The sequence below is a fragment of the Aplidium turbinatum genome, chromosome 14 (genome assembly GCF_918807975.1).
Source record: "Aplidium turbinatum chromosome 14, kaAplTurb1.1, whole genome shotgun sequence".
Lineage (NCBI taxonomy): Eukaryota > Metazoa > Chordata > Ascidiacea > Aplousobranchia > Polyclinidae > Aplidium > Aplidium turbinatum.
In genome coordinates this window covers 15,588,473-15,660,561 of record NC_137485.1, presented here as the reverse complement: position 1 = coordinate 15,660,561, position 72,089 = coordinate 15,588,473, and the positions used below count along the sequence as shown (strand labels likewise).

General features: G+C 37.7%; 3 protein-coding genes, 1 non-coding gene and 1 pseudogene across 4 annotated transcripts; 3 read left to right on the top strand and 2 right to left on the bottom strand.

Annotated features, from left to right (window-relative positions):
- Positions 1 to 11,151: 11,151 nt before the first annotated feature.
- LOC145783280 (galactosylceramide sulfotransferase-like) lies at positions 11,152 to 21,401 on the bottom strand. Its single transcript, XM_082595110.1, has 5 exons — positions 21,186 to 21,401; positions 16,467 to 16,577; positions 14,533 to 14,626; positions 13,517 to 13,628; positions 11,152 to 12,994 (listed from the first exon to the last, which is right to left on the bottom strand). Exons 1-5 carry the CDS (start codon positions 21,305 to 21,307, stop codon positions 12,099 to 12,101), a joined length of 1,335 nt encoding a protein of 444 aa, XP_082451236.1. The 5' UTR covers positions 21,308 to 21,401; the 3' UTR covers positions 11,152 to 12,098.
- Positions 21,402 to 41,172: 19,771 nt separating this feature from the next.
- On the top strand, positions 41,173 to 52,426 carry LOC145783201 (galactosylceramide sulfotransferase-like). Its single transcript, XM_082595002.1, has 5 exons — positions 41,173 to 41,394; positions 43,633 to 43,767; positions 46,648 to 46,786; positions 48,983 to 49,094; positions 49,678 to 52,426. The coding sequence occupies exons 1-5, from the start codon at positions 41,252 to 41,254 to the stop codon at positions 50,568 to 50,570; spliced, it is 1,422 nt and encodes a 473-aa protein (XP_082451128.1). The 5' UTR covers positions 41,173 to 41,251; the 3' UTR covers positions 50,571 to 52,426.
- LOC145783741 (U6 spliceosomal RNA) lies at positions 44,757 to 44,868 on the bottom strand. The gene has a single exon (XR_014290957.1). It is a non-coding gene; the product is annotated as a U6 spliceosomal RNA (small nuclear RNA).
- Positions 52,427 to 52,465: 39 nt separating the features above from the next.
- Positions 52,466 to 57,381, top strand: LOC145782936 (uncharacterized; annotated as a pseudogene).
- Positions 57,382 to 59,140: 1,759 nt separating this feature from the next.
- LOC145783450 (uncharacterized) lies at positions 59,141 to 69,928 on the top strand. Its single transcript, XM_082595327.1, has 4 exons — positions 59,141 to 59,338; positions 63,696 to 63,860; positions 64,668 to 64,793; positions 69,233 to 69,928. Exons 2-4 carry the CDS (start codon positions 63,736 to 63,738, stop codon positions 69,369 to 69,371), a joined length of 390 nt encoding a protein of 129 aa, XP_082451453.1. The 5' UTR covers positions 59,141 to 59,338; positions 63,696 to 63,735; the 3' UTR covers positions 69,372 to 69,928.
- Positions 69,929 to 72,089: the final 2,161 nt, after the last annotated feature.

Sequence of the window (72,089 nt, the reverse complement as noted above, 5' to 3'; positions counted from 1 at the left end):
AAGATTTTCTACAGAAGCAAAGATATAGACTTTTTAAAGTTTTAACTAACTTCACATTGATGTAGAAAAATAACAACCTGTTAAAATTTTGATCCCTCACACTCCCATGACTTCTTCCGCGCGCATTTTGGCATTGGTTGCTTGCAGTGATTCTTTCACTTAAACAAAACGTTTCGTTTCAGCAGTTTTGCGTTGTTCGATTCTTAAGTTGTAAAGGAGACTCAATTTCTCCAATATTTATCATTTATGTTTCTTCTTTAATCTCAGCAGAGTATAAAACTTGTAAAAGTTTTTCATCCATACGACGTCATGAATGAAATTATATCTCAAATCAGCGTAATGACGTGACATCATCTAAACATTTTACCGAATAATAAATTAACAAATTCGATCGTCAATAGTGGTTTGGTGGTGGTAAATATTACGTAATGAAAAAAATGTGATAAGGTTGGAAGACATTACGTCATGTATTTTTAATACAAATATGAAGTTTAAAATTTATTCTTTTGTTCATAGTCGTAATCCACCTTCGAAGCGGTACTACAAAGAACAATTTTCGATAAGGGGGGCATCAAGAATAAGTCGACATGACTTTTAACCCTTAGAAGGTTGGGCTCCTGAAGTCTTGCTCAGTTTGGGGGGGGGGCTGTCAATTCTTCTTATGCTTTAGGAGTGATATCTCTGTTATTTTGGCACGGTTTCAAAATTTGGGATTCACTTTGTAAAATTATTCACGCTGAGCATATCCGAAAATTAAAACTATGTGAATTTTGAACTGCTCATATACGTTGAAATGTTGAGGTCACTTATGAGTGTAATTTGTAGCGTGGGTTTACACATTATTTCTTGGTAGAGTAATGAAGAACGTGCAATGTTGTGATTAATTTTTTTTACATTATTTTACATACAGCCAATGCCCTTCACGCTGTGAAACAGTTAGGATTAACGAGATATGGGCCAAATTAATTAGGCTACTTTCATCCAGCTGGTGGGAAAATGTTTCACAATAGAATATGAAATATTTCAGAGGATGTGCTGAGAAATGCTTTATATCTTTCAATTTATAACCTTTATTCGCTCAAAATTTCAGTTCAATAGAGGTGAATAAAAGTTAGGAAAAGTCAAGAAATCTCGTAGTCACAGCCTCAGTGGTTTTAGAGATACAACTGTTGATACAAAAAAGTTGTATTGACAGCCCCCCCCCCCCCAACCTTCAAAGGGTTTGCATTGAGTCAACAGATCTATGCCTGGTTTACGTCAGCTCCGGGGATTAGTGAAATATAAGGTTGTCATCGTCAGTGCGACAAGACCATTGATTGATTGGTTTAGTGAGGATTCGTAGTCCCATTGCTTTCATTTTGAGTGATCATACTGATTTTCAATTTATTCCTACAAGACGTTACGTAATGAAAAAATATATAACTAACGTTGGAAAACATTACGTCATGTCTTTTCAATTCAAAATGAAGTTTAAAATTTATTCTTTTGTTCATAGTCGTAATCCTCCTTCAAAGCGGTATTACAAAGAACAATTTTCGATAAGGGGGGGCATCAAGAATATGTCGACAAGACTTTTAAGGTTTACGTCAGCTCCGGAGATCAGTAAAATATAAGGTTCTCATTATCGTGATTGTAAGCCGCGGGAAATTTTTTCTCTAAAAAACAGATTCCCGGGAAGTTAAACATTTTTTCCAGCCCTGGTAGAAAACAAGAGAAATTAAATAATATGCCACTGTCTTGGATGTCTTGCACAAGTTGCGTAGCCAAGGGAAGGGAGTTCGGGGGTTTCAACCTTTCAAATTGAATTTACGGATGTTAATACAAGAAAAGTCTATGATGTAGTTTCTCGTCAAACTGTGCAAGGATGCAAGCCATCTGCAACTGCTGAAATCGCTTGTTCGATCTAGATTAACATCTAAGCAACTATTCGTTATACAAAACTTGAATATATCAGAAATAGCCTGAAGTAACTTCATTGTCTCAAAGCTTTTTGTTTGACACTCATCAAGATGTATGACCTCTGTGACGTTACATTTTCTAAACTTTGGGTTGACTTCAGAGCATAAAAGTTAGTGACTTACCGGAATAAGATCGTTTTTTGAATCAACCAAGGAGAAAATTGACCTAATAAAATCGCAAAAAAAAGCAATCTCGCAAAAAAAAGCAATCAACCTATGTCTCTAAAACAAAGTTTGACTAATTTTAAACGAAACTGCATTAAAAGAGCGAGTTTTGCCAGTACCAAACATTCAAATATCTCTGTCTGGAATTAGCAACAAGAAAACATAGAGACTTAGATTTATTGTCGAAAAATGCCGAAGAAAACATGATCTTATCCTTTTGCTATGCCACCGGACAGCACCATTTTACAGAAATATTCATACCCACAATTTTGTTGAAAATGCTCTCAGAATGCACCAAACTGAAAGTAATTTTTCAAAATTTTCTGGGGGAGACCCCCCAGACCCCCCGCCGCTAAGTGTCGCCTTCGGCGAACACGCCATCGGGCTTCGCCCGCAGGCTGTCTCAAAGTTTTTCACTATGCTACTGTCTTGCACTGTCAATATTTTGCCCCCCCAATGTTGAAGGTCTGGCGGCGCCACTGAGCTGGAGAAGGGCTTTATTGGAAAATCAACGGAGTCTGATGAATGTCATAAAACGTGGTATACCAAACGACAAGAATTGTTACCCATTGCACAGTTGAAACGAAATGAACTAGAACTTGCATAATGGAGAGCGGGAGTCAGAGTGGAAGATTGCATTTACGACTAAGTGCAAAGATATGCCTTTATCCTTATTGAGTATACATATTGCGCGATGTGAAAAGAGACAAACGAGATGCTGCAATCTCTTACAACTCCATTATGGAGTTAAGCTTTCCAAAGCACGCCAATCAATTACATTAAATACCTATGGCAAGAAGTTTGATAAAAACCCACAATGTAATTACACCCAGATTGAAATTATGCATCACTTGCCAAAGACAAGCAAATCAGAGCTTGACATTCTAGCCAAGGGCAACCCTTCTGATACGGATGAGTGTGATGATGCATGCTAATCATCAAGTACATCTGAAACTGACAGATCGGAATTTACAATTACAAATAACGAAGGTGCACTTGATGCACTTAATAAAAGTCTTTTAAATCAAAATCTGTCACCAATCTAATTGAACATTTACTATGACATCATGATGCATATGCTGTGTGATCATGTATTTTTTATTAAAAAATCAATAATCAGCAGTGCCCTATTTATGGCATATGCATTTCGCTCTACTACTGTATAGCATCATTAGTGCCTTAATTGTATGACACTTCGAGTCTATTGATTGAAAGCGTTATAAATATAGCAATGAAAAATTCATGTCAATTGCAGAAGCTTGCAACAAAATGTATTTATCATACTTTTCTACATGAAGCAGGTAGCTTTTCTTGACAGTTTAACATGCATTAGTTGGGGGAAAAAAATCTCTTTGCAGATTTGAGATATGGGGCATTGAAATGGAGTACCCCAAAACTTTTGCACAATAAAATAAAGTGTTTTTCGTTGCTTTTTTCACAAATGTAATAACATATTTGAATTCCTTGCCCCAAAAACTATAAGAATACATATTTTTATTATTTCTGCATCATACAAAATAAGAATTCTAAGCTATTTTTGTTTTTGTGATATGAAAATAGCGCCTCTGGTGGCAAAAATATAATCGTTGATATCTTGAAAACTGCTTGATGGATTTTGACAGTGCAAATGCCAATCTTCATCTTTTCCCAATAGCTCTAATATATTAAAAAATAAAGAAATTCTGAGAGGATGGGTTACAAAATTTCAAAATTTTGATTGTATTATAATAGAATGACTCATACATATTGTCTTTCATTGTGCTTTTGTGTTGTGCTTGTATTTACGTTACTGATGTTAAATCAACGTTAATAATAGCAGATTATGCATGACAAGAAATATTGTTTTCTTGTGTGCATTTGTACCGTTTCATTTAACACCTTTTATTCTACTATGTGCTTTATTTAAATGTGTTATTCATTGTAAATCGAACATAGAATGCATATAACTTATCAATTAAATTTAAAAAAAAAAGATTATTATTTACTGATATGGTATCAATCGAGCAGGATTTAACAACATAGGCAAACAAGCCTTGAAAAGTGTGTTTAGCAAATCATAGACATGAGTTTTTGTTCGCCTCCAGCTTGGACTCCAGCCTGCACGATGGCAAGGCCTGTATTACGTAAGCCATGGTATTGGCCTATTGTCTCTGTCACTATTGTTGCAAATCACTTGGTCGACGTTTCTGAATTAGCCCCCCCAAACTTTTTTTCTGGGTGCGCTACTGATCACCAGTATTGGTGATCTTGAAGATCAAGATCACCAAGAATAGGTGATCTTGAAGATCAAGATCACCAAACTATGTGATCTTGAAGATCAAGATCGTGATCTTGAAGATCAAGATCACTTTCAAAATCACTTTTTGTGTACTTGAAAAAAAAATGAAGTTTTTGATCAATGATGTAGTAAAACATAGTCACTATAAGCAACCAGGGTAAAGGTATATAGTTGGTATTGCTAACTTTTACTTTTAACTACTCGATCGCTGGCCTAAGAATTGTAATAAGTTAGTGACTGTTGCTATCAGGCCTATCAATTTTTGACGTAGTTTGCGTAGAATCGCAACGTCACACCCAAGGCCGAGGTTAATTACAGTAGTAAGTTACTGAAAAAGTCGCAAAATTTGAAATTGTTTGTATACTTTTTATTTATAATAAATGAAAATAAATCAACTTTAAACTGCATAATTTTTTACCAAATTTTTGTCTGGTTCATGTGAGAGTTTTTATACGTGTTAGGCTTACTAAGTAGTTTTAGCTTTCACTGTAAGTGTAATATGTCAATGTTTATTGCACCATTTATCCATCTTGCAACCTTGATAGTCTTGATACTGTTGTCTGCTATCAAAAAATTTCAGAGGTTTGCGGTCAGACAAACCGCTCCATACTCAGACCGTAAACAAGTTTTGGTCTGGTTGATTTGCTGCAACAAACCACTTTGCATGACCAAAGTCGGCTGGAGTCCAGATTTTTTAACACCGCCATTCTAGACTTTTGAAGCATCTAAAATTGGGTCAAAGAAAGCAAACATTTCTTTTAATTCACACATGGAAATTGTGAACAAAGTTAAATCATTTTTTATTATACGTCAACATAAAGTACACGAAAGTTGACTTTTTTATTATGACCAACACAGAAAACTTTTTCAATTTTGAAATGGCAACACTGACCCGATTAGATGTGGACTTTAAATCGTCTTTTGTTAGACACATATCATATTAACAGTGGCTTAATGTTAGTAGTTACCACTAACTACTTTGTGCAGTACGAGTTCTAAAAAAATGCCTCTATCTACTAAGTAAACTTCAATTTTAAAGTAATCTTGATCTTATTGTTCTTCAAGATCAAGATCACACAAAAAAAAGTGATCTTCAAGATCAAGATCATGCCCATCTCTGGTGGCAGTAAATATTAAAAAAAGTATTCGAGATTTTAAAAAATGATAATTTTTCAACTAACCCCGCCTTCCAACTAACCCCACTCTCCCCTACATTGTAATGTAGCCTACTTCTAGAAGAATTTGCATACGTGCAAGACTAGAAGTTTCTCCAACTAGATCGAGAAATTTGTCAGGTATTAGGTTGTTATTACGTCACAAAGATGTTTACAGATAATAAAACTTAACCAAAACAATGAGTTCTTATTACGTAACCTTAACTTACCTTCTCGAAGTTACAGGTCAAAACAAACCTGCTATAAATAGTGGCGTAATTGGCTATAATTAAGATATCGAATTGAAGTTGAAATTATTGAACAGAAGTAGATGAGAGTAGGTGCTATTAAAGTTGTATCAGAAGTCGTGAGACAAAGTAGCCTACTTTGGATTTTTTCCGAGTTGGCCAGCGCAGAGACGCATGAATCCACGCTAATATCTTCGTGAGGAACCTCTCATCCAGGAATTTGCCTTGCAGATCATACATAAGCATCGCACTTAGGTACTAACATTTCTTGCAGGCAAATATAAAAAAATTAGGAAGATATGGGGATTTATAAAGTCATTGAGGTCCCGATCGAATTTACAAATCATCACGTCACCTTAGTTGTATACTATAAGCTATTCCCTTGCTAGGAATATTAATGTGCAATGCTTGACTTGTAAGGCAAAATATTGATTGGTTATTAGTTAATATTGGTTAATAACCTGTCCGTGGAGGTTATTAGCATTGTGGATTCATGAGCCTCTGCGTAGCCTCCATGGAATAATTAACGTCGTTTTGACGGGATACTAGTACTGAATACTAGACGACAAGATTGGGATAGTGGATACCGTAGTCTCGACGGAGGTTCGATTTCAAGTCAGGGACCTCCAAATTTCTATAAAGTTGCAAGTTCGATTCCCGCTCAAGACACATGGACATGCACCACTGATGATCCCAAGGATGAAACTCGAGCATGGCGTCTTCCATTTTCGTTCGATCGTGGCCTTAATGACTGCAAATCCTCGCATCACCTTAATTTTGTTTCAGCCTAATTTAAATAGACTATTTTTGATTATGTTTGCTCGATGACATTTAAAGTAGAAGATTTTTAGCGTGGCAATAGTAGGCTGTTTCAAAATTCATCTGACTTATTATAAAAAAAATTGGCTCTCCATCTCCAATTTGAACCATGAACCCGTGGCTATGCTTGATCATGGTAGCCTATTGTCCTCATTCCATCACGTTAGTTTGAATAATTAACCCAACATAATTCATTTTGGCGTTTTAAGCTTAATACAGTGCTTACTCACTCCTCGATAAAGTTTCCTTTTAAAGTTTGTGCTTTTTGTAATGCCTAAATGAATCCTTGAGCAACAACGTTTTTTTCACTTATTTTTAACAGTGCTTTTTGAAACCACGGAAACTATATAGGCTACGATATGTTGAAACCATTGACCGAGGGATAAAGTGTACCGATACGCCTACGACATTTCGAACCGTTTCAAAATTTAGGCTACTCGTACAATTTTAATTCTGAAAAGAAAATCGCATTTAATAAGGGGTTAGATCGTTTATCTACGGATTTTTTATGCAAATTCTACTGTGTTAACTTGAAGAGGAAAACCATTGCTAATCAATTGTAAGATTACATAGCCTACTATGCAATTATTATTCGACTTACCGCATCAAATAATTTTTTTTTTCCGGAGTTTCGTAGACATAAAGGAACATAGACAAAATAAGTACACAAGTTATTGTGATAAAAAATGATTTCGCTATTAGCTTAACTATCTTAGCGCTTGATCTTCTCATCTGTGAAACATTTGCGGGTCAAAAAAATTTACATTATAAAAAAAAAACAGAAAGAAAACAGTAAATCAAATATAGTTATTACTATCTGAATCCTTAACAGCCTGTTTCACCTAGGTCCTACACGGATCATCAGAAGGTTCTTATAAAAAAAGGTAAATATATTGCCTCAGAAATTCGGCACAGTTTTGGCAGCTGTAACCTGCAGTAGGCTAAGGCATGCCTATTATTTGGGACCAAAGTGGTTAGAAAGCCAGGTTAACAGTTACAATCAAAAACAGAAGTAAAGGGTTCAAAATGTAGGAAGGGTAGGCCTACTTCCATCCCTGGATACTTACTAAACGTTTTGAATCTTTATCCTCTAACAGAGAAAAATTATTCCTGACAGTTTGGCATACCTGTGTAGTTTCCAACTTGGGGATTACGACCCCCAAGGGGGATAGGCTACTCAATAGTTTTGTCGGGGTCGCGACCATCAACATTGATCTTTCTGTTTAGAAAAAAAAGTTTTTCGGGAGAGGGGAGTCGCAAGATGTTTAAAATTAACACAAAAGGTCGTCATCCAAAAAAGTTGGGAACCACTGCTGTAAAGGCTTTGAACCCTTGACGTAGGTCGGTTACTAAGATTGGCAGAGTAAAGTTTCCGATTGTCGAAGTGTTGTTGTCTGTAAATTATTCCATTCACGTGTTGCCGCTGAATGGAGAGCTGTCCTTCAAACGCGTTGATCGAAGGCACACATACTAGGCTACAGTTCGATTACCTTGCAATACAACACATCAATACAGGTGTGCCAAATGAAAATTTTACGGCACATTAAACGGCACAACAACGACGATGTAGAACAGTGGCTCACAACATCCCGTCCGCGTGAATTAATCTTACTTTCTTTCCAGCTAATTTTAATATAGAATTGTGGCACTAAACAGCTTAATCCGCTTTCTGGATTTTGCTCTATTTCGGTACCACAAACTACGTATCATAAGCATTGCAAAGTTGTTAGCCTATCCCCTGTGAAACTCACTTTACGCTTGGCCAATCCACAGTAGTGAAACTGAAGTAGAAGGCTAATTGCTTTCGTCAACAACGCAAAGTTGTTTCGTCATATATGCGTGTATCTTTCAAAAACTTTTGTAATAGGCCTACAATGTCGCCAGATAGGCGATTTGTCCCAGTTCGGGAAAAGTCTAGTCAAAAGATTGGAATTGGAGACATTTTGAGGCTGCAGATCTTTGTTTGGAGATAATGCCAAAAGTGGTGGGATAATGCTTTTCAAAATGGAGTAAAGGCGTTTTTAAAGATACCGTAGCCTATGAGTTGGTAAAAGTAGGGTACACTAGAAGCTCATTTGCGGTGGAAAATGATGTAAAGTAGAAGTGATGCTAAGAATTGTAAGCCAATAGGCTACTTAAAAAAGTTGGCTAACAATTTTTAAACATTATTTTTGTGGAACATGAATATCCTCGACATGGAAACTTTTGGATAAACGATCAATTCATCAAAAACGTCAATAGGCTAATGTGATCTCAATCTTCATGAAAAAGAAATTATGATCGAATTATGTTTTGATTTCACTACAGTCCAGATAAAATAAATCTGGACATTTCTTGGATCGAATATTTGGGTCTAAGCTTCAAACCAATCAAATTGTTGGTGTTTTTTTCAACCAGCTAATCATGGGACTATAAGCTTACAAGAAACCGTTTTTGTCTTCAGGCTAATTGAAACAAAGCAAAAGCAGAACTACGCATTTCAGAAACATTGCATAGGCTACCGGCAGCGAAACGGCAATAATTTCACAGTAACATTGATTTTGTTTGTAAATGGTTACGTTTTGTTATTTGAGTTGGTTTGCTGGTTTTTATACTTTTTATTTTTAATTCATAGCTTGTGACAAAATCTTGCAATATAGTACGCAAAGATAACTTTGGTTCACAAAAATTTGTAAATAGACCTAGGTCCCCAGACAGCCATTTTATCTGGCCCACATAAAGTGGCTGTCTGGGTCTGTTCTATCTCCCTTCGACGTTTTGTTGCCTGTCCGCCTACATTTTTATCGGTCCCTCAGTGTAAAAAGGTTGGGAACCAATGAGTAGAGGATGTGTGACACGAAACAGCTGAATCCGTTTACTGGATTTCGCTTTATTTCGATAACACAAATCAAATCTTTATCAGTATATAATTAATCTTAACAATTGGCTCTGCAGGGCAGGCTAATAAACGGAAGAACTCAGGGGATTTGTACAATTTGCATAGCTTTTTCGTACAATTTGCATAACACAAGCGAAAATCTCAATCTGTCAAAGCAGCTGCAGGCTTCTGTAGCCTTGTCTAAAATCTGGCTTGATATGCAGTCACGACTGTCTTGGCTAGTCAATGAAACTGTTTCTTTTCTGCTGAAAGTAGAAAATTGTGAAAATTTTGATTAGAACCAGAATTTCTGTATTTTTAATTGACAAACAGGAAATGTGTTTATATTATCTATTTTCTTGCAACGTCTCTTATTTTTTTGCGACTTTTTCATTTTGGTAATTTCCTCTCGAATTTCCCCTTTCATGTAACTTGCAGTAAATATTTCTTACATCCTCGCAAGTAAAAGCCGCTGCTTTGTGTATACTAAAATAGTGTTCCTCCTTTTTAGCCTCAAGTAGGTTACCGAGGTCAACAAAAAAAATATAGTGATATTGAGTCTGGAAAAAAAACAAAAACAATTAATTTTTGAATTTTTAAAAGTTTTTTTTTTTCAGAAAAAAGTTTGCTTGAGGGGGAAAAACAAACATTTTATCATTTTAAAAGTTAGCAGTCAAAAAGTACCAAATGCAGCTTAATCTGAAAGAACAGTGAATACTATAATTGAAAATGTGTTCGTCTTAACCGTTCAATTCGCTGCAAAATTGTTTAATTGCTATTCGAACTTTTTGCTGAGCAAATTCTGTCCACTCTTTATCCACTATCCAGTCTTAATTGTTAGCTTTAGTTTTTCTTTAACGTTTCCTTAAATTCCTTTGTAAACTTTCTATGAAAGGCCTAAGCCTTAAACACTGTTATCCATCGAGTTCATTTATAGTAGTAAATATAATATGGAGTAGGTTACCGTGCTACATTCGAGATAGCTCTGATAAGGATACAAGTTGTGATACCAGTTTACATATAAAATTAGCCTTTAGGTCGAAAGTTTATGAGAACGGAACGAGTGACAGAGAGGTGACAAAGAGATGCCAGGCAGGATGGAGAGCGTGGAAGAAAATTACAGTAGTTATGTGTAACAGCAAGATGCCAAAAAGCTGAAAGGGAAACTGTATAAAACGATGGTAAGACCAGCAATGTTGTAAGGGATGCAGGGGGTAGCCCTGACGAAAACACAGGAAGTAAAAAAGCAAGTGGGAGAAATAAAAAATGTTGCTATGGGCTCTGGAGTTGACAAACAAAGACAGAGAAAGAAATAAAATTATCAGAGAACGAATGCAAGTTGGAGAGCTGGAAGACAAGCTGAGAGACACGCCTTAACTGGTTGGGTCATGTCGTAAGGAGAGACGAAGGTTAAGTCGGAAAAAGAACAAGACTATTGAAAGTTGGTAAAAGAAAGCGAGGAAGACCGAAAAGAAAATGGAGAGGTTGTGTAACAGAAGATATGGAAATAGTGGGAGTGAAAGAGGAAGATGCTGCTGACAAGTGTGTTGTGGAGGACTGCAATCTGCACCGGCGACCCCACTTCAAGTGGAAATAAAGCCAGAAGAAAAATAAGGCTATCATAGACGCGTAAAATAAACACCACATAACTTAATTATTGTGTATTGGTCCACTCAGTGAAAATTACTTTTGGCATTATATAAAGAAACACGTAATATACGCTGTTAAGTCAACATGTGAGAAAAATGCGCCAGAGAAGAACTTTGGTCATCACTGTATTTTCCTGAACATGAGGATTCTCGGAAAGGAAACCTCTGAATCAAGCCTAACATAAAAAACGGAGAACACAAAAATATATTATAAAGCATACGTAACTTGGTAACTTATACAATATATATATGTAAAGATATTTGCACTGTATGTAAAAAATAACAGTAATATAATGCAATAAACTGTTAAAAATAAATGCAGCACATTTATAGGTAAAAAATATTTCATTTTTGTAAAAAAGTAACTAAGTGTTTGAACAAAATGCATTGCTACAAGCAGAATATCAAAGTAAAGTACGGTACCATAAAACTTTTTATCGTGATCTGGAGCAGCAATATTTGTAATCATCGGAAGCTGTCTTGAACAGCCTACCGACAAACCAGTTTGTGAAGTCCCATACAACTTCATCTAAACTTTAAAAAACGACAAAGTGAAATTTCGAGCTAGGCTGTTTCACGAACAAAACTTTTTCGATGTTATTTCAAACCTTGGCTACAGTTCATCAGCTTAATGCTAAATCACTTTCATTGACTACAAACATTACACAATATACTTTTTATAGCCTAAGACGACAACCTTGCATTTGCTGTACGAGTAAATTCTTACATTCTTCAAATCTTACAAAATATTATTTTGAAGAAACTTACTGTTGGGCTAACCCTCACTGTGCTTCCATCAAGACACGTAAATTATAAGTACTAATCCTAAAACAGTCACCAGTAGCGCAAAACGCTTTTTACACACACACGAAAAGAGCTTAAAAGCATGTAATGATAATTCCCTCTGATTGGATGGGAAGATTAAATTTTATACTTTAGGTTACAGTGAGATATTCCACAGAATGTTGTTTCAATAAATCGGTTTAAGTCTGCGACTCCTTTGTCGGTTGTAGATGTTTTTGCTAAAAGTAGTCTCCGACTCAAGTATATCTCGGCAAATTTTGATACTTTCTGCTCCTTCTTTTAAATTATAGCCTTTAACTCGAACATTGTAAGGCTTAAAAACTTTATCGCGATATTCTCGCGTTCTGATCAGCGAGAAATCAACAGCGGTACCTCCATCGATACACATCGACATCAAATCTGCGTTAATCTTACGTAGCTTCTGAACATCTCTTGCCATCCGCTTGTTACCGTAACGTTTTACACGCTTCCAAAATGTGGCGTTAAAAAAATCATACAAAGCGGCATCCGCCTTATTCCACCGTCGAGCCTTTTCGCGAATCCTTGCATGGCCTTCCTTAGTAATTTTATCGCCATCACAGTTTCGTAGGTTAAGAGGTACGTTTCCTACATGTTTTAATTCCCAACACATCAGATCCGCAAATAAGACGAGTGATTCCAAAAAATAGTCAGCTATCATGACCAAGTCAAACGCTTGATCAAGCTTCCTGATTGTTGAGCTTATGTATGAGCTCTTTTCGTTGGCGTTGTCAAAGCCTAAATCAAATGTAGATGGATTTTTACTCAAATGAACATATTCCCAAAACTCTTCTCCTCTCCACTCATGGAGGTCTTTGGTATATTCTGCCGCATTGTCCAACCAATTTTCTTTGGAATCAACTTCAGCATACGGAACTTTCTGAAACGGCAAAACGATTGGCCAGAAAAAATCAAAAAATGATTCAAACTGAAGCCCTGGCTCTCGGAGTATGGTTACATAGACTGCGCGATCATATAGTGCTTTTGCTACCTCGTCATAATCAAACCGCATATGATGGCATATGATATTGGAACGAAAATGCCCTGCATAAAAACATGTTTAAAGTGTAAGCATAAAACAATAAAATGTTACCCATCAACAACGCAGACTAACCACAACCTAATCTAATGTCTAAAAAGAATTGGGATACTTGACTTCGGAAGTTTTTAACTTTGAAGGCAAGCTTTTCATATTGTAGCTGTCTTGTTTTAAAAATTTGCATTAAATTGTGCATGTCACATAATTAGGCCTACTACATGTTTACACTTCAAGAGCAGTTTTTGATCCCCTAGGGCTAGGCCTAAACATTTGCAAGTACCGTTGTTAATAAGTACAGATACGAATACAAAGAAGTAGCCTACACAATAAAATTCAAAGTTTTATGATTCTTGCTGCACTTCTCGCATCCTTCTACAATCTACATAAACGTAGATACTCGATCTAGCCTGTCACTCACAGTCCATTTCTTTCTAGTGTAATTTTTTGTAGGCACGAAGACTCATATAAAGCTCTCTTTCCAGACTGTAACTAAAGAAGTTATAAAATACAGGTATGAAGCTACCTACCATGCTTGGCAACAATCTGTTTCCTGAAGAAATGTGGATAATAAAAATCGTGAGCATTTCTCGGCAGACCAAACAAGAGATTGTGATCGGTACCGTATCGAAATAGTATATTCTACAAAGACATGAAACAAATTCAATTAGGCTAACTACAACGAGCAGAAATAAAAAAAAAAGTTTTTGTCGTGCCGTATCAAAAGTAAGTCAAAATACTTGTCACCGCAATGCTTCTACTATCAACATATACAAGATAGTCATAAGTTACAATTCTGCACCTTATGTTTATCTAAGTAATGGCTACGTTGAAAATGCGTTTTCTCACAAAACAGTTCTGGGATGAACAATCTTTCGCCTCTGACTCCGCTCGAATTTCTTCAATTCTGTTCATATTGTCAACCAACCAAGTGTTTATCAACTCAAATCGCATTCCAGATAGGTATAAGGGAATAAAAGCTAACAAAAGCGATGAAACGTAGCCTAAACAAACACTCTCATTATACTCATATTTGTCTTGCAAAAATACAAAAGCTTACGAAGTCATTTCAGTTGTGAATGACTGAGGCGATTATCTTTAACGATACTCATACTGGCAAGGAACGTGTTTGATTTTTTTTTACTTTTTGTCATATCGTCACGGACTACTTGTGTAGTCACGAACCCAGTCGTCCGTGTAATGTACTACGCACCACACTTTGCTAAGCCCTGGATTAGACATCAGTGGTATTGGATTCCATAAAAACATTGACTCTGACTATAAAGGGTACCGTATGTTGAAACATATCCCAGCCCACCAGTTTTAAATAAACCAAAAAGTTAAAAGCAATATATACGTAGCCCACTGTAAAGTGCAAAACTAGCCATCGATAGTTTCTCCTTGCAATAAGCAACCTGAAGTACCAGTATTCAGATCATCTTGTTAAAGACAAAAAACAATCAAAAGTTTTTTTTGACGTTCTGACTTTACAAATGATTGATCACAAAAATCTAGTTTCTATGATTGTTATTAAATTTTTTCATACCTGTACAACTGTGCCTGCAGTTTTGTGTGTCTTGATAAAAGCCACATCCTTTCTTGGTACACAAGTTTTCCTATCTTCAATACGAGACTTAAGTCTATTGAATTAAAACGATCCTCATTTTAACTTTTGTTATAACTTCAACTATCTCTGTCTTGATGTATAATATATTAACAGTTGCCTATATCTGGATTATCTGCTGCACATGCAATGTAAAGTATTTAAACCAAATCATTGCAATACTCGTCGTCGTCGTTCGTATGAAAACTGGAAAATTGAAAAATATATGTATAAACTATGAAAAATGAAAACTGGTAACTGGAAACTTTTTCAGGCTAATGACGACAATCAGAAGCAGAAACCGCAAAAATTGCAGGTCACAGACAAAGAAGTCTGATAGACGTGACGCCTCCCCTGAGCATGTGTCCTTGTTAGGGCAGGTATATTCTAACACCGTAAGGGAAGGCATCACGCTGCTACAGCTAAATTGCAATACTGATGGCATTAAACGTGCAGTGGCAAGCATAATAAGTTATGCCATTTTAGTGCTATGGATAAGCCAATCTAATTCAGCATCTCGCGCTTAACAGCGATTATGATAATTAATTAGCAAACACATCTAAAGATAAATACATAAATAGTACTACATCAAATATAGTTATTAGTCTCTAAAACCCTTGACAGCCTGTTTCACCCTAAAGGGTATAGAGCAGTGGTTCTCAACCTTTTTTCTTTCGTGGCCCATTTTCATTGCACAAAAATTATTGTGGCCTCTCAACTATTTATGCAAGAAAAAAACTGCAAAATAGGTTTAAAAACAAAAAACAGCAGAATATAGTTCAAAACACATTATTGACCAACTTAGATTATTTAGATAAATTTACATTTCATCTACCATTCCTTCCCAATTTCTTCCAACACGATTATCTCTCCCTTCAAGTTACAAATTTCTTCTCGTGGAGCCAAGTGGCTCCTTATGAAAACCACACTGTTGCAGTTGCTTAAAATCAACGTCTCTATATTATTCAACAGACGACATTGATTAGGCCTACGTCACGCCACCAAGGTTATTTTATTGTTTCAATAATTAGAATGAAAATTACCATTTTGCAGCAAATTACAGCAGCACCATTCATTGTCAGTACAGTCAAAGCAACTAAACAAAACACACAAGTGTAAAATTAACTATAGTAACATATATAAAACTAAAATTTTCACTAACTCTGGCAAATTTTTAAGCAGGTCTGTGGCCCACCTCAAATTTCTTCCATGGCCCACTAGTGAGCCATGGCTCACCGGTTGAGAACCGCTGGTATAGAGACCAATAGACTAATAACGCTCTGCTTGGCATTGGGCACTTTTTGTAGTATTAATTGTTTATAGTACTACATATATATAGAATAGATCAAAAAACTATAATTTACATACAGTATTAGTTTTTCTAATACAAATCAACTTACATTCACTAGTCAATTCACTCAGAAAGCATAAATCGAGCGTTGTCTTCAGTCAAGCTCATTCACATAAAAATTTAAAAAATCACTAAAAACAGAACCAGCCTATTTGATTGATTCTGACTGAAGAAAATTTAAGTTAAAATCTTACTAAAACCAAAATTTGGAAAAATGTGATTGCACTGACTCAAGCGAAAATGATTTAGTTTATATGAAAAAACATGTAACCAAGTGGTTTACATTAAATATTTTGTAGGTTTTTGTATCTTTTTGAGCTTTTTTTGCAATACAACTATGAGATTACACTTTGACACTGTGTTGGAAATCCGAAAAGCATCTGGCAGCACTACTAACAAAAAAGAGCTGTTATTTTTTTGGTTTTTTAATATCGAAACTGACATACAATGCGTTTGGTAACATAAGCATCTTGTGATAGTTAAACGACCTCAAGATAACTAGCAAGCTAGAAGTCACAAAACTCACTTAAAATCTCCGTCTGCTTCAAGTGACTGATCCGTTAAATCAGCTGATAAATGTTCCTCATACTGCAATGGTCTGACAAATCTGACATATTCATCAACATTTGGGTCATTCCTATAAAAAGTATTGAACTAATAAATTTGTTTGAACTCAAATAGTTTCACACAAAAGTAATTGCAGTTTAAACATTATTATAATGAGAATTCGTTTAAAATCTTTTTACTGTCATTGAGAAATTTAGAAACATTTAACCAGAACCAAAAAAATTGCTGACATTCAAACAAACATGTTTTACATATCAAACTGCGGAGGGTGGCTTCTATGAAATATAAGTTATTAAAACATCTAATTTTAAAGTCTGTAGTCCAATCTAGTTAAGCTTCTTCTTCGTGGTGAGAGTCGGATGTCACGCGCCCTTTGCTTATGATCATAATCTCTTCTTACAGCATCCGTGTAATTGAATTAACGTAAACTATTGATTGAATTTTTATCCTAACTCTTTCGCGACCACGGACGTATACACACGTCTTGAGATTTTTGCCATGATGACCAAGGACGTATCCATTCCATACGTCCAAGGTTAAAAGGTAGCCTATTTCAAGCAAAAAAATGTAAATGATGGCAGATCCATAGTTTTTATCTGTCCTTTTTTGGCTAATTAAAAAATATATATATATTTTAGCGGTGCAGTTATCAGATGAGGACTTTTTAAAGATGGGGACACAGTAGATTTTTTTTCCTTTCACTCATTGGAATTGGCAGTCAAAACTGGCTTGGCAACCCCTTACTTTGGAACTTCTCGATCAAAAAGACTTTAAATCACGTAAACTTTCTTGCTTAAAATTTTTCAAATTTGTCTATAATCATTCTGCTGTACCTCAGCATTGCGCGCAGAAACGAAGTAAAATTTTTCTGATGTGCAGAATTGTTCTGGCATTCGATTAAACTTCATATATTTTCATATTATTGTATCATGCTTGGGTAGTAAAGATTATAATTAAGTATACTTTTCTGTCAATTTTTAATTCTTTTTTTAAATTAGAAAAAATACCGTTTGGAAAGTTGCTAGTTGTAGGCCGCATTGAATGTTTTAAATTTTATTGCAAAGCTTTGCATCTTCGGGTAGCTGAAGATGTATGCTTTCATTTGATGTCAAGATTGTGCGTCTACGTCGATCACATGAGATGTTTTCACGGCGTAAATACAACAGATTTTTGTAAAAAATGTCTGGTTATTTAGATTAAACGTCGTGACCTCGGTGGTTGTGAAAGAGGATTGTGAAAGTTTCTTTATGAGTGTAATCCTAATCCTGGGTGTAATCCGCCCCGTTAGCTCAGTGGTTACGCGCCCGGCTCAAGATTATGCGGCGCTGGTTCGACTCTCGGGGTGTGCACTTGAGCAGCGCATTTCAGGACTGCTCTCCATTCAGCGGCACCTAGTGAATGGAATAATTCCCCAGCAACAACACTTCAAAAAATCGGAAACACTCTGCCAATCTCGACAACCGGCCCTGCGTCAAGAGCCTCTAGAAGTATGCGAAACTACCAAGAATAATCTATCAAGGCTTTGTCAGTCCGAGGATAAAGATTCAAAACCAAACCAATCCTGACAGTTTCACATCCCTGCAGAGGCTTTGAACCCACTGATGCAGCCCCGGTCATCTAGATCGACAGACTGAATTTTCCGCTTGATGAAGATTTACTGTCGCTGAGGAATTCTGTGATGTATGATGTCTAAATTGTTCTTGGTAGTATGCCTTTGGTTTGTTGCAAATTAATCGATGGTTTTATTAACCTCAGAACTAACAAAAAATCGTTATAGCCTACCTAAAACGACCGCAAATATGAATTGACCGCTAAATAAGGATAGCGATATTTGCAAATATTCCCGAGACAAATTATCCCGTTTATAATTGGTAACAAAGCTAATGATAAAGATGACATAAAATAGTTTAATTATTCGATGTAGTAGTATCAGAAAAAAGCTACCAAAAGCCTTAACTCCAAGCTATTGGAAACTCTATAGGCTACCTAGAGCGACCACATCGGTCAATTGATGATAACCAGTAGATAAGGATAAAGTTGTTTGTAAATGTTTTTAACATATACTATTTGTTTGGGATGGAAAGCGAATCTTATGCTAGAGCTTTTGTCAAATAAGTTTGATTATTCGATATCTACGAGAATAGTTTTATCTAATATTTTCACTTACCGGTCAATTTACCGGAGTGGTAGTTCTAAGTATATTTTCGATTTTTTGGGTTTCAAGCGATTATCTTTATAGAGCACGTAGTTCATACCTCAAGAATTAGCCGTAATATCAACCGAATATATGCTCATTTGCGGAAAATATCACAAAAAAAACAAATGCCCTATGTGGTAGTTCTACAGGGTTAAAAAAAAAACAGTCAGAAAGCCAGAAACCCTGTATGAAATCAAAGATCTTACGGCATGAGTAACACTTCAATTGATTGCATAATACCTTAATTTGCAAGCATAACAAATAATTTAAACTTTAAAGCAGTGGTTCCCAACCTTTTTGTTGCCACGGACCCCTTTAGACAAATTATTAATTCTGCGGACCCCTACCTAAATTTTGCCTGAAACTCAATTAACATACTATTGACTATTGTAATAATTATGCTACTCAACTACTGTAGGCTACTGTGTCATATTGCATTGCCGCTACGACTCTTGCGGCAAATATCAGGTCAAACAGTTGCTCAAATAAGAAAATAAATGAATTGTTCAGGAAATGGCAGCAGTATTTTAATATTAAGGTGACCCAAAGTGCCATGCCGAAACTTTTTCAACGTAAGCAAATTTAATGAGAGGGCTGTTGTTTGCTTTCTTGAACTAAACGACTGAACTGTGGTTGAGTTTTTGACAATGCAACACGCATGTCATCTTCAACGTCCAGGCGATTTCGATGTTTAGGTTTTATTGCAACAAGAGCTGAGAATCCTGCCTCGCAAAGGTAAGTGGTTATGAATTTCATAAAATGGTAACAAAACAATAATCGCTTTCTTTGCCAAGAATGGGTAGGTTTGCAGTTGTGAGCACCAAAATTCTTCCACGGTTTTTCAATGAATTTCAATGCGTAATAACTCTTTTGATCTCAAATCAATTAGGTCATCTTTACTGAGATCGTCATCGCTAATGTTGTTTAAGTGAAAAAGAAAAGGATTTCGAATCCATGTTTCAACTTCGTTCGGCAGGTGTTCTAAATTAATATAACGTTGAAATGAGATTTGCAGGGTTTCAAAGTGTGCGCAAAATTTTTCTCTATAGAGATCAAAAGAGTACATTCTCTTTGAGTTTCATCCATCAAGATAAGATCTTCTAACATTGGAAAGTTAGCGTAATTACCTGCTTCCAATCTGCGTTTCCAAACCGGCAACTAAGCTAAAAACGCTTTCAGTTTTTCAGCTGCATCAATTATTGTCACACCTGGTCCTTGAATTCCACGAGTAACATTGTTAATACCATAATATGACCAAAAATATCGGCTAAGTAGGCCATGCCGTATAGAAAACTTTTACTCTCAAACAATTTTGAGAGGGGACTTCCTTTTGCATTCAAAAGAGTTGACATACTTCATTTTTAGCTGCTGCAGTCGTTTCAAAACTTCTCCTCTAGATAACCAACGTACATTAGAATGATACAAAAGTACTTCGTAATCTGACCCTACTTCTTGACAGAGCGCTTTAAAAGTACGGTGGTTTACAGCTCTGCTTTTGATGAAATTAACGACTTTCACGCAATTCGTTAGAATTTCTTTGAGACTTGCTGGTAAAGTTTTTGCTGCGAAGGCGTATCTGTGCAAGAAGCAATAGGTAAAAACCACACGAGAAGCTTCGTTATTTACTAAAGCAGCAAATCCGGATTTGTTTCAGAGCATAGCTGGTGCTCCATCCGTGCATATAGAACAAAATTCATCAAATGCATGCATAATTGCATATAGTCCAAAATTCATCAAGGTAATCACGGACCCCCAAATTCTTTCTCACGGACCCCCACGGGGTCCGCGAACCCCAGGTTGGGAACCACTGCTTTAAAGGGATGTCGGTTGAATTGCTATGCAACCATTCCAACTATAGCTAAAAATATAACTTAGAATATATAAAATCTAATCAATTTGAGATTTGATTTGACAACATTGCAGCCACTACCCAAAAGCAGTAGGCTACATAGGATTACTTAAAAAAAAAGCCATAACGCAAAAAACATGCACAGTGCTAGACTGCTAGTGATACATTCTAGTAGTGAAGTAATAAATTCTTCATCCTGGTCTTCACTAATAAACTGTCACCTGCCCAAACGTTTACTAGATCGAGTCACCACCACTGCCCAAGAGTGGCAAAAGACAAAGTTGCTTGATCCTTGGAGTGGCAGAAGAAGGTATAGGTTCGTACGAAGAAGAACAAAGAGATGTAACAACTGACATATAGGCTTATCAATTATCATGCACACTACAAGTAGGCTATACCTGGTCTATTCAAATATGAGTTGCAATGTTGCACATCGTAATTTTAGGGTCGCCAAACAAATTAAAAGTGCGCCTACACTAGGTAGTTTACACTGTGAACTACCCACTAAGGGATCACATAAAAGATTATTTTCTGATAGAGGATCGCCCAATAAAAAAGTTTGAGAAATCCTGGGCTATAGTATAGGCTACCCAACAATAAATACATTTAGCAAAGAAAACAAAATAACTCACTTTAACAAATGTAAATATCTTGATTGCTTTTCGATGATGGTGTGCCACAAGTAAAGGAGCAATGTGCAAATAACAATAAAGATTATTTTCAGTGAAAATAACGTTGCTAGCCTTGCAACCATTGCTCCATTTGATATGCAAAGTAATAGACAATTAAAAACAAAGATAAATACTCAACATTTTTCAATAATTTTTCTACTTTGCACTTATGTTCTACAAGTGGTCACCTGATGCAGTATTACAAATTATCAGTTTAGGAAATAATAAATTAAAAGCTATAAACTGCTACTGTTTGTCGCCAAAAACTTTCGTCTCCTGAATACGACCATAAAATATGCTTTCAGGCATTTTATCCAGAACTATTACAGCTCTAACAGGTTACGGTAGAATATACAAAGATGTTCTTGCTTTCATGATTAATTGTCTATTTTAAAATATATATATTTTTTAAACCACCAGACCAACGAGAAAAACACACCCGAAGCAAATAAACATTTAAAAGGATTCTTACTCTGTGATGGCTCAGCACATGCTTTATACACGAGATCGTGTGTCGAACGCCATGTCTTATACATTGCTCAGTGTTAATTTATAAGGGAGGAACGATACAGTTCAGTAATGTTAGTTTTGCGTGATGGTTATCGCCCTACTGTTGCATTGCACCGAGTCACGAGCGCTTGATTACGTCGTGCCGCCCTGTGGCTGTGAGCGGTTTGTGATTGCAGCAGGACCTGGTAACCACACAGTTATGACTTCTTTTCAATACCTTTACGTTTGTGGGTTTCTGTAGCTATTCTGCAGTACCTACCAGCGTAGCACAATACAAAACATGGTATAGTATGAAGAATAAAAAAGTCGCAATTTTTTTTTCATACTGCAAATGCAGATTTACAGCTGTCAAAACTGCAATTGATTTTGCAAACAGAACACACTCGGAGCTCCTCAATAAAATTGTCGTAATTAATATAAACACTTCAAGATCGCGAGTCTAATTTCTGTGACCTCAGTCGCTTACAACAATACATTTTTCATGAAAGTTTTTTGCAAATAACTTGAATTAACTGTTGCATTATTTATGCAAAGTTTACTTACACTGTTGAGCGTAATACCGTCTTGAGACGAAAACTAGCGTACACTAAAACGCATGAATTGGCCAAATTAATGAAAACATTACTTATAATAGATTGGGTTTCGCTTTTAGCAGCATGATCGTTTTTTACTTCACAATGTAGATATCAACGACCTGTTTTAGCCTGATGCTGCGAGTTCGGTGTGGTAATAACGTTATGCACTAGCATCGGAACACAGTTCCCTAGTCATAAAACAGATCGTTAATATCTACATTATTAAATTACTTAGACTATAATGCAAGTCCAACAAATATTGATCAGGCAAAGTGTCAAAATATGTTTTATTTTAATATAGCATTTACTGTAGTTAACATCAACAAACTTAAATGCATTTATAGTCACCAATTGGCATTGCCAATACTCAATAATTTATCAACACAATAGGCTCTACTTAGTAGCTACAAATATCTGGTAAGTCGCTTTTATTATTTCAAAGATGCTTTTGGCCTCTTTAAGTAAGAGCTGATCTTAAAGTAGACTTTAAGTTCAAGCGAAGTAATCCATAACTATTGTTTCTAAACTACTAGTGTCAATGATGTGCATTGACACTAGTAGTTTGTTTTCGTTATCGCCTTGCGCTCACTTTCGAACAGTGGTTCTTGACCTTTTTCCTTGCTTAACTTGGTAGAGAGATACTTGATGTATACCATAGACAGATAATTGCTAGTAACTTGATGGGATTGAATTGCATAATTCATAAACAATACATAAAATAAAAGATAACTACAAAATTCAAACGTTTTCGGCAAAACTTTCTGCCCTCATCAGGAAAATAACTTAATTCATCAATAAAAAAACAACAAATATTCGTGAAATGTTAATAATTGAAATTAGAATCTTGTTATTTTCCTGATGAGGGCAGAAAGTTTTGCAGAAAACGTTTGAATTTTGTAGTTATCTTTTATTTTATGTATTGTTTATGAATTATGCAATTCAATCCCATCACACTAGCAATTATTTTTCCTTGTTGGCACCACTTTGAAATCACCAACCAGTTTTAGCACCCTCTTTCTAGGATGACTCAAAAGTAATGTAGTTTGCACGTGTAAATAACAAAACAATTGCGTTACTTTAATCTTTATTTGTATAACTCACAATGAAATAACATAATCTGATGCTTTCCTCTACAATTTAACGTCTCCTGTTCCCTGTATTGCGCGGTTCGTGGCCAACAATCGTCTATTCCAGGGTTACACAACTAATCTTAACAAAGGTCCATGCAGTTTGACAAGTTGAATATTTTAGCTGCCGTCATCCGGTGAATAAGCTATTTCACACACAACCACGAAAGTTAAACTATCTGTACCAAACCACTTTTTTAGGTAAAATGCAACTCGAATTGGATTTCTGAGAAAATGTTGGGGAGTCTGGGGGTCGAAGCCCCCCAGCAACTAGGATAATTACAGTAAAAATTGCTTCCTCCCAGTAGAAATCTGTTTAAAGGAGCCCTGAAACGTGGCAATGAGGTTATTCTTCCAAAATCTCAAGGTCCACCATCAGCACCCAGAAGGTCCGGATTCGGACCGAGGTCCGCCAGTTGAGTAGCCCTGGTCTATTCTGGTGGTATTTCGTCATGCTACCAGGTCCGACCGAGACCGAGACGAGATTAGCTAACCGCAGATCTTTCTAAATATTGTCGAGCCAACGCTTCTTAGAGCGTCCTCGAGAGTGATTCCCATGGACATCAACGGAGAGAATTTTTTTCGGCCGCCGACTGCTTTCTTGTGCTACACGTGTCCGTACCAACGCAGTCTTCTCCATCTCATGATATATTCAAGCTGATGGATGCCAAGTCAGCTCTTCCATCTTCACACTGTCAGAAAGGCAATTGGAACAGATGCATCCCACCATGATCAACATACCTGATTTCGCTTTTTGATGGTGGTATGGTCCAAGTCTCACTTGCTTACAATAGAACACTTCTCACACACATATTACACACGTGACCTCGACTACCGAAGAATATACCTTTGTCCGTAAGGATAGGGATGAGCTCATGGAAACTCCCAGGCTATTCCGGAGGATCATTCGCATTAAAGCGCTGTGTCAGATCTGCTGGTTTGCTCTTGGCATAATTTGTTGTGTGCTCGAGCCTTGCATAATTTTTGCTTGCGCCTTTACCTGCGAGAAAGGCGCCTTCTCAAAGGAAAGCCAACGCTCTTTAGTTTTCTTCAGTTTAGTACAATGTTATATACCATCCGGATGGTTGCGACTTTATGTTTAATAATTTGGTGTTGTGAAAATCTATTTTTTAATCCCAGTCAGGGACCTCAGAATAATAATATGTTTTGATAGATTTAAGAAAAAGAGACCAAAGGTATATGGCGATGAAGGTAGTAGATGGTGAAAATCATGCAGCATTGGCATACTTGCAAGAAGCAACACAACTCTTAAAAGAATGGCAAGCATCTCATAGATCTGGACTTACAACCGAAACCTTCACAGCGTGCATACAAACTATGGGGGCACTCCCTGAATTAACTCGGCATTTGCAAGATAAACACAGTTTCCAGTATGTTCTGTCTGGCAAACTAATGTCGGATCCTTTGCTGCAATTATCAGTTTAAGCAGAGCCACAATAGTGGGTAGATTGCTTGACCCACGTGTTACGTTGAATTCTGTTGTTTGTACTTTGTATGCTTGTGATATTTGATGTATGTTCCTACTTGAAGTCTCTGGCCTGACCCGACTGGGATACGAATCCGGTGAACAGTTACAATAACTGTTTGTACCTTTTCGGAAATGTCCAAGCATTGTTATGTTCAGGCTATCCAGTATCCACACCACCTTACTATTTTTATTAAAGAAATGTGGCCTTTTGCTCCGAAAAAGTTGGATGTGTTAAATGTCATTATCAAATTAAAACGGTCTAGTTTTAGTGTAGTACCGGTATTTGAAGAAACTTTCCCTTTCACGCATTCACTGTTACATCATTATCGCTGTAAATTGTATTTGGAAGCCAGCTTTGCTACCGTTTATTGGTAATATAAGCTACTTGTGATAATCTCTAAAATGTGGTCTGACGAAGTGAGTTAAGTTGCCCTCAAAACATCAAAAAATAAATGTGGTGGATCAGCGTTATGTATTGACCTCTTAGAACATTAATTTAAGAGAGCATTAACAAGTTTGCAGGGTTTCGAAAATCTACCCTACTAGTGTCCGGGGCAAAAACAAGTGAGTCATCCCGTACTTCAGAGATCCCTGATCCCAGTTCAGCAAACTTAACAAAGCATGAAGGCAGTTGGTGATAGTGTTGTCTGGTAGAACGGGATAGGGAACAAGCTCCCCAAACATAGCGTAAAGTGTTTTTCGACAGCTCCACAGGCTAATTACACCCTCACTGCTATGGCATGCATACAGCCTCCCGATTGTTCATTGATGTCACCAAGATAGCAAAACGCAGGCACGGCGTCGAATTGTGCATCCCCAATTGTCAGCAGTTGGTTCCGAAACTACCTTTATTTCGCTAGTTATGTGAAAAATGCAAAATAGTTTCTCCGTAGTAGTAGTTAATTAAGTAACAAGCTCAATGACGTATTTGCTGTTGCTTCCTGTTTATGGTGGCATTGGTGCTACTTGCATGTCGATGATCTTGCAAACTTGTAAACTTGCAGATGTTCAACAATCTTTGAAACAAAGTTCTGTGAGTGTATCGGAAAGATTTCCTGATTTATTCTTCATAACTATGATAACCCTTATGATTCAGCATTTCCGCATCTCCTAGTAACAGTTCTCGCACCCCTTAAGGGTGTGACCACTCCAGGTGAAGAACCTCTGCTTATTAGTCCAAGAAGAAGATAAACAGTATTGAACTCTACAGCTTACATTTAGTAAAGCAAAAGTTTTGCAAACCCACTTTTCTAAAAAAGTTTCCTTAACTTTTAGCCGAATAGATATGAGCCAACCTTAAAGCAGCCGGCGGCCATGGCCGCTATGTAGTGCTTGAATGACCGCCTGTGCTACCTCCTCCGTCGGCCAAGTTTGGCCGCCGGTTTCTTCTAGCCAATTATTTAATTTCGCAATAGAATGATCGTGGATTAAATGTCGAAAATATGTGGTATCAAAGAGTGACGCAGAATTAGGTCAGCGCATCATAGTCACTACTGTTGTATTGAATATATCCAGCTGCGATCACCAGCGCTGTAAGTCTTGTTTGCAATTCCCGATGTTTATTTTAACGAAGTGTTAATCCGAAGTGCTCATTTACATCGGCTGGCAATATTGTCCTTTTTATATCGATTCAATGTTGTCGGACATTGAATCGTTGTTAAAAAGGAGAACTAGGTTAGTTGACATCCGTGGGTAAAACACGTGTCTTCATAGTTGAGAATGCTGTGGGTTAGTGACTTCACACCCTCAATGGTGACATCATAACGGAATAAATGGTCAAGTTTTATGAAAGGCGGTATGCAGTTGAAACAATTTACTGAGCTGCGAGCAGTTGAAACAATTTAAGGTCGTTAGCTGGTCCCGCAATGCCGGATTAGCCTACAATCCCGATAAAGCATTTAATGCGTGGTACAACGATTCTATTGCAGGACGTCGCCCAGACTTCAACAACGCTAAGTGATCATTTTAACATTGTTGCAAGTTTAATGCTATTTACTTGTGCTATCGTTATTGTGTTTTGGCCTCCAAGCACGCAGATTTGGCCGCCGAAAAGGAGCTTTCGGTAGGCCACGATGGCTGCCGGAAAAAAACACGAGTTTTAAGGCCTACATGAGATTCGTTCCGCTTAAAATTAAATTGAGTGGTCCAATCAAGAGTGGAAACTGTGGTCTGCTAAAAACTGGACCTATAGTTGTCAGCAATAAACACAGTCGATTAAGTGGGTGGTCGCGGTGAGAAAAAACCCTATCAACAAAACACATAAAAAACAAAAAAATATTGAATATATTACGATTTTAAGCTTAGCTAAATGAGTGTAGCTTCAACTCCAAAACCCCCAATTGCGTGAAGCTATTAAAACAATGAACAGCAAACCATGAAACGCGATTGGTAGTTATGCTAAAAACTGATACAGCCAAAGACTTATATTCTTCTACGAAAATTAAGTAGTTAATATAGGCCTACTGTGAGTTAAATCCAGGGGTTTCACGTTGGTTGAAGCAAATGAAATATTTGATCACTCTTCTAACTTTCAAAGCGATGGAACGGACAGAATGTGGCCTACTCACATGGTCACATTGTGATCTTGGCACTTCTTACAAATTTAAAATTTTGGAATGTAACCGGAATTACGTTGTGCTGCTTTACAAGGTAAAACTCACCCAAATGTTGCTTAATCACTCGGCCTTGTCTAACTTTAACAAGCAGAGTTGCCAGGTAATCCGGAGGAATTTGGACAGAATTAGTTTAAAACTACGACAAAAAATGGTCTAGTTATGGTCCAGAACTTTATTGATATCACAAGAGATAACATTAGCATAAACAAATGTTGCCACCTGGCAACCCTAGTTACAAGTAGGCTAATGTCATAGCGATCTGTACACACAGACCTTGACAACGTGCAAACTGGAAGCCTGACTGAAGGCCGATGTAATTTCGATTTTGAACTCTAATTTAGCTTACGGTAACTTTATATCCCTTTAAAATGATAGTTTTGAAAATCTAAATTGTAAAATTATGATCACTGAATCTCAAAACTCTTAATTTTACTTTAAAAAATGACAATTTTTTTCCAAATTATCAGTGTTGTCAGACGCTTATGGATTTTTCAACACCAGTGCCAAAATCTAGTTCGTTATTCAAATAGTAACAACAGCACAAAAGTTACTCAAAATGACACAAAATATACACAAAGACTATGTTTATTAACTAATACTCAAACTATCAACTTCTGCTAGCGATTTTAGTTACTCACAGATTGGCCTTCAGTCAAACTGAAGCGTTTAGAACGAAAAGTGACTAAGTCACAAAATACTAAGGAGATATTGACATGTACAGTTTTCAATTGCATTGTAAAATCAAGATTTAAAAGATTTTTTTGCTTTTACCATATGTCAGTGTCTACAACCCCAGCCTAGTTCTGATTTAGACTTACTTTAAGCTGCTATAAAGTTACTTTAAGCTGCACGTAACGGGCCACCATGGCTAATATAGATAGCGGAGTTAACTAGAAATAGGCTACAGTAAAACTCGCCTATAATGACACTTGAAGGCTGAAGGGACCTTCGAACAAGTGTCCCTATAGCTGAAGTCACTACAAATGAATTCTACTGTGCATTGACTGATTGAAACAATTTTTTGGTCGAAATGAAACAAAAGTTGTTTTTTTTTAAGAAAACAATTTCGAAATAAAAACGAATTTTTATAGGAATAGTAACTGCAACTGAATAGTAACTGCAACAAGTACAAAAACTTTTGTCCATACAGAATATTTCGAAATATTGCTACATTTTTGTTTCGAACAGCCCTAAAACAACCTACTGTTCCTTTGCTCTTTCGTAGTTTTCCAGACACTTTAGTTTACGTAATCACACCTTGCAACCAGAATGTTTTGATACCCGATCTCTTGAAAGCCAACCTTATATTTTAGGTGAACTGAATAAATCTTGCAAATACAGTTCTAGTAGAGCAAGTTATGAACACTAAATCTTAGTTGTAGCTACTAAAAACCTACCGGTGCCTTGTTGTCCTCAAACTATGCAAAAGCTAAATCTGAATATCATGACTTCAAAATTGCAACTCCAGTGTGCCTATTTTTTGGTTGACCAACACCAATCACTACGCAACTTTACGCCTTCAACATTTCAGCGCACTCTCGTTTTTCAATATATTTTAAAAATGAAGACGACAAAACTAAGTCAAGTTCTAAAAATCCGGATGATTCAAAACACCTCACAAAGAAAAGTGCGACGTCATAGTCCATTTGATATTTCAAAACACAGTGTTGCCCAAAGTCAAGTCAAGTCAAGTCAAGTCAATTTATTTTGTTTTAACAGCGCCATATATTAACAAATAATCAGAGTAAAATGTAATTGTCAAAACAATGCATTGTACAACTGTTGGTTAGATTATGGCGCAATCAGGATGGTAGCGAAAGACCATAAGCAGTCATCTAGTCAGCCACCACCCCATCACAGTAAATCTAACTACACATTCATACACACTAGTGTGCAGAGGCAGGCACACTACTTCATTGAATAAAAAGAGTTCGCCACTGAGATTGAAAAACAACTACTGTTGGTTTGAATCTGCATTCTCAGACTGAATAAGCCGAGGATGAAGATTCAAACCAACGAGCAACGACCAAGAATTGACCAACCACCAATAATTAGTGATTGTGTGCTATAATAGGCTACAGCACTTGCGAAAGTTTTCCTGAAATAACGAGGAAAAACGTGGATACCACCACCGAATTGCAACAATTTTTATGTGAAGCATACAAAAACAGGGCAATTTGATACTAATAACTGTAGAGAACAAATATTAATAAGTAACTTACGATATGATGATATAGGCCTACTGTAAAGGTAAGTTATCCTTTGTATTGAGCACTTAAGGTACGCATGTATATTCATGTAACAGTTGGTTTTTGAGATTTTTTTTAAAGCAATGGAACGGTAAATCTTTTACATCGTGTGAAATTTCACTCCACACTTGCACACACAAGAAATGGAGTGTTTTTTTGCCAAAGTTTGTTTCAAACCTGGGAAGAAAAAATCTGGTTTTAGCCTTATGTCTTGTATCATGTTGATGTATGTCGTCTAATTTAACAAAGTAGCCAGAGAAACATGCTGGCAAAAAATTATTTTCGTACTTGAACATGAACTGTGCATATGCCAGCTTTGCAAGGTCACTCACTTTTAATACCTGAAATTTGCTGTACATGTAGGTCGTCGAAGTTTTCCTGTCACCAAACAAACACGCTCTAATAAATTTGTTTTGAATCACTTCCACCTTGTGTACTAACGTTTTGTTGGCCCTACCCCAATTAATTATCGAATATTGAAGATTTGATTTAAATAATGAAAAGTAAATTAATCGTAATGTGGATAATGGGACATAGTATCTGATTTTGTAAGCAATGCCACATACTTTACTCAATTTTGTGCAAAGGTCAGAGATGTGGGCGTTCCAGTTCAATCTGTGGTCCATCGTTACTCCAAGATATTTTACTTGATCAGTTTTGTTAATGCTTTGGCCGTTTAAGGTGAGAGAGAACGATTTTGCAACAGGAAGATTTCTACAAATGATCATAAAATTAGTTTTAGTGTAATTAATCGATAATTTATTGGTTCTCATCCATACATCAATCTTTTTTATTTCTTCATTGGCTTGTTGTTCTAGGCAAGTCAAATTGTGGTGTGTCATGTTTAGGCTGGTGTCATCCGCAAAAAGAGTAGTCATGAAAGAGGACGCAGTAGGTAGATCGTTCACATATAATAAAAATAACAAAGGACCAAGGACTGACCCTTGGGGGATGCCGCATTTGACCGTCGAAAAGTTTGATGATAAAGAGTTAAGTTTGGTGTATTGTTGTCTGTTGGTTAAATAAGACTTCATCAAGTTCCATATTTTTCCACGTAAACCATAACAATATAATTTGTTCAATAAAATTCCATGATCAACAGTGTCAAATGCTTTACTCAGGTCAAGAAAAATGGAGCACGTATAGTTATTGTTATTTAAGTTTTTGAGTAAATGATCATATATGTGAGTTATACTGAGTTCTGTCGAATCATTTGTCCTAAAACCATGTTGACTGGGAGTTAATATATTATTTTTATCCAGAAATTTAATCATTCGTTCGTACAAAAGCTTTTCAAGAATTTTAGAGAAAGTGGGCAAAAGAGATATTGGCCTGAGATCGGTTAAAGCGGTGGGATTGGATACCTTTGGTATTGGGATGATTTTAGACAGCTTCAGTGGATCTGGATAGGTCTCTTGAGCAAAGCAGTTGTTGTATAATCGAGCAAGAATGGGTGAAATAATACAGTTTGCAAGTTTGATGAATTTTGTCGGGATATCGTGTATTCCAGGAGAAGTTTTTGTTTTCAATGTCATTATGATGTTTGAAACCTCACTGGGATTGATGTCTTCAAGTAAAAAACTGGATTGGCATGTTGTTGTTAAAAAATCTGAAGAGGATACGCCAGTTGGTTTAATTTTACTTGCCATACTAGTACCAATATTGGTGAAGTGCTCATTCAATAGGTTTGCAAAGTGGGTTGATTCAGTTTTGTGTAAAATGTTATTTATTTCCATATTGGTGGGAAGCGATGACATTGACTTGGATTTGCTAGTGATCAATTCGTTAATTACTTTCCATGTTTTCGATGCATCAGCTTTGTTTGCTTCAAATAAATAAGTGTAGTGTTGTCTTTTAGATATTCTTTTTATATGCACCAAGCGATTATTGTAAGCTTTATATTTCTTTATTTTCATGTCATCTTTGTGCTTATAGCACGCTCGATATAGTCTATTTTTTGTCTTTATGGATTTAAGAATTCCTTTTGTAATCCAGGGTTTGTTTTGCAATTTAACTTCTTTACGGGATAATTTCCTTACAGGTGCGTGTTTATTGAGTGTTTTTTGGAACGCATCTATGAATTCACAGAATTGTGTGTTGACGTTGTTTTTTGTGAAATCAAGGGAGTTCATAGCAACATGCATTTCAGATAAAAAGTTTTCATTGTCAAAATGCCGCATACATCGTGTCAATTTCGGAACTTTGGTTTTAAGGAAATTCAAGTTAGTTACGCTCAAAAACACTGGTAAATGATCAGAAACATCATATAAACAGATACCGCTGGTTTTGTGTTGTTTTTCAATGTTTGTGTAAATATGGTCCAATAAAGATGGTTCACTAATTTTAGAAAATCTAGTTGGATGGCTTATCACGGAATTACAACCTATGGCCACAAGTGAGTCCAAATATTCTTTTACTTTAGGGGTTTTATTTTCATGCATAAGGTTGATGTTGATGTCTCCGCAAATGATATATTGTGATTTCGTCTTCTCAATTTCCGCAATAGTTGATATTATCCTGTTTTGAAAACTATCAATGTTTGGTCCAGGATGCCTGTAGATGACACCCACGACTGCGCTGTCTTGAGAATTACTTTTTATCTCGATCCAGAGGTCTTCACAATTTGGTACATTTAAGCTAATATCATTACGTATAGAATATGCAATATTATTTTTAATGTAAAGTGCAACGCCACCAGCATTTGTAGGAGAGCTTTTGTGTAAAAATTTGTATTCGATGAGGTTAAAGTTGTCAACACAATTGGGTTTTATTTTAGTTTCAGAAATTGCAATAATATCTGGTTGGTGATTAATTTCGACCAAAAATTCTTCGAGTTTGTCTTTGTTTTTGCTTAGACTGCGGGTATTGAAGTGGAACAAGGAGAGCTTTGTACTTTTACTTTCTTGAAAGAATTTTTTAGTATCTGATGTAGAGAGGTAGTTTTTGGAATCGAAATTGATGCTAGTAGTGGACATTACAACAAACACAATAAAAATGACTAACATATACATGTGCAATGAATAATTACAATATGACTGGTTAGGCTACGGAGTGACTTTCAGTTGATAGACGAAAAACTTTGAAAAATAAACACTATTATTGGGTTATAAAATATTTAATTTAGCAAAGATTTTACTACTAAACAAATAAGTAAATAAACCACCAACACGTGCATTTATATCTTATAGTCAAAATAACAGAACTGAGAAATTACTTATGGATGACAACAGAAACAATTCAACGGAAGAACTTGTAATTAATTAAGACTAAATAAAACATATAACAAATCAAGTCGAAGTGGTGTGAGCAAAACCTGGAAATAAAAGCACTATTATTACGTCATAATAAAAATGTTTTACAAGAAAGTTGAAGATTAGCCTTGCACCGTACGCATGAAGTTAATTTTTTTTTTAAGTAGAAATTTACAACAAAAAGTTAGTGCAGAACTACAAACAATTGGCCAACAAAAGAAAATTAAATCAAAAGCGGAGTTGTAACATACAGTACTATAAACAGTCCAAATTCAATCCTTCTTTAGAAATTTGATTTAATAGTCATAAGAACCTTTTTCTGAGTCAATGGTTACTGTACCAAGCCTGGACAGGGTTTTATCTTGTTCGGGGTGGAAATGAAGGTTGACTACGGTTAGGTGGAATATAAAGAAGTCCAAAAAGATATCTTGTGACTTTTCTTCACTTTGTCTTCAAAATTCAATTATCTATGAGCGATCCAACTGAGAAATGCAAATTGCAAAATGGCTGCCAAATTCAATGATAAGCTTCTAGCTGGCCTAAATCAAGATTTCTTCGAATTGTTCTGTCTCTGCGAGTTTTTAATCAATTTTGAAAATTTTTGGACTGAAATGACCGCAATTAAATTTCTTTCTTAATTTGTCAAAATCTAGCTATTCTCCAGGCCTAAGTTTTTCTTTAGTCCAATTTATATATTTAGACCTGGAGAGCAAAATCTTTGCTGCTAACTGCTTTCCCGCGCTTTACTAGAACTTTCCCGCGCTTTACAAATGGGAAGTTTTGTCCATTTATGAAAATTTTCAATATCGTTGAGCACAAAATTTGAAAATGGGAAATTTTTTTGGCTCCGAAAAACCATCTTGCCCGTTTCTGTCTATAGCTGGCACTGCCACAACCCTCCTCTCTTCAAAAACAACAAGCAAAAAATAAAACAGTAACAAAGTAAAGCTCAGTGTTAAGCAATAGCCTAATCGAAAGTGTTGTACTGTAGATTGACTTTGTCAGTTCCAATATTAATAATTAATTAAACTACCATTCAACGTTTTATAGGCAGAGAAAACTTTTTCTCAAACCGTAGAAAACCTCATTATCAGATCACCGCTTCAATGCGTGATGGAAATCCACAGATATTGAAGACTTCCATCACGCATTGAAGCGGTGATCTGATAATGAGGTTTTCTACGGTTTGAGAAAAAGTTTTCTCTGCCTATAAAATGTTGAATGGTAGTTTAATTAATTATTTCTGAAAGTTCCTTGGTTTCATATTATCCAATATTAATGTAGATGAGCAGTTATCATAATAATAGGATCTTCTTGTTCTGGCTTTATTTCTACTTAAAGTGGGATCACTGGTGCGAATTGCAGTCCTCAACAACAATCTGTCAACAGCATCTTCTTCCTTCACTCTCACGAGTTATATATCTTGACACACAGTTTCTCCGTCTTGATGTAAAATATCTTAAAATAAGCTTAGTTAATAATACTGTATCTTAATATAATTGATCATAATAGTATAGGATGGAGAAAGGTAGATAACATGGTACTTTATTGTTCTCAGCAATGAAAAATAAAATTGAATCAATAGTGTTGATGAATCACGTTCCACTTCTTTTACTTGTCTAAGCATAAAGCAGTTCTTCTTCTTCTTCTTCTCTCGTTTGACTTGTAGTAGCTTAGATTGGCAATGCCTCCTCGTGCAGCCAAGATACGGTAGTTGGGTCCAGTTGTCGAATACCAGTGATTCCACTTGGGGGTCGTAAGATGGAACATTCGTGGAGTATGTGTTGCATTGTTTGTTCTACCGCTCCGCAGACACATATCGGCGAATTATGCAACCCCCACCTAAACAGATTAGCTCCAGTACAGCCAACGTCACATCTGATCCTGTTAAATGTGACCCATGCCTTTCTTGAGAGGTCTGCTCCAGGAGGGATGGAGAGTGCTGGCATAACTGAAAACTGGGGAGGGATATGTGGCAGCTCGTTCCATTCTTGGGCCCATGTTTCCACGCAGCTGAAGTTCTTATCCACAAGTTGTGTAGCATATCGACGGAATGGGCGCCTTGATGATAGGCGGTGAGGTCTGACTGGTCCATTTGTTTGGGAGTGACTGTGGAGAAGGTGTTGAGGATCGAGTCTCGCATGTAGAGCCAGTTTGTGAGAGGCTTCTTCCCTACGGACATGAGCAGGAGCAATGCCAGCCAAAGTTGGCAGATAAGCAGTAGGTGTGGGGCGGAGACAGCCAGTGATGATGCGCAAGGTGTCGTTAATGCATGCATCCATCTTTTTTGTGTGTCTGCTGCGGTTCCACACAGCTGAGGCATATTCGGCTGAGCTGTAGACCAAGGCTAGTGCACTTGTACGCAAGGTTGATGCTCGGGCTCCCCATCCTGTTCCTGCTAGGCTTCTCAAGAGGTTATTTCGCGAGGTAACCTTGGCACGGAGTGACTCGATGTGGGGTCTGTAGGTCAACTGCCGGTCAAGTTTTACTCCAAGGTAAGTTGGGTTTGCAGTGTATGGTAAAGGATTTCCTGTTAGCGAGACAGACAGTTGACGCTGAGATTCCCGATTATTTAGATGGAAAGCAGAGATTGTTGTTTTCGACGCATTCAGTTTGAGCCTCCACTTGTCCAGATAGTCAGCCACTAGTTTCAGGTCAGTTTCAAGTTTTCTTTCCACCTCATGCCAGTTCCTGTGAGCATATAGAAAAGCTAGATCATCCGCATAGCCATACTGTTGCGATGTAGTGCATGGGAGGTCACTTATATACTGTAGATATTAAATAGGAGTGGCGATAGTGTTGACCCTTGGGGGACGCCATTTTTGAGGCGGCGTGGTCTGCTGGGTTTTCCCTCGTTGGTATGCAGTATGAAGGTACGGTTCGAGATGGTCTCTACCAGAAACTTAACCATGTGTCGGTCAGGAATGAGTTGTAATAGTTTCATAGTAAGACCACGGTGCCACACAGTGTCATAGGCTGCTGTAAGATTCACTAGGACAACACCCACCTTCTCACGGGCTTCAAAACCACTTTCGATGTCATCAGTAAGCTTGACAACCTGGTCAGTTGTGCATCGGCCGCGTCGGAATCCAGCTTGTTCTTCTGGCAGTTTTGGGTCAACGATTGGTTCGAGTCTGCTCAGTAAGAGACGCTCAAGTAACTTGTATGGCACACAGAGCAGGGAAATGGGCCTGTAACTTTTAGGGTTATCAGCTGGCTTGTTGGGCTTTCTAATGGCTATGATGTTAGCTTTCCTCCAGATCTTTGGGAGGAGCAACTTCTTTAGGCAGAATGACATGAACTGTCGCAGCCACTCTCGTGCGAGTGGTCCAATATGTTTAATTAGCTCTGGTGGGATTTTGTCTGGGCCTTGTGATTTGCCAGTTTTTAGGTGTTTGATGGCTGCGTCTAACTCAGAGATGTTAAAAGAGGTAGATAGGAAACAGCTTGAACTGGGTACCTTCCATAGTTGGTTGATTTCATTTTTCACTGCTCTGGCATGCGCTTTATCAGCTCCTTGATATTGGCCATTTAAAGCAGTTCAGTTCAGTTCAGTTGTTTTTTTATTTCTGACCATCATATCAAAGCATATCGAAGACAGTAGCAGATTAAAAAAAGAGAGCATTTGGTCACGTTCCACTCCTAAGTAAAATCAAGAAAAACATGTAGCCTTATTTGTTTAAATCGACATTCAAAATCTTAATGATAAATTAAAGATTTTAAATAAAGATTTTAAACGTTTGAACTTTTGGATATGATTTCCATGAATGCAATGTCGTCACAAATGATTGATTTCTTGTTGCTAAGCAATTTTCACTCCTGTATAAATATTTTTTTCTTGCAAATCCAATGTTAAGCTAAAACTAGGTTTGTTTTTGTTTGATCAAAACCCATAATTTAGGGACGCCTTTTCTTGAACTTTGGTTAATGCATTATGTATTTTAACGTTTTGTTCACTTTAATGCATTTCAGATCAGGCTACTGACCAAACCACTTTTAGTTTGGTGAAGCTTCATTCAGGAAGCTTTTAAAGAACTTTAGCTGCAGTTTTGACAAAACTTACTGTAGCTTCAGAATAAAAATGATTAATATGACTGTTAAAAAAAAAACTTTAAGTTTTGTTTCGACACTGAATTTGTTGCCTCGGTTTCGTTAATTTTTTTAATGTTTTTTAATTTTGTTATTTTTTTTAAAACAATTTCCGGATTTTTTGGGCTGATAAGTGCAACCAAACAAACTTAGGGCTACCATACGTCCTCTTTTAAGAGAATTTGTCCTCTTTTTTCAAGAAAAATGAATTGTTCTCCGAGGACACTAAAAAATGCTCAAATGCTTTCTTTTTTGACAGTTTGGGTTTTTATGCTTATATTTTCAACGGGATTATATAGCTTGATGACGTTTCAGCGACGCTTGTAGGCTATTTGTTTTCTAAACATTTTGTATACCAATGTAACATGCTGATTTATAAATTCTACAAGAAATTGGCGCATTTTATAGAACTGTTGTTGAACGTTCATTGCCTGTTTTTTTGTAAGATATTAAACGACATTTTAAAGGCCTTGCTCACACTTTCACAAAAAATGTTCTTTTACCTAGGAGAGACCGGGGATAGCTCGGACGATTTTTTAAAAACAGCTCATATTTTTTTTAAATTACACAACAAGTTCGTAAATGTTATTTTGTTGTAAACCGTAAAGCTTTGCCAAAAAAGGGTAGGAGTATCGTTTGTTTCAGCAAACCGGAAATGCTTATAAAAAGCATAATTTCTACGGTCCTTAAATGTCCCAAGTCACCCCGGTACCGGGGTAATTTCGGACATGCCTGGGGTCATCTCGGACAACAATTTTATGCAGACGTTTGGAGTCGATTTGACAGTTAATACAGTTACAGAATATTTCTTTTTGTTTTATATACGTACGAACCATTATGTCTTTAAAGTCCAATAAATTAATTATTCAAAAGATCTGAAAATAAGATTTTGTTTAAGTTTGATTTTTTTCCACGGAGATACTTCGGCGATACTCAATGATAAAGTTACTTTTTCGACCTCAACTTTCTAAGAAAACTAGACATACTTGCAAACTTTATTCTGATTTGTAATGGAGCCACAACGCTTTGGTAAACGTGATTTAACAATACTTTACTGTGACGTCAAATGCCTTATCCCAGGTATCCCCGCGTCCGAACTATCCCCGGTCTCCTCTACATAGTTTTATATTGATACAACGCTTGTAGACGTTGTTGATTGCCAACTGAGTTTAGCTCGTTTGTTACTTGAAACAAATCGCAACGAATGTCTAAAAGTGCTCCACTATACACTCCAACGTTGTTCGTTCAGGGGTAACTCATGAGTGAACGAATTCACAGACTCTTCCATTTCTACAAGCAGAAACTTAACTCTGTCAACCTCAGTGAGCGGGTCTGTGTCAGTGGTTCAAGGCCTCCACACAGTGCAGCCTACTGTTTTAATTATATTTCTTGCAAATAATTTAACAATTTTGTTAAGGCTGACCATTCCTTGTTGAAAAAAGTTAATTCTTGACCTGGAGGTCGTGCTTGATTTGTCACATTTTGCAGATTTTTGCGATCTTAACTGTCTGACTGAAACTGTCTAAAAATTAGGTATTTTTTTCACTTTTTGCTGACTTTTAAACATATAAAATCATTTGTTGTCTTTAGGAAGCACTAGAAATGAGAAAAAAAATACGTTAAACGTTCAATCAATCTATGTAAAAGATTCTTCAAGCGTAAAATTCTATTTGCTGGCGAAACGTGTCCTCTTTTTAGATGAAAATATGGTAGGCCTAAACAAACTGAATGTGTCTTCAAGAAAGCCGCGCGAGCAACCCAAATGAGGATGGCAAGTATCGCCAATTCTCGGCACAACAAGTAATTGACACAAGACCGGAGTAAAACGTCAAAAGTTTTCGCATTGGTCTGAGGAAAGATGCCGAGAGAGCACATTTTAACTTATATGAAGAGTGTTTTCTTGACCAGGAATAAAGTGGTTTCAAAGAGCGTCATAATTGTAGTAACAATCATCGTTGTTTACTGTTATTTCCAACATTTTTTACAACGAATAGTTAAAGAAAACATGTCAAAGCTAAACCCTTCAATATTTTCTTAATTTTTGTTAAACTACAATTGCGCAATTTCAACACAAAATGACGTTGCAACACTGAAACAAAGGGAAGCGAGTTCAACCGGCAATTCAAAAATCAACCACCACGAACACAGCTCAAATTTGTTGATGTCGTATTGCGTCAATGTGAATTCTGATATTTTGACAACGATTTGAGGGATTCGGACTTTTGCTTGAGAAAGTCAGTCGAATCTCACCTCAGTTTCAAATGCTAGCCTGTTTTGTTGGAGTTCATGTAAAAAAATCTGGCTTTTTTGTAAATCGTAACAGGCAGAGCAAAGTTTCAATCAAGCGAAACCCAGTAAAACAAACGAAAATCCAGCTACACCTTGCTCAGCCCAAGGTAAGTTAAAAGGTTCTCTGAACTGCGCAGGGTCTTGCACATGTGCATTACGTAATTCAAAACAGATTAACAACGGGATTGAGCATTGCTGAATCACAGAAATTAATGGGTTTAATAGAACGCATTCTAACATATCCAGGAATCTAAAAACTTAAAAGCGTTTTGCTAACTCAAACTCAAGTTGTCTATATTTGAATATTTATAATGGCATTGACAGTGGCGTTTACAGGGGGGGGGGGGGCAGGGGATACTTTTGGACTCGAGGGGCTCAAAAACACGAAGAAACCACAACGTATTCTTTGGATACAGTGAGTTTTTCCTATAAATGTCTTGATTTGGGGCACAAGGATTTCATTGGTACCGGGCCCAATATATCCTCTCAACGACCCTGGGTATTGGTACTAAAACTGACTATTTATCTACGGTACTTCAAAACGATCGTAGGCTACTATGCAATCTCAAACTTCAGGCACAAACACATTAATTACTGTATTGAATAGAAATAATATGCCAGGCCATATGTAGGCTATTGAATGTGGTGTACAGTAAGCCTAGGATGTAGCCTACAAAACATTTGGTGCGGATCGGCGAATAAGAATAGGTAGTAGGTACCGTAAGTATGAAACCTAAAAAGATGGGGTATAGCAGTTTCCAACAAAGGAAAAGCTGGAAGAGAGAATAAACAATATAACATAAAAGTAAAGGTGTGAAAAGCAGGACTGTGAAGTCGGGCGAAAAAAATATACGACTCCGACTTCTTAGTTTATAACTGGCTGACTCCGACTCTGGACATGTAAAATTCTCTGCGACTCCTCACCCCTGAAAAAAAAAAGCTTAGTCAAAGGTTTGAGAGTTTGCCTTCCAGAAACTTTTTGATTAATTTTATCTATTTGTTTTGTGGAGCAATGATGCTTTCTTGTTTATGACATCCACTCGCACAGTTTGCGTTTAACTATTTAAACCTTATTTCTGCAGGCCCTACAAGTTGGAATAACGAATATACAGGTATACTTCATGTCAAACCTGTAGCCTACGCGGTAACAGGTCGTAGCTTGTAAACGTTAATTAGTTTGAATATTTATCCTCGGACTGACAAAGCCTCTGATAGGTTATTCTTCCCAGTTTCGCATACTTGCAGAGTCTCTTGACGCTTGACCAAGATTGGCAGAGTGAAGTTTCCGATTGTTGTCTGTAAGCTATTCCAACCACTAGGTGCCGCTAAATGAAAAGCAGTACTGAAATGTTTTGCTCAAGCGTACACCCCAAGAGCTGAACCAGCACCGAATGATCTTTAGTTTTTTTGTGTGCACGGCCGAGCGCTTAAAGAAGTGTTTTACCTCAACTTGTTAAAATTTCTCTCAGTTTTTAACGCACATAACAAAATCCCATCGATTAAATAGGCCACCATGCGGATTAACAACAGTCATGACACTGGCTAAGAACATATACCTGTAATGTAATTGAGCAAGCGAGAAATTTTACCTCTTGCACGTAATTCTACCTTTGCACGTAATAAAGTGCCCCCTGGATGCATTACTGAAGTAGAATGCGGTACTTCGAAAGTGTTTGATAGATTAAATAGGCTACAGCGTATTTATATCTATTTAATCTTAAGCTTACATAGCTCCATTCATACATTGCAGAAATAAGATTAAACATTTTGTTTAAAATACTATTTAAGAAATCTTTTGTTTTAAAATAGTCTGTTTAAAAATAATCAACTCCCATGCGGCAGCGTTGGAAGAAGATGGTTGGAACCGTTTCTGGAAAGAGTTCTCAACTGCGGACACTTACTTTTGTTTGTGTAACGGTAGTTTTTGTTGTATATCCCTTTTATCAGAAACCATTAAAACCTTTGCCAGATATGAGGTAAGGTAAATTAAAGATCTCCGTTCAATGGCGGTTTAATCACAACAATTAACTTTGAGTTAATGCATAAATTGTGTAGTTAAATGGTCACAATGTCTTTTCGTGTAAAATTTTATTTCGTAAACGATTTAATTTTGTTCCCTATACTGACTCAGGACGTAACAACCGAGGGAGGGGAGGGCTTAGGGGAGATATTATCGCTTCCCCCAAAAAATAAGATTTTTAATATCATTACAATGTTACAGTGACATTGTAGCCTATTACATCTTAAATGATATTTAATAATTGTTTGGCTGCATTCCGTGGCTATATTTTTAAACAAACTCTTTATTTCAAATATTGAAATGTTTTTCCTCAAACAGTTTCCTTTTTTCCTAAAATTTTCTTTGGTAGCTATGTCACTGCATTGACTGATACAACATCGTCTAACATGTGATTTGATATAGATTTTTTACCTTCTTTTCTAGAAAACTTTTTTTTATGACTTAAATAAACTTAGTTTTTAAACTCGAGTCTTCAGTTGAATTTTTCACACTGTATCAGCGTATGCACTGTCATGGATTCCCCAGCCAACCTGCGGAGAGACAAATTGGTGCACCAGCTTACACAATGAGCTCTATTAGATGAAGATCATCCCTTAAATCAGTTGGTTCTTTAGGAACAAATTAGTTTAGAGCTTCCAAGTCCTAAATCTCGTGAACCTTTGTCTGCCCAACATTACAGACCTCTGTGATTCTAATTTTAATCTTCAAATAGTCTAGTGAAAACGTTGGGATGAGACTACAAGACCAGAGCGGTTGAAAATACCTCCAAACACTTCACTCCCACCAAAGTCAGAGTTCCCCGCAAACATTGGGTAAAACTCAATCGTCTTCGCACTGAAGTGGAACGTTTTATTATAATATGTTTCGGTGGAATCCTGCCGAATCGGCATCCAGGGTACGGTATGTGGATCAGCTTTCCAAACCGCACAATACTTCATTCATCACTTCCCGATTTACGGACCTCAAAATGGAAATGCCAATCTCAAAGCGCTTGATAACAACACAGTCCAATGGCTGCAGTGCCTGTACGAAATAATGTGACCGCTATCATCTCATACGCAAGAAGAAGAAGCGTAGCCTATACTGAGCAAATTACGTGATTCTTTAATGCTATTGATGTACACCAACCATGCCCTGGTGCAGCTAGTGAAGTAGGTTATAGCTTAATGAGTGAGGGAATGCGTTGCCATCCAAATTGAAAGAGTAGGCTTCAAATGACGATGCTCAGCGGCTGCGTATTTAATGCTGCTGCTGCTAAAGCGCTTGATACCAAGTGATTAAATCTTGAAGATGTTGAAGCGTTTGAAGCAGCTCATGACAAAAGCAAGCTCATGAAGAAACGTTTTTTAGATTTGAAGCGAAATAAAAAAGAAAAAAATCTTGCGTATAAACGATCAAGTTTTATTTTTGTTTAAAACAGGTCTGCTGTCTTTCTTGCTAAACTTCGTCATTTCAAACGATTTTACTAAGTTAGTGTAAAAATTGGTATAAATGTCTACTTTATTGTGTCGGTCTATTCGGCCAAACTCTTTGTTGAGACCTGAGAGACTATGCAACAATAATGCATGAGTTGATTGTTGACTTTCTTTGCAAATGCCAAGTAGGCTAATGTCAAGCTTGCTTCTTACTCTTGCAAGCTTGTTCATATTAAGAGCGTTTCGAACAGCGCAGCCATAGGCTAACAATTGCTTTGAGTACTGTATAGTATCTCAACATCAAAAGCTTAAGCTGTTTGATGAAACTTATAATCTTCTACAGTTCTTCTTTTTCTTTGCGTACCATGCCTATTGCGGGCTTGCATAGTTGGTTGTAAGTGTTTATGCATAGTTGGTTGTAACGTGAAAATGATCCTTGAGGCTATTGAGAAAAGAGAGACGCTGTTTTCCAAGAGCTTGTTCTCCTTTGATCTTTCCAGTGTGTTTTACTGTGTGATCATTCACTAAATACCTTAACATATCGTTTCACCTTTATTGGGATCATCAGACAGTTCTTACCTAAATAGATTCTTTTATTCAATTTATTCTATTTGAATAAGAACCTTCTGGTGATCTCAATTAGGGTGAAATAGTCTGTTAAGATTTTTAGTCAACGGTCGGTGTATTTGATGTTATTCGCTCTGTTTGGATTTTTGCTTGTGATTGAGCACTTTTTTTGTGGCATTAATGGTAAGCTATTTATTGTTTGGAACTTGTAGGCTGATAAAGGATGTTGTCGGTGACTATATTTCTGAAACGAGAGAGCACATGGATGATTCAGAGGTTCATGATTCAGATGATTCTAATACCATCAAATCAGCAAGCAATGCATCAGACAATAACACAACAAAACCGTAAGTGCAAGTTGCAGTCTACCCTGCTTGTTGAATTGTTGTTACGACAGATTTAGAGCAGTGGTTCCCAACCTGGGGGTCGCAGAGCATTTTATAGGGGTTCGCAAAGCTGTTGCTCATGCAACAACAAAAGTGTGTAGGACGAGGTCCGATAGCCATTTCATTCGGATTGATTGTAGCACAACATTATTGCATCAGTATGCGGACTATTCGCTGTAAAAGTGTAAATTGAAACTCTATTAACGAAGTAGCCTTGTATATTAGACAACAGAGATCAGACAATACTCGAGATTGTTAAAAAATAGTTAAAGGAAGCATCGTTCGATGGAGAAAAACGAAAATACGTTGAAGAGTACATTGATCTTGGCTTTACTTCTTTATAGACCAATGGTGTTGAGAAGCCACAGTGTGTTCTCTGCAACGTTGTTCTTAGCGCAGAATGATTGAAACCAGGGGTCACCAAATGGCGGCCCGCGGGCCGCATGCGGCCCGCCACGCTGCATCGCTGCGGCCCGCGGAAGGTATCAGCGTACAAGTATAACCAAAAATACTTTTCTTGAGGACTTAAAGAGCACGAAAGCAAAAAATATTTTCCGGGAAGCATATTTTCGCATTGCATATCATTCCACCGACCGACCAATCAGATTACAGTTCTAGGTGGGGGTTGCTTAAAGTTATTCCAATGCGATGTCCAGCCACACTGTCCCAGTGGTTGATTAAAACGTCTGTTTTCGAATTTCGAAATTGTCTGTGAGCATAGGGTTGCTTATTTTAAGGTTGCAAATGTCATGTAAACACTAGTGCGAGTTTCACCGTTATTGTGTTTCACGAGCAGTGTTCCCTTTATGCAAGTTTTTGTTGGCAAAATGGGTCGGTGTGCCAACTCAATTTATAATAAATTGGCAAAACATTACATATAAATTTAGAGACTTTTTCTGATTGTATTATGAAAATATTTAGCTTAGTACTGCAAAACGTTTTTTTTTTTAAGAAATATGGAACGCTTCACGATTTTGCGTGTCACCCTTGCGTAGGAGCCATGCTAATATTCTCTGTATCGTTCCAATTATAGCCTAGTATATGTACTGCCGAAGCAAGTACTGCAAAACGTTGTTAATCAACAAATTCTTGCCACGTTGATGTTAATGTTCACGTTGATGTTCATAAATTACGATAGAATTACGATTTTTTGATAATTTCCACAAGCGTTTGTTTCATGGTACCTGGTTTCTTTTTCCCTGTTATTTGAGCCTATTTTTCGCTGATATGTTTGCAGGTCACTATTGTTGTCTGTATTGCGATGTGTCAAACATTTCCTTGTTTACTGAAACTGTTAATTGCAATATATCTTTTGCGAAGCGAAGTAACAACACCACTCTTGCTTGGCGATGAATATTCTGATGAAACCGCTCACCTCGCTATAAGTGCCCAAAACAAGTGGCCTCGTTTATTAGGCATTGGTAAAAAAGTTAAAAGTGTTGTAAAGGGAGCTTGGCCTGGCAGTAGCGTTAATTGTTCGATTAATTTTGTTTCTGCCGTATTCTAACATAAATATGAACAACATGAAACGCTGGATACTCGGTACGAAATGCGTTCTCTTCTAGCATAAGAGTCAACATACTTAACATTTTATTAGTGCGGCCCGCCACAGTTCTCCTTAGTGCCAAAGTGGCCCGCATGCAAAAAAGGTTGGTGACCCCTGATTGAAACCATCAAAATTGAAACGCCATTTAGAAACCAAACACCCTCAACATGCTAAAAAAGATGCATCATTATTCATTCTTTAAACGCCATGAAGCTGGTCTCAAGCGGCAACGGCTTGACGCTACTGGGAACTTTCATCAGGCAAATGTGGCTGTAATTCAGGCGTCCTATGCATTGATTTGTCAATAAATGCAAGAAAAACATTTCTAGTGCTGCCCTTTGTTGTATTATTTGTTAATAGAATACTTGCATTTAGGAAAGAATATAAGTGGGGAGGGGGGTCGCGGTATCTACGAATATTTTCAAAGGGGGTCACCAAGACAAAAAGGTTGGGAACCACTGATTTAGAGGAAGACCAAAAACAGGCATTTCCTGACTAAATTTCATATTAAAATTACAAGTGAAATCTTTCATGTATCAGCATTCAACAGTCACCTAGGTTTTGTATTCACACTGTCGGTCTGATTGGCTTAGTGGTGAGAGCATCTCTTAAACGTTCCGAAAAGCATTGATCCTACATTCATGGAGAACACGATGGCATTACGTAGTTGGTAAAGTACACTTACTGTATTCAATGACATGCTTCTTTATGACGTTTGATCTAGAATCTAGATTTTAGAGTAATTTGTTTGTCGATGTTTTTTCCATGCACCTATTCTATACACCTGGTCTACCTATTGTAATATTTAATAAGAGTAGCCTAGGTCTACTTTAAAGGCAGGTATCAATTACGTAACTATTTATGCGCTGAATAAGTAACCTACTTGGACAACGGGGAGATGCAAAACAATAAACTTCTGTAAGCGAAACTGCCAGGTTTAAACTAAAAAAAAAGTTTTCTCCCAGTTTGATTACAAATATTCCCACGGTAAAGCACTGAAACTATGCACTTTATGGTTTTCTTTATCAGATTGGAAAAGAGCAATTGCTTTTACTCTACTGTACTTTGTTGTATTATAATCCTTTTGCAGGATGGTTTAAGACTTAATATAGATAGTAGGCTACTTTTTCTTAGTAAGGCTATCCTTAACAAGCCGTTATATTTTCTATTTATAATATGTGAAGTTAAGAAGCCTACTGTGATTTGCAGTAAGCAAGCAATTAAATCTGTGCGATGACTGCTTCATTAATTAACTGTGGGCACTGTAAACAATTTTTACATCGATTTGGTGTTAGATTTTCATCTTTCAACGACGCAAATACACATCAAGCCGAAATGAAAGATGAAAAGCATGACAAAGAGTTGGGAACTTGCAAACCCCAAACGAGTATCGCGTTTATTAAGACACACAAAACAGCTGGAAGTGCTGTTCAGGTAAAATTTATTTTGTTTTTTAATATGATTAATTCACAGCTGAAAGTTGTCATGCATTGTATTTGTATCTTATACTGTAGTTGTAGCCTATTAATATTTTTTCTTTCGTTTTCTCTCATCATTTTGCTTTAAAGAAACCTTGCCTTCATTCCGAAACATCAAGATCGACCAGTTGTTTGCAGCGACTTTATTCTCCTTTTACTGTTGGCATCTTCGATTTCCAAGTTCCTTTTTGTCAGATCATCCTTCACCGTGTCTTCTGATGTTTTTTTGGTCTTCCTTTTCTTATTTTTCCTGTCACTACTTTATTCCAAAGTCTCTTTGTTAACATATTCTTATCCATTCATTTAAAACATTCAACTCATCTCAGAAAATGTCCACGTAAGTACTCCTCGATATCCTTAACATCAGTCTACTCTCAAGACATTATTTCAAACTTTCCTGAGAAGTGTTTTGTCACGCATCATTCGAACCATTCTCATTCGTGTTGTTTGCAATTGCTTGACATCTATCTTGTTTTATTGTGCAGCATTCGTCTCCATAACTCACCACGTTTCTCTCACACACCCTGTACTTTCCTGAGAAGTGTTTTGTCACGCATCATTCGAACCATTCTCATTCGTGTTGTTTGCAATTGCTTGACATCTATCTTGTTTTATTGTGCAGCATTCGTCTCCATAACTCACCCCGTTTCTCTCACACACCCTGTGTAAGCTTTCTTCCTGCGAAAAAGCGTTCCACAGAAAAGTGTGCCTGACAATTTATTCCTTAAACATTTTCCAACCTGCACTTACCCTAGCCGTCACTGCACTACTGGTGCAACTATATTTTCCTGAAATTTCTCTTGCTTTTTCTTCTGGCTTTATTCCTACTTCAAGTGGGGTCGCCAGTGCAGACTGTAGTCCTCCACATCATTCTGCCAGCAGCATCTTCCTTCTTCACTCCCACTATTTCCATCTTTTCTATCACACAACCTCTTGATCTTTATTTCGACCTTCTTTCTTTTATCAACTTCCAATTGCTTATTCTTCTTCCGACATAATCTTCGTCTTTTCTTATGACGTGACACAACCATTTAAGGTAGAGTGTATCTGCTCTGTATCAGCTTCTATCTCATCACATCCCAAGTTCACATACTTCTGGTAGGTTTCCTCAGCTACAGTCCGATCTCTTTACATCTCCTGCACTCATAAGGCTCCATGAATACCTGGACATTTTTGTGTGTTCCATGAATTATCTCTGTGTGTGTTCATCAATACCTGAACATCGCTGTGTTTTCCATCATTTTCAATCATCAGCGTACAAAATTATCTAGGTGTTGCGACTGGGCCATATTTTAAACTTATTTTGAACGTCCGTGTTTTGTCGCTTCAACCTTTTTCTAAAACTCTGCTATGTTTGGCATATATTGTTTTGTTGTTGTGATGGTCAGAAATAAAAACAAACTGAACTGAATGTCATCACTGCCTTTGGTATGATACATTGAGCCCTTTTGTAGGTAACTGTTGATAAAATAGTTTCGGGAAAGAGTTTGCTTTTTTATACCAAAGACAGGCAAGACACAACAATAACACAGGGTTGAGCATTACAACAATATATTACATATTTACAAATAGTTCAACATTCAAACGTTTTAGGCTTAACTTAAAAAGCCCTCATCAGGAATCTGCAAATATTTATAAACTACAATAAATTTCACTTCTTGACAGTAACTATCGTAACTAACTAACTAAACAACTGACTAAAAGCATCGAGAAACACGCAACGATTAAATGTATTTATATTTCTGAAGTAGGCTGTATAAACTCTCTATGCTTATGTGTAAAATTTACTCGAATCATTTTTGTTATGACAAACTTATTGTTTTATTAATGAAACGTCAAATTGCGTTTTTGTGATGTCAGCTAGAAATAAGCAATTTTATGTTCAAATTTTATAGTGACAAACTACCAGAGAACTTCAACATTTTTTTCAAGCATGTTTTATCTATACATTTTTTTACACCAGACTTGATTTTTTATCTCCTTTTATGCTCGGCGTTTTTTTTTTTTGCTCTGACGTGGTGGTTGACCATTTTTTTTAAATCATTTATAAATCCTCCCTAAATATATTTTCTTGTCATGAAATTTGACTTTGAATGAATGTAAATTTAGATCGTTCAATGAATACATAAAGTGAGTTGCATTGCATGTTTAGAACGTCCTCTTTCGCTACGGTTATGAACATGGACTGATATTTGCCCTTCCGAGAAATTCTCACGACTTTATGTATCCAAGACTTTTCAAGAAAGGATTTATAGGAAGAAGTGGTAAGATCGACTGTGGTGATTGCGATTGTGACAGGCTGTCATGTAATTACGTTTTTATCACTTTTGCAATCGCAGTCCTTTACAACAGTAGTTGATTGGAACGCTGTGATATTCTCTGAGTAAATAATTTAATGCAGATCGGCTCGTGAAACATGGAAATATTTGGTTTAGATCCCGATTGACCTAAGTTCCTTAATCCATTTTGTTTGCTACGAGCAAGGTGTTGAGAGTGGAGGTCGTTTTTATGCACGAGTTTAGTTCTTCAAGCGTCAAATGGACCACAATGAAGACTTATGCCACGTTACCTCAATAAAATCATTAAAAAAAGAATAGGGTCAAAATAGTCGAAGTTAAATTCGCCTGACTAATTGAACCGTCAAACAAGTATGGATGAATGCAATTTGCAATGCGATTTGATTTGCAATTTGCATTGTAAGTGATTCAGATTACATTACTTGTGCTTCCGTAAGCGTTTGAACCGCTGCTGTTTTTCTGAAAAGCAGAACTCTTGAGTAAACATTATTTGTATTTCAGCTTACAGTAGTACTTTGCTTTAAACTTAAAGCAATGTTGTGTATTCCAGGATACTTGGACCATAACATTATTTGTCATCATATGCGGTTTGACTATCTTGAGATTCAACGTTCCTTGGTTGACGAAGCGGCTTTTTTAACCATCCTTCGAGAACCAGGAAAGGTATTTGAATCTTCTTTTAACTTTTTCTGGGACATCATTCTCCCTTATCAGAGAGTTTCTCATAACAGTGAAAACTCGATGGATCTGTGGCTTAACAACGCCGATGAATACTCCCAGACTATGGACGAATGGAGACCATTGGAAATATATCCATATCACGATCTTTGCAAAAATCCTAACATGTTTGATTTGGGGTTTGATAATCGCAATGAAGACACTGCTTATGTGAAATCAGCAATCAAAAAAATTCAACAGATTTTTGACTTGGTCATGATAGCAGATTACTTTACGGAATCAATGGTGTTGTTAGCAGATGTATTGTGCTGGAGCTTGGAAGATGTAGCATGCCTCCCACTAAATATACAAAGTCTAGACAAATTCAAAATGTCCCAAGCAGATCATTTAAGAATAAGCAAAAAAGTTCGAAGATGGAATAAAGCTGATGCCGTTCTGTATGATTTTTTTAATGCGACATTTTGGAAGAGAATCAAAAAATATGGATACGAAAGAATGAAGAGAGACGCGGACAAATTGCGTAACATTAACAAACGCCTCATGCGAAGATGCATTGAAGGAGAAACTGCAGTTGAATACGCAAAAATTAGTAACCGTGCGTATAAAAAAAGTGTGTTTAAACCAGCCAATGTTAGTGTGAAAGGCTATAACTTAAAAAAGAGTGCGATAAAGATACGTCTTTGCAAAGAGTTGATTGCCACTGAAGATCAGTTTAGTAAAATACTTTACCGAAAGCATGGCTATAGAACAAGTGCTTATTATTGAATTGTCCTTACCAGCTAAAGCTATGATTCTCAACACCGAGCCATTGATCCTGGGATATTTATAAGAAGTTTTGAGATTCCCAAAGATTAATAATAATAAATACACAACTTTTTCAACGGACAGTCGACGTACGTCGTACATATTCTTCAACATCAAGCTGTGCTGCCTATTTTCATTGATATTCATTGATGTGATAATCACTTTTGTGAAATTAGTCCACTGGTGATTTAATAAACATTGCTTCATTTCACATAGTTGGACTCTACGTAAACCCTGAACCAACGTTGAATAACTACACGCATTTTTACGGAGGCATAGTTGGACTCAATTGTTTACAGGTTTTGTGCAATTATTTACTTTTGTGTTTAATAACTGAGCTGTAATTGAACAAGTGCTCTGATGCATAAAGCTAGTGCCTGAAGCCGACGTGTTGATTCACTGTTCACTGTTCACTGTTGGTGAAATGGTATTTCTGTTCGCAGTTTTGGTTGGTGCAAGTTCATAGCATCTTTTCACAAATTGGGACTAGGTGGGCAAATTTTCAAAAAAGGGCACTTTTAGCGCGAGATTTATGTTAAAAAGGGCACTTTTCGCGCGTAAATGATGGGAAAAAGGGCATTTTTCCCGAGCTTAAAACATGTAGGAGCTTAAAAATGTAGATTTCTCAGGTAAATTGTTGTTAAAAATGCATATTATACCTAGACTAAACTTTTGAGACCCATAATTGATTCCTATATTCATCTCCGCCCACAATATGTTATAAATAGCCTAATAATGTAGGTAATAAAATTTAATCTAGCAACATTTAATTGCAGAGGTCTCATTTTACTAAAGTAAAAAGAAACAACTACGATACATAATCTATAAAACACAACTGCTTAAGATATTATAATGAGCAGGCCCGGATTTAGGGGGGGCAGAGGGTGCAGGTGCCCCGGAGGCCCCTCTACGTGGACAAAATGTAGTTTTGTGTTATTATTTTTTTCAGCCTTCGAAGTTTCTGCAAAATGCTGTGCAGTGCTGGATTAATGCTACTGTAGACGTAGAAGTGGTTTTTCGCGCCGGAGGCGCGAAAAAATTTTTGCACGGGGGGCCCTCGATTTAAAAGCGCCCCGGGCCCTCCATCAGCTAAATCCGGCCCTGATAATCAGTTGAATCTTTGCAGAATTAGATGATTTTAAAGAGCTGGTATTTTATTTTGATGAAAATCAGGAAACAAACTTAATTCAGACATTTAGAATCTCACACAAAATTTGAGGTAGGCTACTCACAACACAAATTGCTAATTAATCTGCTTGAATGGAACATTAAGAATATTATAAGTGATGTTCGCCCTTCGTTTCCGAAGATGGCCAATGAGGCTAAGATCAAGCTTTCTCAGCTGATTCTGCGCCTTTATAAATAAGACTGCGCCATGTTAGTCGTACTGCGGCTAATAAGTCTTCCCACGAATCTACGTCGATGGCGAATTCTTTTATGGAAGCTTTTAAAGTGTCTGGATATTTTAAAGGATATTATCAGTAGGCCTACCGTAAGGTCAAAGGTAGGCTCATAAGTTCTAAATGTATGATGAAGCTTTCCATTTTTCTGTTCTTTCTTTAACTTAGATCTAACTTAAACAAAAATTAAGTCTTAAAAATTGCCCACCTAGTTTCAAACTAGGGGGGCAAAGAAAGGACTAGGGGGGCAAGCAAAGAGACTAGGTGGGCAATTGCCCACCTAGTTTATATGTGAAAAGATGCTATGTGCAAGTTGGAGTGAAGGGTGTTGATTTAGCTGGTCTGCTGTTAACTTGTGTTGTGTTATAGAATGAATATTTATTTTGCAGGTTCGAGTTTTAAGTTTAATAAAGCCAAATAACGGTTACAACAATTTATTAAACTTATAATTTAAACATGGACAAGGTCTTGAAACCTGAGCGTTTGGAAACTGAGCCAAGTGCTCCGTCAGCAGTCGACGAATTCAAACATTGGCTTGAGACGTTCAATCACTATTTAGAAGGTTTGGCTGCAGCAAATTTGAACCCAGACAATTTGAAAGTTTTAATCAACATGGTGTCCCCGAAGGTTTATAAAAGTATAGCAAGTGCTAGAGACTATGAATCGGCCATGACTTTCCTGAAGGGTCTCTATGTAAAGCCTAAGAATATCGTAGCTGCACATCATCGCTTGCGCACATGTCGACAGCAACCTGGTGAAACAATAGACAATTTCGTTTTGCGCCTGGAACATTTTAGTAAAGAATGTGAATGCCACGCTGTGACCGCCGAGGAGCATCGTCGCGGACTATTGAGAGATGCGTTCATTGCCGGTCTGTCTTCGAGCGGGATACGCCAACGATTGTTAGAATACAGAAGTCTGGATTTTCAAGACGCATATGAGCAAGCTCGTGCTCAGGAGCTCGCAATTGCAAACGCTGAGGCCTATCAAACATCAACCAGTTCCATGGCGTCCAGCGGTGCATGTGCGTGGGAGTGGCCAAACAGACAAGAACGACTTTCCAGTCAGCAAGAACCGCAGTGCGCCGAACCAGAGCTTCTTCAGGCAGCTTATGCTAAGCAACTGTGTTATTTCTGCGGAGAAGCTCGCCACCCCAGAAGGGAATGCCCAGCAAGAGATTTAGTTTGTCACTACTGTTCCAAAATCGGACATTTTTCGAGAGTCTGTCAACAACGTTTTGTTCGTTCTAAATCTAAACAATCACAGCGCACCAAATTGAACACTATCCGAAGCTCAGTACTCGCTACAGCTAATCTTTCAGCAACGCAAAACAATAACAACGTTTTTTGTGATGTATTAATTGACGGTTTTACTGCAAAATCATTGATGGACACGGGGTCATCAGATTGCTACCTTACCAAAAGATTTGTCGATCAACATTCCTTAAAAATTCATCAAACATTGGGCGAAGTAATTTTAGCCGAAACATCTGTTCGTTTGCCAATCTTAGGGCAATGCTTTGCTACCTTGATCGTAAACAAAAATGAATATTCAAATGTTTCCTTCAACATTTTAGACAATTTGGCCACGGATGGAATAATCGGAGAGAAAATCTTTAAAGAACACGAAAGCGTTGTATTTAAATTCAATGGACATCGTCCTGTGCTGACTCTTAACGCCTTACCAAAAATGAATTCGCTTCACCCTAAGCCCTTCGACCATTTAACACAAGATTGCCATCCTATTGCTGATAAGGCCAGACGATACTCCAAACAAGACAGAGATTATATTCATGAAGAAACACAACGCTTGCTACAAGACGGCATGATTGAACCCAGCAATTCTCCGTGGAGGGCTCAGGTTTTGGTTGTCAAAAACGAGCAATCAGGCAAAAGGCGCATATGGTCATGGATTACAGCAGAACTATTAACCGTTTCACTCAGCTTGATGCATATCCATTACCAGAGATGGGCGTGATCTTGATCTTGAAGATCACAAGTGATCTTGATTTTCAAGATCACTTTTTTTTGGTGATCTTGATCTTGATCTAAGATCACTTTTTTTTGTGTGATCTTGATCTTGAAGAATAATAAGATCAAGATCACTTAAAACTTGCAGTTTACTTAGGCTACTAGATAGAGGCATTTTTTTAGAACTTGTACTGTACAAAGTAGTTAGTGGCAACTACTAATATTAAGCCACTGTTAATATAATATGTGTCTAACAAAAGACGATTTGAAGTCTCTATCTAATCTGGTCAGTGTTACCATTTCAAAATTGAAAAAGTTTTCTGTGTTGGTCATAATAAAGAAGTCAACTTCCGTGTATTTTATGTTGACGTATAATAAAAAATGATTTAACTTTTTTCACAATTTCCATGTGTGAATTTTAAAGAAATGTTTGCTTTCTTTGACCCAATTTGAGATGTTTCAAAAGTCTAGAATGGCAGTGTTAAAAAATCTGGACTCTAGCCGACTTTGGTCATGTAAAGTGGTTTATTGCAGCAAATCAACCGGACCAAGACTTGTTTAGAGTCTGAGTATGGAGCGGTTTGTCTGACCGCAAACCTCTGAACTTTTTTGATACCAGACAACAGTATCAAGGTTGCCAGATGGGTAAATGGTGCAATAAACATTGACATAATACAGTGAAAGTTAAAACTACTTAGTAACACGAATAAAAACTTCCACATGAACCAAATTAAATTTGGTAAAAAATGATGCAGTTCAAAGTTTATTTTTATTTATTTATTATAAATAAAAAGTATAAAACTAATTGCAAATTTTGCGACTTTTTTAGAACTACTGTGATGAACCTCGGCCTTGGGTGTGACGTTGCGATTTTATGCAAACTAAGTCAACAATTGATAGGCCTAATAGCAACAGTCACTAACTTATTGCAATTCTTAGGCCGGCGATCGAGTATTTAAAAGTAAAAGTTAGCAATACCAAGTATATACCTTTACCCAGGTTGCTTTTAGTAATTATTTTTAGCAACATCATTGTCATTGATCAAAAACTTCATTTTTTTCAAGTACACAAAAAGTGATCTTGAAAGTGATCTTGATCTTCAAAATCACAATCTTGATCTTCAAGATCACATAGTTTGGTGATATTGATCTTGATCTTCAAAATCACTTATTCTTGGTGATCTTGATCTTCAAGATCACTAATACTGGTGATCTTGCCCATCTCTGTCCATTACCACTAATCGAAGGCATTGTGACCGAACTTTCTAAAAATAAAGTAACTTATTTACCACTGTCGACCTAAAGTTCGCTTACCACCAAATCGAACTTGATCCGAAGGATAAAGAATACACCGCTTTCCAAGCGGGCTCTGGCTTGTATCAATGGCGACGGTTGCCGTTCGGTTTAACCAATGCCGTTCCCGAATTTCAACGAGTCATTGACTGGTTCATCAAAAGCAACAATTTAAAGGGCTGCTTTCTTTACCTCGATGACATTACGATTGCTGGGAAGAACCAAGCTGATCACGATCGAAACTTGGAAGAATTTTTTAAAGCCGCGTCGAAAGCCAACTTAACTATAAACGAGAAGAAGACACAGCATTCTCAATCAAAGGTTTCTTTATTAGGATGTCAAATCGAACATCAGTCAATCAAACCAGATCCAGACAGAGTGCAACCACTTCTCGATTTACCAGTACCCAAAACTCACAAAGAGATCCAGCGCCTGACTGGACTATTTGCTTATTATGCACGCTGAATTCCTAACTATTCGGACAGAATACATCCGTTTATCAAAGCTTCATTGCCTCTGCCAGAAAGCGCCAATCAAGCCATTCAAGAAATCAAGTCAGTGCTGGCTACAGCTTCGTTGCATCCTATCGACAACTCCCTACCCTTGACCGTGGAAACTGACGCTTCCAATTTTGCTATTGCTGCGACTCTTAATCAAGATGGACGCCCAGTTGCTTTTCACTCACGAACCTTGTCGACGGGTGAACAGCGTCATTCTGCTGTGGAGAAGGAGGCATATGCTATCGTGGAGGCTTTGCGCAAATGGAGACACCTATTAATCGGACGTCACTTCACATTAATCACAGACCAAAAGAGCGTATCGTATATGTTCGACGTCAAACACGCAAGTAAAATAATAAACGAAAAGATAACTAGATGGCGAATGGAACTCTCTCAACTTAGTTACACGGTCTTACACAGACCAGGGAAGGAAAATGTAGGTCCCGATGCACTTACACGTGCATTCTGTGGTGCAATTAGTAAAGACAATTTGCGTGAGCTTCATGTTGCTCTGTGTCATCCCGGCATTACTAGAATGACTCACTTCGTTCGAAACAAGAATCTTCCTTATTCCGTAGCAGAAATACATGGTTTCCAAGTGCTCCGTATGTGCTGAAGTCAAACCACGCTTTGTCAGATCGGACCAATCTCGGTTAATAAAGGCTACCCAAGTTTTCGAAAGACTCAACTTGGATTTTAAAGGACCTCTTCCCAACGCAACGAAAAATAAATACATTTTGACCATAGTCGATGAATATTCCCGATTTCCATTTGCTTTCCCATGTGCCGACATGACGCCAACAACAGTAATCAAGTGTTTAACGGAACTGTTTGCTACTTTTGGAATGTGTTCATATATTCACTCCGATCGCTGGTCTTCCTTTCAATCTCAAGAATTAAAATCTTGGCTGCACTCTCATGGGGTAGCTGCCAGTCGAACGACCAGCTACAATCCTAGAGGAAATGGACAGTGTGAAAGATACAATGGAATTATATGGAAGGCGGTCCAATGTGCGTTAAAATCTCGTAAGTTGCCACCTTCCCATTGAGAAGACGTTTTGACCGATGCCCTGCATTCAATCCGTTCATTATTATGCACGTCGATCCACTGCACACCTCATCAACGATTCTTCCAGCATGCTCGACGCTCGGTCAACGGAACTACTATTCCGTCGTGGCTTAAACCAGGTCCAATTTACGTCAAAAGACACGTGCGTAATAAGAATGATCCTTTAGTGGACGAAGTGGAACTGCTTGAAGCAAACCCAGGTTATGCTCACGTTCGTTTAAGCAATGGAAAGGAAACCACCGTGTCTATTAGAGATCTCTCACCATGCAACAGGTCTGCCGACGACGCTGCTGTAAATCCTGCGTGTAATTCTGAAAACAAATCTTTCGCCGAACCTGATGCTACTACTCCAGAATTCTTGTCCATCGTACCTCGAGAAAGTAACACTTCCGAGCCGTCGTCTTCAGAAACGATGCAACCTGATGATGGACCAAGCGAAACTAATAAGAATAGCGTTGTCACTCCAAAGCTGCGCCGCTCTGAACGGAGACGCAAACCTGTCGATCACTACGGTGCTGTGCTCATGCTATGGCACATGTAAACATTAGATGTCGTAATAACGGTGTACCTTCAATTGCAATTTTAAGTTCCAATTGTTCTCTTTGTTTTTTTCAACTTTTGGTGTTGTTCAATTTTATATGGGGGAGAATGAGCTGTAATTGAACAAGTGCTCTGATCATGGCTTAGGTAATGATCATGGCTTAGGTAAGCCATGGCTCTGATGCATAAAGCTAGTGCCTGAAGCCGACGTGTTTATTCACTGTTCACTGTTGGTGAAATGGTATTTCTGTTCGCAATTTTAGTTGGTGCAAGTTGGAGTGAAGGGTGTTGATTTAGCTGGTCTGCTGTTAACTTGAGTTGTGTTATAGAATGAATATTTATTTTGCAGGTTCGAGTTTTAAGTTTAATAAAGCCAAATAACGGTTACAACAACAACTTAACAGTTGTTATTTATCCCCGGTTGGTTCCAAATGAATCTAAATAAACAATGCACAAAATCGCCTTTGTTTGTTGAGTTAATTGACCTACAAAAATTGAAAAAATGTATGACAAGGTTCTGGATTATTTTTCCATTCCATGTTGTCTACGTGACTCGTAGCAGGACTGTTGAAAGGGTAATTTGGGCCCGATCCCAATGAAATCCTCGGTCCCTAAGTCAAGACACTTTTTAGAAAAATTAAGTAGCCTACCGTATATCAAAAGAATAGCCTATACGTGGTGCCTTCTTCACGTTTACGGCACTAAAATCATGCCGTGTTCGGCTCCAAAAGTACCTCATGTTAAAGCTACTGACTAGCAGTACTTTTAATTGTAGCCTAAACCATACGTTACACTGCTTATACAGTGTAGGCTACTGTAAAGGACAGCTGTAAAACTATAAAGGCTTCTTATCCAGAATGATGATCAGAGGTTTCCCTTTGTTTACAAAAAAATTACTTAATGTCAAAGCTATCAATTACACAAGCCTTTTTAAAAGTCAAAGCTTGATTACCAACTGCACAAGTTCTATCTGCCTCAACCGGGGCCTTTTACAATCACCAATACAGTCCAGCCTTTCTATTTTATGCAGACTATGAATGTAAAAAAAACTAATTTTCTAGCTAGCATAGCTATCAACTGACAATGCCAAAACCTTCCTCAGAACTATAGCTTTGTTACCATTACCAATATTTTATAAGGTTTTCCAGATTTTCTGGGTTTGCTATTTGCGGGGTTTGTTAGGATTGCTACATTTGCTAGGTTTGCTACATTTAAAGACGCCCTTACAAACCGCTTAACATTCGATATCTTGATTTCTATTATTGCTAAGTCGTCACAAAGGATCAATATTATCTTGTTGCTAAGCATTTTTATTAGCCAAGATTAATCCGAAATGATTTTCTCAGCCAATTTGATTATGCAGTTGTCAGTTTTTTTTGTTTTTTTTTATTCCTGACTATCACAGCGAAAACAATACACAACAACATAGCAAACGTCTAGGAAAAGGTAGAAGCGACAAAACGCGAACGTTAAAACGAGCTTGAGACTTACCGATAAAGTAGGATAGAATAAGTCTCAGGCTAATTAAGTTGGAAAATTGGTACGGTCGCAACACCTTCAGAACAATTTAAGATAAAAAAGGATAACAAAAATAAAAATTAGTTAGGCTATTAGCCTACTATCTAAACCCTTGACAGCCTAAAAAATTTGAATAAGGACCTTCTGATGATCCTCGTGAAACAGGCTGTCAAGGGTTTAGATAGTAATAATTATATTTGATTTAAAATCAATAATATACCGCATATCCAGGCTATAGCTTTATTAGCCCATATAGTTTTAAGCTGATATTTTCAAAGTTTGTATAAATAGACACTTGCTATGAAGATCGGCCATGGTGCGTTAACAAGAGTGTTGATGGTCGTGAGGGGAACATTTCCTGATGCGCTTAGCTCAGAGCAACGAAGAGCAAGAGCAATAATATATCATACAAAAGAGTACACGTATGATTTTTTGATTTGGTGAGGCTTTTTAACATTTTTCTTTGTTTCTTAAGTGGTTAATTTACAGTACGCTATATTAGGCCTATAACTTTAGATTCAAGCATGATATTTTTTAACGTTGGTCATTAATACAGCGCTTATTAGAGTGAGTGAGCAACGTTAAAAAACATCATGCTTGAATCTAAAGTAGGCCTTTATAGTGACCTTTATAGGTGTGAAAGCTTTATTAGGCACGCACTTTTTCTGGCTTTATGCCCACTAAAAGGGTAACGACTAGAACATCACACAACTAAGGCGAAAGAGAAAATTGAAAAAAGAAAACTAATCGGGAAAAAATGATGGTTTGCGAAAGAAAGTTTTTTGGCGCTGAAAGTAACTACTACTTTCAATTCTCTCATTTTCGCAAACCATCATTTTTTCCCGATTAGTTTTTTTTTTCAATTTTCTCTTTCGCCTGAGTTGTGTGATGTTCTAGACTAGTCGTTACCCACTAAAAGTGGGGTGGTTGGTGCAGCTTGCTATCCTCACATCACTGTGTCAGCACCATCTTCTTCCTGCACTCCCACTATTTTCATATCTTCTGTCACACAGTTTTTCCATCTTCTTTTCGGCCTTCTCGCTTTCTTTTATCAACTTCCAATTATATCCGTCTCTCCTTATCAAAATATTTAAATTTTCTGAAAGTAGCTGGGGTAATTTCATTTGGGCATTTAGCCTACAATAAAGCTTTTGTTACTGTTTTAAAAAAGGATATTCAGAATACGATTAGGAATTTCTTAAGAATTGCTTTAGAATAAGAATTCAGGTCAAAGTGAAGATTTTTTTCACTCTAAGAAAAACTATGCATTTATTCAAATACAAACAAAGTATTTTCATGCGAGTTAGGCTACTTCAATCAACCCACTAAAATGACGATTTGGTTGTACGAGTGTAAGAATGCAAAGTGGATGGGCGGTCCAATCAACCAACAGTTCTCGGTCGCTACTTGTGTTGTTGTAGTCCCAGACCACGGGTCGGCAACCTTTAGCAATGAAAGAGCCATTTGGTCTCCTTTCCATCAAAATAAAACCTGCTCTGAGCCGCACTATCTAATTGACTGCTTAGGCTACAGCAAAACCTATAACGCTTACAGGAAAGCCTTTTGTTCAAGTTATTCGGCCGCACCCTGTAGAACTGATTTGTAGTTACCATTCCAACAGCTGTCAACTCTTAACATGACTGGGAAACACAACTAATCGGTTCATGGTCAGATATAAACATACACATATTCTTTTAATGATTTATTTCACGCAGTTAATGTGATTTCTTCTCCTAAACTTCATTGCATGGCGCATCCGCATAAGCCAGAGCGCAGAGATAAAAGAGCCGAATGCGGCTCCGGAGCCGCAGGTTGCCGACCGCTGCCCCAGTCCGTGTGCTGTCAGTTGAAGGGCGTCCGAACTTTTCAGAGGTGCACCCTTTTGCTTTCTGTTGCGCTCTGCAATTGAGTCGTCAAGGTGGAGGCTCTTTGTTGACCAGTTTCCTTTCGCATCTGTTGTTTGATGCAAGTGTTGCTCACAAGAGAAGCCACTTGGCGAATGGCGATCCATCTGTAATGACATATGCAGATTTCTCCTGTGATCACATATGCAGATTTGCTCCAGTCGTGATAAATTACTTAAAGACGTCTTCCCCTCTAGCGATTTTATCGCTATTTTTTCCCATTAGGCCTATCTCAAAATTGTAGCCTATAGAAAAATGCGTTCTTTGCATTATCAGCCATAGCCTAAGGCACCTGCAGCTAATAAGGCCCGCTAATTTTCAAACCTCAATATTTTTCTAAATACTGCATAATTTTGAACGAAACTTGGAATGAGGATACTTTGGGTCTATCTAAACAACATATCTATGAAGCAAGTTTCTAAGTTAAAGGGGTTGTAAAATATTAAAAAAATAAAAAAAAATCTCAAGCGGGCCTTATTAGATACACGTGTTGTGAATAAGGCCCGGTTTGAATTAGCACCAAAAGTGATGGAAAAGGTATATTTTCACAATAACAACACCACAAAACAAATTCTAATCGACAACACAGGCACATAACTAATAATTAAATACACAGAGACAACTATTCCCTCCCCCGCCCCATGCTCCATTTTTTAAAAAGCGACATGGTGTTTTTAGATATGGTAGGGATACTAAAGTATTTTGATTCTGAAATTATGATATTTCCATTGCAATAACAAATTGGATTAATGGTGTAACAAAAATTGTTTAGGTCACTCAAGTCTTTAACCCTCACTTTCTTAACCAGGGGTGAACAACGTTACCCCAGGGGCCCATGGGCCTCATTATCAAAATTAGCCTAGTCTGATCATCATTATCAGTCTTGCTTTAATTAGAAAAAAAGTTCAAATTTATTGGTTTTACTGCATCAGCATGCACATATCTTTCACATAAAATGCAAAAAAACGGAAGTCAAAGCGGTTTGTTAACTGCAGAACAGTCTAAAATATGTGAAAATTAATAAAACCACTCAATTTCAGCCCCCCCAAACTTCAACTTTCCGTAACTCAAAAATTTCTCAACTTTGGGCTGTGAAACTTTACCAGTTAGTCTCAATTCACCATAGCACCAATCAGAGCTTCCAATTTTGTTTAAAAGATTTGCAACAACGGAGATCCAGGGAGTGGGCCTTATTACTGGCCGGGCCTTATTAGCTGCAGGTGCCTTATTGCAGACGAATTTCATGTGCCATCAGAAAAATCGAATGTAAGCTATCTGTTTGAAGGCTTTCCACGAACAATTTTGGAGCTTGCTTTCCACGAACAATTTTGGAGATTCTTGGAACAGTCGTTGAAAGATCTACTCGCATACGTCGTCTTTGGGAGCTGAGCGAGATCGATGTTTTGTTTTATTAGTCAACAATAAAGAAAACCCGGCTTCACACAGATAAGTAGTTGGAAAAGGTATAATAACTTCAAATGCACGCTTAGTCAGCGTAGGAAACTCTTCGACTAATCCACACCAAAACTTGGAAAAGTCACCACTGAAGTTACCGTCAAAGTTCTTTTTTAAGGCGGTAAGGTGCTGGCATATTTCGACTTCGAGGTCAGAAATCTCGTTGCGACTTCTACTGACTTTCCAATCATCAAATGTTGGAAAATTCGCGTAAATTTCTTTTTAAACTCTTCTACTCCACAGATCTAATTTTGTCTGAAAGCCCTGAATTTTATCATGTAGCCTACATCTAGCCTATAATGGTACGGTAACACTTTTTCCTTGCATTTGCATATTGAGCTGGTTCAAACTTGAAAAAACGTCCGTCAAGTAAGCCAATAATGCACCAATAAATTTGTTGTTGCCAAAGTGCTTACTCAACGGGGATTTGCGTTCTCAAAGAAAAATCTCGATTTTACCATGTACAGTAGATCGAAAACTCGAGACAAATTAAGACCCCTATAGAGAGCCACCGAAATTCGGTGTGATAAAGGAGAATAGAATGTTCTGATCCCATCCGATCACAAACCACTTTGAAAAGACGATGATTAAGAGCACGTGCCATGATAAAATTTACACATTCAACCACATGCTTCAATACTGCTTTCAAATATTCTGCAAGGGTTTTACTTGCCAGTGCATGTCGATGAAGGGCAAAGTGAGTAGAAATGATGTTCGGTGCGCGTTTTTTCATCAGAGTTGTAAAGCCAGACTGAGCACCGAGCATAGAAGGGGCACCGTGTGTGCAAAGTGAACCCACACAATTCCACGATATGTTATTTTGTTGAAAGAAATTATCCATTTTTTCCAGTTTTCCAGTATCCAATTTTTCCAAAAATGTAGCACACATAGGCTACGCTGCTGAAATAAAACTGGTAGTCTACTTGCGTGGAGATAAAAGAAAAAGATGGAAAGTTACATTAAGCATAAATTTGAATCAAAATCGAGTGCAATACTAGGCCTACCAGTTTTTTAATAACTGAAAAAACGAAGTTTGCATTAATTTATGATTCAGTAAATCTACCCCCTTGGTAGGTGAAATTTACCCCCAGGGGTAAATTTACTCCCGGTTAAAAACCCCTGATGTAGCATAACATTTTAAAATAAAGTTGACAATTATCAAGAAGTGAAGTTACAGAATTTGGAATACTTCAGCTTCCCTAATTTCAGCAATGGACTTCTTTTTTCGGCAAAATTGACTAGAGCCTAGCCTACAAACTTTGCAACTAAAATAAACACACTTCTATACAAATTTCCCAATTAATTAGGCTGTAGGTCCACTTAATACATTGCAGAAATAATGCTAAGGATTTTGCGCAAAACTCTATTTGAGAAAGCCTTACTTTCAGCAATAGGCTTTAGCCTACTTTCAGCAAGTTTACAATAGCCTTACTTTCAGCAAGAAACTATCAATGCCCTTGCGAAAAATTTAAAAGAAGATGGCTGAAACGATTTCTGGAAAGATTTTTCAACTGTGGATACTACTTATATTTGTTTGTACAGCTGGATTTGTCATTATTCCAACTTTGTTTACTAAACCATCAAGTTCTTTGTCAGATATCAGGTAACATGAATTTCTTTTTTCACACGAAGTCAGCCTAAAATTAGAAGATTTAAACGTTCTTATTTTGCAAATGTTACTTTTATGCAAATGAATATATTGGACATATTGGACGTTAGGGTTAAGCTACTTATAGTTGACCTCGAAATACAGGGAAGAAAGGACCAAAAACCGTGTAGCTATGTAACTAACTAACGTATTGGAGCAACTTTCGGCTTGTTTTTACTTTTAAAAGTTGTCTGAAAAATTTTATTTCGCTCGGCAAGTAAAAAGTCGTTTCAAGCAGTCATTGTCAATCTGTAGGCTACTACAAAAATAGAGAACTAAAACATAGCAAAATTACAGTATAGATTTTCCCACCAATAGAGAAGACACTCTGAGCATTCGGTTTTCGTTGAGTGTGTAAGTCTACTGTACAAGGACATATCCACGAGAGGGCTTGGGAGAGCAATTGCCCGCTCCAAATTTTATCTTGCCTCCCCCCAAAGAAATGCTTTTAATAATATTATATCGTTTTAATAACATTGTATTATATGTTGAATCACAACAAAAGTATTTTCTGGCTATGTAGAAACGAAACCAAGACAATTAATTCTTAATTAAAACGATATTTTATTATGTAGTTTTTCTAAACAATTTTGTATTTAGAACCTACTTTCTTGTTCGAACGTTTTTAATCGGTTTAATAACATGAAAAGTTCTGGTAGATGTTTTCAACGTTGTACTAAGCCTACTATGCCTGTGTTATCTTTGAGTACCGTATCTCAACATAAAAAAAAAATTATTTTGTTTAAAACTTATATTCTGCAGGCCGATGGGAGATATTCTTGATGGTCGTATTACAGAAACGCTTTTAGGAAAGTACATGAACGATACAGACTTAGACACTATAATTAAATCAACAACCAAATCAATAGACAGTCACACAACTACATCGTAAGTACAGGATATAGCCAACCATGTTTGTTTGACTTGTTGCCAGAGACAGGCATTTTCTTATCAAACGCAACAATAAAAATAGCAATGCATGATTTAATGGATACGAAGTTATCGACTGATGTTGCATACATACTGTCGGCCTTGTTAGCTTGTTGGTACAAACAGAAGTCAGTGATTCAGCACCTACGCAGGCTATAAGAACACGGCTTGGTGTGTTACTGAACATTTAAATCACATGTTAATTAAGAACAAAGTCACATGGAAACTGCGTTGTTTTCACATGCATGTGTTAAGTCCAGTACTGTGAAGCAGTGACGTTCGGTGGCTTAAACCGTTGGGAAAGCAACTTGGAAATATGCTGCAGCAAGGTAGTAGGCACGAAGGGCGTAACCGTCGGGCGAAGCCCGAAGGCGTGTTGCCGAAGGCAACACTTCCAGCGGGGAGTCTGGGGGGCCTCCCCCAGAAATTTTTGAAAAACACTTCAAATTTGGTGCGCTCTGAGAGCATTTCCAAAACAAATCAAAAATAAAAATCTGTCAAATTGTGCTTCGCCTATGTCGTGGTCATACATCCATTTAATGTTTAGAAGTCATGAACAATCTTAATTTTAACGTTGCAGGACCAAAATCCTGTGTTAGACATAGAATAATAGTTGTCTAAATGTTTAATTCGTCATGAATGTTCATTCTCAGATATTCAGTTAAGCCTACACTACAAAAACTAACACTTAGGCCTAAACATTACAACCGCAAGCAATTTGTACAAAAAGCTGGATAAGTTTGCCTCCTGCGTATAGAAGCTTAACAAACTAAATATTGCATCCGCACCTGAACGTTCATTGGCGAAGTAACGTTATATCAACGCTGTAAAAAGGGCAAAGGCATGGCTATGAAAGCTAGTACAGTAGGCTAAAGTACATGGCGAGGAGACATCAAAAAACAGCAGCAAGCTTTTTGGCATTATGATGCTGTGCGTGACGAGAGACCATTATGAAGAGTTAGTCTAGTCGCTATAGCGAATGTACGCATTGACGTCACTGGGAAAGCACAACTAACCTACCATAACCATAACACATCTGATTGGCTAAGCAGCTGGTGACGTTTTGCAAAACGAGTGATGATTGGATGAAACGAAGGTGTTTTTTGACATTTTTGAATCTGGGAAAGCAAGTTTGATAGTTGCTTACCTGGAGCCTCAGTCTTCTTCTTTCGTTTGAGACTAGATCAAATCAAATTTCAGGGCAAGTGATGGAGAGCCAGGTGAGTGTAGCTTCGTCCAGCGTTGCTATACCCAGGGCCGGATTTAGCTGATGGGGGGCCCGGGGCACTTTTAGATCGGGGGGCCCCGTGCAAAAAAATTTTTTGCGCCTACGGCGCGAAAAACCATTTCTACGTCTACAGTAGCATCAGTCCAGTACTGCACAGCATTTTGCAGAAACTTTAAAGGCCAAAAGGAAAAAAATTACATTTTTTTTCACATGGGGGCCCTTCAAAAGTCGGGGGGCCCGGGGCAACTGCCCCCTCTGCCCCCACCTAAATCCGGGCCTGGCTATACCATGCGTTCCATTTGGTGCCTTATAGATCGGACATTCGAGAACGACATGGTCAGCAGTTTGTTCCTCCGCGCCGCATTCGCAGGCCGGTGAGGGAGCCAAACCCCACTTGTGCATGTTGGAATGGAAGCGACCGACTCCGGTTCGGATTCTGTTGAGCTTGACCCAAGTCGGCCGAGGCAGGTCCATACCAGGGGGGCGCGCCACCGGGTGAGGTATAAAACGATGTAGTTTCGTGTCGGTGGCACACCACCCTGCATTCCAATTGTCTTCCATGAAGTGTGCTGCGCTGATGGCATGATCGCTGAATGGATGTAATAATTCAACAGCAGCTGGCACAAAGGGGTGTCTTGACTTTAATTGCCGGGGAGATTCCTGAGGTGGGATGTTGAGTTTTGCATGAAGCAAGTGGTTAGGATCCCCCACCCGGCGAGCCAGGTGTATAAGGGATCCCTTTCGGCGAAGCTCAGCAGGTTGGATGCCTGCGAGGATTGGTAAATACTCTGTTGGAGTTGGGCGCAGGCATCCAGTTACAGTTCGCAATGCGTCGTTGATTGGGCTGTCAATGAGACGGGTGTGGGCACTGCGGCACCAGGCAGGGGCGCAGTATTCAGCAATGGAGTGGACCAACGCCAGGGTTGCAGTGCGCAAGGTGTCAGCACCTGCACCCCAAGTTGTGCCTGCCAAACGTCTCAGCAGGGCGACGCGAGATGTCAGCTTTTTGCGTAGTGACTGTAAATGGTGACGGTATGTGAGTGACCTGTCAAGTGTAACCCCAAGGTATGTAGGTTCTGGGCAGGGCGGCAAAATTTTGCCGTTAACGGTCACTTTCAGGTCACGTTTTGCCTCCCTGTTGTTGAGATGGAAGGCTGCCGTCACAGTTTTACTTTCGCTGAGCTTCAGTTTCCATTGGTGAAGGTATCCAGATATGGTCGTCATGTCTTGGCTCAACGTCATTTCTAATGATTGCCAGTCTTTCGCAGAGTGCAAGATGGCCAAGTCATCAGCATATGCATATTTGTCAGATGTGTTGATGGTAGGTAATGCATATAGACATTGAAAAGGAGGGGAGCCAAGACTGATCCCTGTGGGACACCGTTTTTGAGTCGCCGCAGTCTACTTGGTTTTCCGCTTCCGGTGGTAAGGGTAAAACTCCTGTTGTGGATGAGTTCCATGATCATTTTGACCATGTGCCTGTCAGGGAGTAGGCGGAGTAGTTTGTAGACTAGGCCACGATGCCAAACAGTGTCATAGGCTGCTGTTAGGTCGATAAAGACAGCCCCCGCTTTCTTTTTTGCCGAGAAACTCTCCTCAATATCCTGAGTTAGTAGTGTGACTTGGTCTACAGTTGACCTCCCGTGTCGGAATCCAGCTTGTTCTTTGGGAAGCAGTGGGTCAATTATTGGTTCGACACGAGCGTAGATCAGTCTCTCAAGGATCTTGAAAGGGATGCAGAGCAAGGAGATGGGGCGATAGCTCTTTGCATCGTCTAGTGGTTTGTTTGGCTTAGGGATCGCGACGACCAGAGATCTTCTCCATACTTTAGGAATCTTGAGGCGGCGCAGGCAGGACGATAGGAAATCGCATAACCAGGACTTTAGAACATAACCAGCGTGCATGATAAGCTCTGGACATATCCTATCTGGACCAGGGGCCTTACCAGGTTTTAGGTGCTTGAGGGCAGCATTAAATTCGCTCCGTGAGAAGGAGCTAGAAATGCTCTCCTGGTCGGGTGTGTTGATCTTCCATAGCTTTTTCACTTCTTTGGTAACAAACCGATCGGAGGTACGATCACACGGCTTATATATCCCATTTTTTATTACCTGCGATGCGATCTTATTAGCAGGAATGGGACATTGTCGGGGTGATTGTCTTGATCGTCCCGTAAGGTTATTGAGTGTGCTCCACTCTGTACGGCTTGAGTGCGAGAGATCGATAGATTGGATAGTCTCTGTCCAGCGTTCTTTTCTTTTTGCATCGAGTCTTTCCAGAAGAGCCTTGGCGGCTGAGGGTGTTGTTTGACCATCTAAAGAGCTAACAAAAGATTGGTAGAGGCGCTCGGACTCTGCATCCCAGCATGGAGTGTAGTTACTTCTACGACCTCGAGGGATGGCTTGTTTGGCACATGTTAAGATGGTGCTGCAAAAGTCCTGATAGGCCTCGTCCACATTGTAACAGTTAGGTGGAGGTAACTCATTTGTGAACTTGTTGGTAAGGAGGCTAAAGCGATTCCAGTCGGCTTTACGGAAGTTCCACCGCTTGACTGGTTCACTCGGAATTGGTGTCTTGAGCGGTATTGCGGTAATGAGAGAAGGTCGGTGTTGGGACCGAGGGAACTTCTGTAGCACACGTCTGTCCGGAAGCTGATTGTCGTTGCCAGTGCTAGCAAAGGCCATGTCTGGGTTTGTTCCAGTGCCTCAGTGATTGTTTCTGACAGAAGCGTTTGCGTCAAGTGGCATTTATAGGCAAGACATGCGGTTTGGTGAGGACTTAGACTACTCACAAGCGTTACGAGTAATTCTAGTCACGAATACAGTAATTTTCAAGTTAAAATAGACGTGATAAAAGTAATAAGAAGTTAAACCTAGAATTCAGTCATTATATTTTGCATAGTTTTTGCTAAGGTAAGCACTGCTTTCCTTGCTTTCCCTCACCGATCGTCACTGCTGTGAAGTGAGTATTTTTGCTCTAATGGCGAAGCAAATTTATTGGAAATTTACCGCAATCAGTTAGCTCAGTGTTTTTCAGAGTGTAAACGCGAGTCGCATGCTGTCCTTGACCGTTCTTTTTGTGGCCCGTAAAAGCCGCACAGAACATTCTATACCTGAGTCGATGACCTATGATACTTAAACAACCCACTTCAAATATCTTATGAATTGTACAGGCCAAAACAGCAAGACTTAAAGAATAACACGCAAGGTTTGCATCTGAAGAAACTATCTTTTATAAGCAACATGCTATCGCTCTTTGGAGGCTTGAAGATGCCATCCGAAGACAAACAGACCCACCTCTCGTCTCAATGAAGTTTTTTTTCCAAAACACGATATAAGAATAATTACATACTTACGTTTTTTACAACGTAGGCTTACTGCAGTATGTCATTGTTCTTTTGACATGCTTGTCGACAGTGACGTACCAGACTGACTTATATAAGGGTACAGTAGCAGTTGCGCTTGTGATTATTTCAATATATGTCTGTATATTTCAATAGGTATTTCATGTTTATTTCAAAACAATGAAAACTATTAATACTACAAAAAGTGCTCAATGCTAAGCAAACAAGCAAAGCAGAGCGAATTAAATCAAATATAGTTATTACTATCTGACAGCCTGTTTCACCTACACGGATCATCAGAAGGTTCTTATTCAAATAGAATCTATTTGAATTCTATTTTTTCTATTTATTTTTATTTGAATAAGAACCGTCTGATGATCCGTGTGGGTGAAACAGGCTGAAGGATTCAGATAGTAATAACTATATTTGATTTCATATTTATTTCATATATATTTCAATTATGCTCAGCTGATCGGAAATTCTGCAGTAGCATACTCTTGCACAAATAAAGTCTAACAAATACTATGATCATGTTGTAGGTATAGCAACATGGCCACCTGGAGATGATGCTTGATTTGTCACATTTTGCAGATTTAGATTACTGCTACTGCTAGTGTCTGACTGACATTTTTTGAGATTTTTTACTTTTTGTTGTGTCGTAATAATTTAAAAGCGTTTTGTTATCTTAGACAGTGACGTTCGGTGGCTTAAACCGTTGGGAAAGCAACTTGGAAATATGCTGCAGCAAGGTAGTAGGCACGAAGGGCGTAACCGTCGGGCGAAGCCTGAAGGCGTGTTGCCGAAGGCAACACTTCCAGCGGGGGGTCTGGGGGGCCTCCCCCAGAAAATTTTGAAAAACACTTCCAATTTGGTGCGCTCAGAGAGCATTTCCAAAACAAAATCTTCGGACTTTCCCAGTCTGTGGATAAAGATTTAATCAATCAATCAAACTGAGACTAGTCTAGAATGTTGGCTGCTTTTTTAGACTGGGCACAAAAACTTATTGTCAATGTCATCTGTAAGCATTTAAGACATGCATTGGACTGGTGCACTAGTAAAGAGCAAATAATTAGCCTATAAATTAAGCTAGTCCATTCTTGAAGAACACAAGTAAATTTGCTCTGAACTTGTGATGTCAGTCTATTGACCAAAAAGAATTTAAAAAACACTTGTGCTGTTTCAGTACTAGTTGGTTAATGTACCCTTTGGAATTGCATGTTTTATTGTAGAATCTATGTTTTTTTTGGTAAGAGAACCAGCTTTATTTTCAGCGTACTCAGTAGCCTATAGTTACAAGCGCGAAAATCACTCATGCGTAGAGGTTGTATTCCTTTTGTCCGAAACCAAAAGCTATGAGATACGCATGACGTCACTGGAAAAGCAAGACTAACCATACCATAACCATAACACATCTGATTGGCTAAGCAGCTGGTGACGTTTTGCAAAACGAGTGATGATTGGATAAAACGAAGGCGTTTTTTGACATTTTTGAACCTGGGAAAGCAACTTTGAAAGTTGATTTCCCTGGAGCTTCAGTGATGGTTTCTGACAAAAGCGTTTGCGTTAATTGGCATTTATAGGCATGACTTGCGGTTTGGTGAGGACTTAGACTACTCACAAGCGTTACGAGTAATTCTAGTCACGAATACAGTAATTTTCAAGTTAAAATAGACTTGATAAAAATAATAAGAAGTTAAACCTAGAATTCAGTCATTATATTTTGCATAGTTTTTGCTCAGGTAAGCACTGCTTTCCTTGCTTTCCCTCACCGATCGTCACTGATCTTAGAGAAGCAGTAGAAAATGAAAAAGAAAGTTGAAAAAAAGCAAACACATTTTCGAAATCAAATTGTCTCTGTTTTCTAACAGCTGGTAATGTTAAAACCTATTGTGTCATCTGGGGAAAACAATAAAGACGACGTAAAAATATAATTTTTAGAAAAATTTGTTCAAACAACCTCCAAAAGTTGACAAAATCTGGAAAATTCTGCAAAATGTGACAAATCAGGTGGTAGGCCTATCTCTAGGTAGGCTAGCCATGGTAGCAACAAGAAGTTAAAATTGATCAATCAAAATATTGGTAGTCTAGCCTATGTCATGAAAATGTTAAGCTTATAACTTCACAGGCCTACACTTTATTAACGTAGCCTATAAATCTTATTAGAATTTTAAAAGACACATACCTAGCCTACAAGAAGTAGGCTACCGTAGCATATTGACAAACTGCTAAATCAAATGTAGTTATTACTATCTGAAGCCTTTACAAATTGTTTCACCTAACGGATCATCAGAAGGTCTGAAAAAACATGCAAACAGTAAAGAATCGATAATTCTGAAAAGATATTAAATATTACAACTGTAATTTAATCTGCCAAAAAAATCTCTAAACCTGTACTTCCTGAGAAGATACTAAATATTACAACTGTAATTTAATCTGCAAAAAAAACCTCTAAACCTGAATTCCTGAAAAGATATTAAATATTATAACCGTAATCCAATCTGCAGAAAAAAAACTCCAGAATTACTAAGGACAGCCTCCATCCGCCACGACATCACAAAGAAGCAAACTAAAGAAGCAAAACATCTATGACATCACAAAGAAGCAAAATGCTTGTTATGATCGGCGCAACCTGTAGTAATCTGAACAGAATGAATAAAAATTGTTTTTAAACCTGTAAAAATTAAAT

What these genes read in the sequence shown, in the direction of transcription:
- LOC145783280 (XM_082595110.1), bottom strand. Translation starts at nt 21,307, where the DNA reads ATGGTTGCAAGGCTAGCAACGTTATTTTCACTGAAAATAATCTTTATT. An exon ending in AGATATTTACATTTGTTAAA is followed by an intron (nt 16,578 to 21,185) that starts GTGAGTTATTTT and finishes TACTTTTTATAG; the next exon opens with GAATGACCCAAATGTTGATG. An exon ending in ACAGATTGTTGCCAAGCATG is followed by an intron (nt 12,995 to 13,516) that starts GTAGGTAGCTTC and finishes GTTTTTATGCAG; the next exon opens with GGCATTTTCGTTCCAATATC.
- LOC145783201 (XM_082595002.1), top strand. Translation starts at nt 41,252, where the DNA reads ATGCGGCAGCGTTGGAAGAAGATGGTTGGAACCGTTTCTGGAAAGAGT. An exon ending in AAACCTTTGCCAGATATGAG is followed by an intron (nt 41,395 to 43,632) that starts GTAAGGTAAATT and finishes TGGAACTTGTAG; the next exon opens with GCTGATAAAGGATGTTGTCG. An exon ending in GACAATAACACAACAAAACC is followed by an intron (nt 43,768 to 46,647) that starts GTAAGTGCAAGT and finishes ATTTGGTGTTAG; the next exon opens with ATTTTCATCTTTCAACGACG.
- LOC145783450 (XM_082595327.1), top strand. Translation starts at nt 63,736, where the DNA reads ATGGCTGAAACGATTTCTGGAAAGATTTTTCAACTGTGGATACTACTT. An exon ending in AGTTCTTTGTCAGATATCAG is followed by an intron (nt 63,861 to 64,667) that starts GTAACATGAATT and finishes TATATTCTGCAG; the next exon opens with GCCGATGGGAGATATTCTTG. An exon ending in GACAGTCACACAACTACATC is followed by an intron (nt 64,794 to 69,232) that starts GTAAGTACAGGA and finishes TGAATTGTACAG; the next exon opens with GCCAAAACAGCAAGACTTAA.